Source organism: Lygodium microphyllum, chromosome 28 (genome assembly GCF_053477565.2).
Source record: "Lygodium microphyllum isolate KBCC chromosome 28, Lygodium_microphyllum_v1.1.10, whole genome shotgun sequence".
Classification (NCBI taxonomy): Eukaryota; Viridiplantae; Streptophyta; class Polypodiopsida; order Schizaeales; family Lygodiaceae; genus Lygodium; species Lygodium microphyllum.
Window position 1 is genome coordinate 73,118,290 of NC_141162.1, and position 72,089 is coordinate 73,190,378.

The following is a 72,089-nucleotide window of genomic DNA, read 5'->3' on the forward strand; positions in this document are numbered from 1 at the left end:
TTTGACATTGCTTTTCTATGTCAAGTGCTATGATTGCGTGAAGGAACCAGTGCCTAACGGGCTAATTAAAGAAGCAGTTTGATATATGTCCAACTAAATGTGTTAGGTAATTAAATAACTAAAACAACTTGAGGAAAGTGCGGTGGATATGGCCATAGGTCTGTCCTACGGATGGGTGGTCCCGGTTGGCCGGAAACTTTTCTCAAATCACGATGGATAGTCAGGAGATCGTCAAAGAACACGATCGACAAAAGCGTTGACCTAGAATTATAATTGATTCTGATTTACACTGTTTTAGGGGAATGGAATGGGACTATGTCTTATGACAAAGAGGTTGAGCTTTGCATCCCTCTCGTTTCCCATTCTCCTTGAACCAAGTGCAGCGTGAATCAACTTCAGACCTGGCGTTTCTGCGTAAAGTAGTTCGCTCGTGTTCGACGCTAGTTGCCGTTAGGAAATGACCAATAGGAAAAACCCTAATTCAGGTTGGTCCTAAGTGGGAACGGCCGGAATACTTCCGCTACGTGGGAGACACGGAAAATCCTAGATCGCAAACCCCGTAACATTCCATGGGAGTGCTGGGCGGAGCTTTCTAGATATCTTTTCTGATGGACTGCTAAGACGTGTCCTGAAGATAAAAGTGGACACGTTATAGTTGGTATCAGAGCCAACCAATAACGGAATTGTTTTTATGAAATCTTAATAAGATGAAGTAAAGCAAATATTGTTGTTCCAAACATTTCCTTACTTTCAATGCTGTCTTACAGAACTATGAAGCATGGAACATGTTCTTGGTATTTCAAGTCATGTTTATGACTGCGATGCATTCCCCGCATTATCGACAAAGGGTTGAGATGATGAACATCCTAGAACGTATCTATAATCCATCGCCTTTGTACATGGAATGAAGATGGACGGGTACCTCAGGAATCTACTATATAGCTGCCCACCGGTTCGCATACCTCCAGACCAACCTAAAGAGGATCAAGTGGTTGGAAGACCTAAAAGTCGTGAAGCTGTTCATTTTTGTGGAAGCTCACGTAAATTCAACTTTACATATTCGAGGTCGGAGGGTTGAACTGAACTCATATGTATATGAGGAAGTAACCTGTGTAATCCCCGTCGACATGATTAAAGTGTTGGGGCGCCATGAGAAGAATGGGTTTCAAAGGAAAGGATACCCTGAACTTCCAATGACTTACCGATTCCTGAAGATCCATGACCCGAAACCATACTATTATACAGTTCCTATAGATAACTGTAATACAAGATTATTCTTCCCAAACTAAATGTAAGAGTTGGCTTATCATCGCAAGAAATGTTGTATTTCAAAAGGGCAATGCCCATATAAATACAATAAGACTTCTTTTATCAATGTCTGTTTGTGCATGATAATTGATAAAAGTTAAGTAGTTAGATTGCTTGATTGATAGCGAAAATCAAAATGAAATATAAATCGTAACAATTATCGATTAATAAAGAAACCTTTATCCAGGCACAACCCCAAGTACAAAATCCCAGTTCGCCTCCTACATCAAGTACTTTTATAATCTAGGAGAAGAAGTTTCTTCTCAAGCAGATTAAGCTGCCCGAATTTGATGGGAGAAGCAGGTTCGTTCAAGCAGATGCTGAAATTTGGATTGAATCCATGGAGGATTACTTCGAGGCAGTCGGGACTGCACTCGCCAATTAGGGTATGATCGCCAAGCTGAAGCTCACTGGTGAAGCTAGACTGTGGTGGAAGCAATGGTGCAGGGATCAGGGGATCGTGGAAGGATCCGTTACCTGGGAGAAGCTGAAGAAATCCATGCAGGGAAGATACTTACCACTTGCATATTGCATGCAGAAAATGAATGAGTTCTACAATCTAAAACATCTGGGACTCACTCTTGATGCATACTATTCCAAATTTGTCTCACTTCTTAAGTATGCACCGCAGATGGACATGACACAGTAGGTGTCCAAATTTTGTGTTGGTTTAAATCCACCAGTAAATACCCGTCTCGAATCTATGCATCCATAAGATCTTTAGGACACTCTCATTCGAGCTGCGCCTATAATTCAGGAGATGCAGACTAGACCAAGGGGTAACAAAACTTGGTCTTATAATGACCCAAACAGAGGAGCATTCAGGCCTCAAATGAAGAGAGTTCAAGGTCAGAATCAGGGACAAAGAAAGAAAGCAAGAACTAATAATGTCCACAACTTTGTTTCTACTCAAAGCAATGGCCGAAACCTCCGCTGCTTCCACTGCAATGAGCCCGGTCATTTCAAGAGGCAATGTCCCAAACTTGGAGGACGACATCGCCAAGCACCTTTCCAAGAAATGGGCCATGGTCAGGAAGCCCCTACCCCAGGCAGAGGGAAGACCGCTTGCATTGCCAATAGGCAAATGTGTGAAGAAGAAGAAGATCCGACCATGGAAGCAGAGTTTGAAAGGGCGATAGTCCATGCCGCTCTACATAAGAAAGGCCCGAATTGCCAGTTCTTGGTGATTCAAACACCGTCAGACTATCAAGGTAAAAGTTTCAAGACCTTGATTGATTGTGGCAGTACACATTCCTTTATCTCACCCGCTTGTGCAAAAAGATTAGAGATAGCCATAGTAGAATCACCTATTTTGCTTGTGGAATTGGCAAATGGTCGTGAGGTTACTTGTACCAGGCAAACTGCTAAGGTGGAATTATTTCTGGGACAAAAGAAGACTTCAGTCAAATTCAAAGTCATGAATTTAGGTATCCATGAGTGTCTACTCGGAATGGATTGGCTTAAGCCTAATGATGCCCACATTCATTGTGGGAAGGGCCAAATTTCCTTTCGTAGCTCTGAAGGGGATTTAGTCAAAACTCAAGGTGAGGCTGGAGTGCCAAAAATTCAATTGGCCAAGGCATCTCGGATTATAAAGGAGTCAGAAAGGGACTACCTGTCTACTTGATTAAGCTCAACAAGTTAGATAAGAAGCAGGAGTCTAGTGAAGGACCTTCTTAGCTAAAGGAATACGCGGACGTATTTCCTAAAGAGTTGACATAACTCCCACCTCAAAGAGAATTGGATTATGAGATTAAGCTAGTATGAGGAGATGCACCAATTGCAAAGAGACCTTATAGAATGTCCATACCAGAAGCAATTGAGCTGAAGAAACAACTCAACCAACTGCTAGATCAGGGCTACATCCATCCTAGCAATTCACCATGGGGAGCTCCAGTACTGTTCTAGAAAAAGAAAGATGGAACACTTCGACTATGTATTGATTATAGAGGGTTGAATCAATCAACTGTCAAAAACAAGTACCCTATTCCTAGAATAGATGAGCTTCTTGATTGTCTTCAGGGTGCAAAGATCTTCTCCAAGATTGATCTCAGGTCGGGTTACTATCAGATAAGGATCAAGGAAGAAGATATCCCAAAGATGGCCTTTAACACAAGATATGGGCACTTTGAGTTCCTAGTTATGTCATTCGGGCTTACGAATGCACCTGCCACCTTCAATAGGTTAATGCAAGATATTTTTAGGCCATATCTTGATGACTTCGTGCTCGTCTTCTTCGACAACACTTTAGTCTATTCTAAACAGGAAGAAGATCACAAACCCCAACTTCGGATTGTCCTTGAGACAATGAGGTCACATAAGCTGTATGCTAAAATGAAGAAGTGTGCATTCTTCAAGTGTCAGATTGAATATCTGGGATTCATCGTATCAGCGGAAGGAATCTCAGTGGATCTAGCCAAGGTCAGAGATGTGCTCGAATGGCCAATACCAACAACTATCAAAGAAATACGTAGCTTTCTTGGATTGACAGGATGGTATAGGGTCTTCATCAAAAACTATGCTCTGATTGCAGCACCTCTAACGGACTTACTAAAGAAGTAAACATCCATTGCATGGTCAACTCCCGAACAAACTAGCTTTGACAGATTGAAGAAAAATTTGGCATTAGCACCTATCCTAAAACTTCCAAACCTCAATAAGGAGTTCGAGGTAGTAATTGATGCTAGCACACTTGCCTTGGGATGTGTGCTCATGCAAGAAGGTCACCCGGTAGCTTACTCTTCAAGGAAACTGAAGAGTCATGAGAAGAATTATGCTACCCATGATCTGGAATTGCTAGCTATCATCCATGCTCTAAAGCTTTGGAGACACTACTTGTTGGGTAACAAGTTTACCTTAGTGACTGATCATAAGAGTCTCAAGGGGATCTTTACCCATCAACATGAGGCAACGTCAGTGGATTGAAGTGCTAGAAGAGTACGACTTTGAAATCAAGTACCGACTAGGAAAAGAGAATGTAGTTGCCGATGCATTCAATCGCAAGGCATTCCTTAATTCCCTAATCTTGCAGAATCCATCAATAGCTAGATCTCTAGCTACAAAAGTATCTATGCCAAACAATCCAATACTTGAGTTAACTAGTGAGGAAGCATGCCATGATCCAGCCTAACAAACAATGCTAAGGGAGATCTCTATCAAGGATCAGAACCAAAAGCTGTAGGCTAAGTATCATGAATTCTCTATCAATAGTGGACTTGTCTACTATAGAACGAGGCTATGTATATCGGCAAGTTAGCCACTTAAGCAGAAGATATTGTGGGAAGCTCATGATTCCCCTTTCTCAGGACATCCTGTCTATGCCAAGACTCTCAATGCAGTTAGGAAGAGCTACCATTGGGAGAGGCTTAAAGATGACGTTCTCAAATATATCACCGAATGTTTGTCTTGTCAACGTATCAAAGCCGAACATGTCATGAAGCCAGGGAAGCTGCAACCACTTGACATTCCCCAAATGAAATGGGAATTCATCAGTATGGACTTTGTTGTTGGCCTACCCCAAGTTCAGGGAGGATACAACTCCATCATGGTTGTGGTTGTCATGCTAACTAAGGTTACACACCTTATTCCAGTAAAGACAAACTATAAAGCCTCAGACATTGCAAGATTGTTTATCAAGGAGATATTCAAGATACATGGGCTATCCAGAAGAATCATTAGTGATCATGATTCTCTCTTCATATCACACTTCTGGAGAGCTATCTTTGAAGCCATTGGGACTCAACTTTGTTTTAGCACAGCTTACCATCCCCAAACGGATGGCCAAACAGAGTGAGTCAATCAAATCATCGAGGATATGCTTAGGGCATACTGCTTTCGTGAGCCGAAAAGGTGGATTTAGTACTTGCCTTTGGTTGAATTTGCCTACAATGCTTCTTACCAACAAAGCATTCAGATGACCCCTTTCCAAGCATTGCATGGTCATGACTGTCGAAGCCCCCTAAACTTCTTAGATCCAACCTTGAGGGTTGAAGCTTCAAGGAAGATGTTGGAAGAGATGGATGACCAAATAAAGTCAATAAGACAGGACATCCAAGCTGCCAAGGATAGACAGAAGGCATACGCGGATTTGAAGCGTCAAGATAGAGTCTTCAAAGAAGGAGACATGGTCTTCATTCGCGTACGTCCTAAGAAGAGTTCCCTATCCTTAGGAGATTGCAAGAAGCTAAGTCCAAGGTATTTTGGACCATACAAGATCCTTAAGTGCCTAGGACCTAATGCTTATAGATTGCAACTCCCGGAGAACCTAAAAGTTCATAATGTATTCCATATCAGCCTATTGAAGAAGTACGTACCTAATCCTAACCATGTACATGATGACCAACAAGTTGTAATGCCTAGTCAATGAGTCCTTGAACTAAGACCTGATAGGATCTTAGATGTTAGGGAGAGACAACTGAGATCTAGAACCTTGAGAGAATGCCTTGTCCAGTGGAAAGATTATCCCGAAGAGGATGCCACTTGGATAGATGAAGGCACTCTCAACCATCAATATCCCCAGCTTATCTCGAGATGAGGACATCTCGATTCCTCCAAGGGGGAGAGAATGTAACAACTCCGAAATAAAAATACGCATTTTGCATATGAATGCCCTCTTAGGTTAGGATAATTATTAGGGATAATTTTTTTTTGAATTGGGAATTTTTTTTAATTCCCTCCTTCCCCCAGCCGACTGTCGTGCTGGGGGAGAGGGAGGGAAGGGTGGATGACTAAGCATCCTTGTTGGATGCTCTGGAGGGGAATAGCATGTATAAAGCAAGCTCCTTGCTGGAGCTTGCTAAGGCTATGGGTGCATGTGTGAAGCCACGCAAGGGAGGGAGGATCCCCTCCCCTCCCCTATTTAAATCGGGGATGGTGGGACGATGAGAAAAGGCACTGCCAGGAGATACTCTGATTGCATGAGGGAGAGAAGAGAGGAGATACTCTTCACTGGCGGCCGTGAGGTAGAGAGAGAGGAGTGGACGAGACACTGCCGCCGCCACATGGAATCATGCTAGCTACCGCCCAGAAACTGTTTCTTGTTCCTCTTGTCCATGTAAGGCTTCCATGTGCAGAAGCTCTCTGAAGCTTCTGGAAGCTTCCAAGGGGGCTTTCTAAGCCCCCTTCCCCACTACACCCATTCCTCTTGTGGTCTCCCACCAAGCCCCGGTTCCTGTGGGCTTGTTAAAACACCCCCTACCCCCGGAAATCCAAAGCCCTTTCATGTGCTCTTCATATAACACCCCCCCATACACGAGATTCCCTCATAAGGGCTCCATAAGCCCCCTTTCCCCCTTGACATTTGACTTGAAGGGCCTTCATAAGCCTTTCCCCCTTCATAAATTACCCTTGTAGGCCCTTGTTCATGTGGGCACGGTAAAGACCTTTTCCCCTCAAATTTGACTTAAAGGGTCTTCATGTGCCTCTTTTAAACCCTTCTTTTTTTCCCCACATGCGAGATCCCCTCCTAAGGGCTCTTTAAGCCTTTTTTTCCCATACACAATCCCCTATATCCAAAGGGGTCCTTTACACCTTTTATTTTCCCCTTTTCTTGTGAGTCTTTAAAAGACCATTAAGCCCTTTCCCGTGGCTTTAATGGGCATTATTTGAGGAGGATTTTGAAACACCCCCTTCCCGGGTTTTGAACCCTTTCCGTGGTTTCTCCCCTCCTCCACAGAAGTATCCCTTCAAAGAGCTTCTACAAAAGGGAAGGAAAAGAAAACTCATAAAGGACGGTGGAATTTCAAAAAGGAGTTTGCAAAGCCGCATCCAAGACAGAAAGGCTACATTCGCGATGGCTTCTAAGAAAGAACAAGGCGCAACCGCCGGATGATCATCTCCTAGCATCCACATGGACATCTCACCACAAATCCAGGTTTTTCCTTCCTAATTTTTATTTTACGTTATTATAATTCAATCGTGCGTGGATAATTTTTGGAGATAAGATGCATTTTTTCATCTTAAACATTTTGGTTAATTTAGAATAATTAACCCACGACAGAAGAGTTTGGTCATTAATATTTTCAAGAATCGAACAAAATAAAGTAAGCAGAAGATTGATATGCATTTCTAGCAATAGTTTTTATGCATTGCAATGAATTAAAAATTAGATTAATGTCCATTTTTTTTTTCAAAACGGAATTAGGATAGTGCACTTTGTTTAGGCATGGGAGCATAAAATTACATGTCGCTTTATTAGGACATATCTTCTTCACAAACGAGTCATTATGGAAAGTGCTAATAATCCATAGGAAATTGCTAGGCATGAAATGATTCCTAGGTTGCATAACTCTAGTAAATTGGTATAATTATCATTTTTCAATTGCATAATTATTAGTAAAAGGTTGCTTGTTTAGCATGAATATTTTTCACAAGTTTTAGGATGATTAATTGGAATTAGGTTATAGCCTAATTCCTATGCTTGATCTTAAATCGATAAGTTAGGGTTAAAAATCAACTTACACGTAGACAATGAGTCATGTGTTTATGGAAATGATAGTGTAATTATTTTCAAAAATTAAACAAGTTGGCTTAAACCTAAACACCTAAAAACCACGAAGGGACTCGTTTAGAAAGAGTTAATTCAATTCCAAAAGAACTAAGTAGGATTTAACACGTGACCTAGCCGCTCGTATTGCCAAGGCTAGAACTCCTATACCCTAAAGACTTGCCCACATTCACGGAATGTAGGGACATTGGAACATACTTGAGAAGTGATCTAGGGTTTATCCCTAAGAATCTTTCACTAAGAAGATGAAACTTGGAACCCTAGGAATGACAACATCAGCCTAATATAATCATGAACAGATTGTTTCGTAACTCCATTCGAAGGGTAAATAGTCCTAGAGCTTGATGCAACACTTGTGCGACAAGTAGTAGAGTCGCACGAATCTTGTGAATTGATCACAAGGTAATGGCCAAATTCCTCGGAATGCCGCGAGAGGTCTCTCCGTTAAGCGCTACTTGGAGCAGGAGGATGCTTGGGTGCCAGGGGGGGCTTTGGCCGTAAGTCCCTCGCCTTCTGGGCCCTGCACAAGAGGCTAATGTGACTCGGGATTGGATCTCGAGGCCCTCATACTAGTTTACGGGCAGAATCTTGGATTAGTGGTTCCTGTGGATTGTTGGATAGCCTTGGGGCAGATTGTGGATAAGCCTACGGGCTGGAATTTATGTATTTCAAAGATAAATGTGATAACCTCTTAAAAAGGAACTTGTTTGACATTGCTTTTCTATGTCAAGTGATATGATTACATGAAGGAACCAATGCCTAACGGGCTAATTAAAGAAGCTGATTGATACATGTCCAACTAAATGTGTTAGGTAATTAAATAACTAAAACAACCTGAGGAAAGTGCGGTGGATGTGGCCATAGGTCCGTCCTATGGATGGGTAGTCCCGGTTGGCTGGGAACTTTTCTCAAATCATGATGGACAGTCAGGAGATCGTCAAAGAACACGATCAACAAAAGCGTTGACCTAGAGTTATAATTGATCCCGATTTACATTTTATTAGGGGAACGGAATGGGACTATGCCTTATGGCAGAGAGGTTGAGCTTTGCATCCCTCTCGTTTCCCATTCTCCTTGAACCAAGTGCAGCGTAAATCCGCTTCGGACCTGGCATTTCTGCGTAAAGTAGTTCACTTGGGCTCGACGCTAGTTGCTGTTAGGAAATGACCAATAGGAAAAACCCTAATTCAGGTCGGTTCTAAGTGGGAACGACCAGAATACTTTCGCTACATGGCATACGCGAAAAGTCCTAGATCGTAAACCCCTTAGCATTCCATGGGAGTGCCAGGCGGAGCTTTCTAGACATCCTTTCCAATGGACTGCTAAGACGTGTCCTGAAGGTACAAGTGGACACGTTACAGTTGGTATCAGAGCCAACCAACAACGGAATTGTTTTTATGAAATCTTAATAAGATGAAGTAAAGAAAATATTGTTGTTCCAAACATTTCCTTACTTTCAATACTGTCTTGCAGAACTATGAAGCATGGAACAGGTTCTTGGTATTTCGAGTCATGTTTATGACTGCGATGCATTCCCCGCATTATCGACAAAGGGTTGAGATGATGAACATCCTAGAACATATCTATAATCCATCGCCTTTGTACATGGAACGAAGATGGACGGGTACCTCAGGAATCTACTATATAGCTGCCCACCGGTTCGCATACCTCCAGACCAACCTAAAGAGGATCAAGTGGCTGGAAGACCTAAAAGTCATGAAGCTGTTCATTTTTGTGGAAGCTCACGTAAATTCAACTTTACATATTCGAGGTCGGAGGGTTGAACTGAACTCATATGTATATGAGGAAGTAACCCGTGTAATCCCCACCAACAACAGGATTAAAGTGTTGGGGCGCCATGAGAAGAATGGGTTCCAAAGGAAAGGATACCCTGAACTTCCAATGACTTACCAATTCCTGAAGATCCATGACCCGAAACCATACTATTATACAGTTCCTATAGATAAATGTAATACAACATTATTCTCCCCAAACTAAATGTAAGAGTTGTCTTATCATCGCAAGAAATGTTGTATTTCAAAAGGGCAATGCCCATATAAATACAATAAGACTTCTTTTATCAATGTCTGTTTGTGCATGATAATTGATAAAAGTTAAGTAGTTAGATTGCTTGATTGATAGCGGAAATCGAAATGAAATATAAATCGTAACGATTATCGATTAATAAAGAAACCTTTATCTAGGCACAACCCTAGGTACAGAATCCCATTCACGTCCTACATCAAGTACTGCTATAATCCAAGAGAAGAAGTTTCTTCTCAAGCAGATTAAGCTGCCCGAATTTGATGGGAGAGGCAGGTCCATTCAAGCAAATGCTGAAATTTGGATTGAGTCCATGGAGGATTACTTTGAGGCAGGCGGGACTGCACCCGCCAATTAGGCTATGCTCACCTAAATTAAGAGTTGAAGAGCTAGTAGAGAAGATAAGAAAAGTAAGACAATGATGAAGAGCTTCACCTTTCCTCAATCCCTCACTCAACATACCTCTCTCATTCTCTCCCTTGCAATCACTCTCAACACAATGAAAGCAAGATGATAGAATAAAAGCTTGAGTAGTCACACTGATAGAGCTTTCGCAGCATGGATGTGCCAAAAGGGCGAATACAACTGAGATCTCCCACCCTTATATAGACCAAGAGTTAGGGTTAGGGTTAGGGTTTGCATTTTACATTTAGGTTTTGCGTCTCTTTTGCATTTTGCGTTTAGGGTTTTGCACCCATTTTGGCGTTTAGGGTTTCCACAATTGTGAATTCGGGTTTGCACCCTCTCTTGGGCATCCTATCCACTTAGTGGGCTCTAGGCCAATCAATACTTGAAGCATGCTTCAACCTTAGCCTAAAATGACCAAGACTATGCTAATCTAATGACAAATTCATATGTGCAACCCATGCAACACTTACGGATGTGTTAAATACAACTATGCAAGATAAATATAATGTGCTCGGGAGTGAGCCCCGCCTCTCACAAAATAATACATCATTGATAATATGATGATGTCCATGAGTACAAAATAATACACAAGTGTCCAAAATAATACATTGAAGCTCCACAAAATAATAATCCACCAAAAATGATGTTCGGCACTTGCGCTTTTGCTGTCATCCCAAAATACTATCAACAACTACTAATTAGTGCAAACCCTAACTTTAGTGGCTCAAAACTTTCTTATATGCTCGCCTATAAGCTATGTTTTCCATCCTCTTAGACAATTCATCCTCGATCATGTGGAGCCCCTTTTGGGGACTCAACTGGTGGATCTTTTGTAGCAATCATCACCACGATCAACTTTGCCTTTTGTAGTTTTTTGTAGTTACACAATCATTTCTATTGTTTTCATATCATCGTGTGGAAGCATATCATTGATATCTAGAGGTTAACTGTAACATGTCCACTAGTATGGTCCAGGACACGTCTTAGCAGTTCATCGGAAAGGATATCTAGAAAGCTCCACCCGACACTCCCATGGAATGTTACGGGATTTGCGATCTAGGACTTTCCGTGTTTGCCACGTAGTGGAAGTATTCTGGCCGTTCCCACTTAGGATAAACCGGAATTAGGGTTTTCCTTATTGGTCTTTTCTTAACAGCAAACTAGTGTCGGACCCAAGTGAACTAATTTACGTAGAAATGCCATGTCCGAAGCGGATTCACGCTGCACTTGGTTCAAGGAGAATGGGAAACAAGAGGGATGCAGAGCTCAACCTCTCTGCCATAAGGCATAGTTCCATTCCGTTCCCCTAAAACAACGTAATTTGGTTAAGACATAACTTTAGGTCAATGCTTTCGTTGTTCATGTCCTTTGACGATCATCCCACTGTTCTTCGAGATTTGAGAAAAGTTCTCGGCCAACCAAGACCACCCAACCGTAGGACAGACCCATGGCCCATCCTCCGCACTTTCCTCGGTTTGTTTTAGTTAGGTAATTATCTAATACGTTAGTTGGACATATAACAATCAGCTTCTTTAATTAATCCGTTAAGCATTGGTTCCTTCACGTAATCTTATCACGTGACATAGAAAAACAATATCAGACAAGTTCTTTGTTAATACATCATTATATTTATCTTTGAAATATAAGGATTTCTGCTCGTAGGCTTGTCCATAATCCGCCCGAAGGCTATCCAGTAATCCACAGGGATCACTATTCCAAGCTTCCGCCCGTAGACTAGTATGCGGGCCTCGAGATCCAATCCCGAGTCACGTTAGCCTCTTGTGCAGGACTGGAAAGGCGAGGGATTTACAGCCAGAGCCCCCCTGGCACCCAAGCGTCCTCCTGCTCCAAGTAGAGCTCAACGGAGAGACCTCTCGCAGCGGGTTCGGTCCAGTTCCCCGGCACGGTCAACAACCCCCTTGGTTAGGGTCAGGCAGGCAGTCGGGGGTAACTGAAGCTGCCTCTCCCTTCAGGCCTTCAACCTGAAGTATAGATATTCATTTAATTTATAATTCATAAATCAAACAGTGCTCTAAAATCTCTAGCAAGCACAAACATTTCAATTAATCGATCTTGTTGTTGGCAAACTGCTAAGGAATGATTCTTTCCTTTCGAATGCATCAGCAATCGTTCCAGGGTGTCTTGCAACTTGGCAAGTTCCCTTATATTCTGGGTTAGGGCGTACCCTATTAACCCAACTTGGTCAACCCTAAAGTTCATTGGATACTTTAGTTTCCGGTTTTTAACCTTCCTTATTTAGAAGGATATCAAAGAATACATCCTTTTGCAAGATAACTTGCGTAAGGATCTGCCATCCTTGCTGAGGGTATTTAACCTTTCTTCTTGTGAATCAATCACAAGACCATATGACTTTGTACTTGCTGCGCAAGTCCTGCATCGTAATATACGATGAAACAATCCGTTTTAGTTTTTTTAAGCTGATGTTTGACAGACCTAGGATCTCTTTTTAAGAACCTCAGGGACAAACCCTAGTTCTTTTTTATTTACGATTTTTTGACCCTACAATCAAGGAAGGTAGACAAGTGTTTAAGGTATAAACATTTCTTGGTTTTTAAATCATTCCCAAGGCATATTTCGCAGCATAGGTATTTCTAAGTTTACATTAATTCAGTTAACTTTTAGAAGGTAATATTGAGATCACCTTGGCATGATTTGTTATCCTTGTAACAATTGATTTTTCAGTCCTAAACTTTATTGCTTTGAGGTTAGGTAAATTCAATTAATCTTCCTTTTTCCTTGCGAACGAAACTCATGCCAAATAACAATCTTTTCCTTGCTAAGATATGCAGTTAGCAATGATAACTTCCTAGAGTTCAAGCAACGTAAGGAGCCTTTCATGAATTTCATCTTCTATGTTGATTCGTTGCAAAAAAGAATAGGGGTTAATGGTGCAAGATGCAGTTTTTATACCTTCAAGATTTAACCGAAATATACTACTATAGTAGGTAGATAATCTTGCTCGTAATTCGTTTCAATGCATGATGCTATTTGAAGGAAACTATGTTTCATATATTATCATTTTTGCATGTTTAATTAAACTAAACTCCTTCAACGTAAATAACTAGGACAAAATATATCTCATCCCTAATAATTCATCTTGCATGATTGAATTAAAACTGATATAAAACCAAGAAGGAAAAACCTGGTTTTGGGGTGAGATATCCACATGGATACCGGGAGATGACCCTCCCACAGCTACTCCTTGGACTTTCTTAGGCGGCATCGCAGTTGTAATCCTTCGAACGTGAAGGTAGCTTTTACTCTCCTTTTCGGAATTTCCACCGTCTCTCTTTCAAGGCAAGGAGCTGTTTAAAGGATTGACCACGAGAAGGGGTAATAAGACCTTTAAGGTCTTAGCTTCTTCGGAGAGGGAAAGGTTTATAAAGCCTAAGAAGGCCCTATAGGGTATATACACGGCAAAAAGGTTATGTGTGAGTGTGGCTTCGCAACCATATGAACCTTGGGAAAACTTTGGGCTTGGGGTAAAAGGTATAGGAAGGGGGATTTTTAGAGAGGTTTTTGGGACACGAAGTAGTAAAGGTTTTAGGGATTTTAACCCGGGGTGAAAGGGGGAAAGGTGACGATTGAAGGGCTTATAGCATGGGGAAGGGAAAAGGGGACACGGGGGTTCAAAAAGGGGCTTAGGGAGGTGTGTTAAAAAAAAAGAATATGAGGGGGTGAAACACGAGGTTTCAACACAAGAAGGGACTTATAGATTTAGGCACGGGGGTTTTTCAGAAAGGACCTTACGAATGGTGCTTGTGGGAAAGGAGCTTACGAATGGCTTGTGGGCTTTGAAGCCTATTTGAGAAAAGGCATCTTGTGAATGAAACTGTTGGATTTAGGCCTATGGGGAAATGGGTTTTAAGGGAGGGATTTTAAACCCCCTCCCAGGATGGACCACGTGTGTACAAGGTCTTAGGCCTCGCTTCTTTTAAGAAGCTTCCAAAACTTAGGAAGCTTCTGTTTTCCCCCCTTAAAAGCACGTGGTCAAAGAAGAAGAAAAAAAGAAAACACGAAATGGGAGATGACGAAACGCTTGTCAGGGAGTCGGCGGATAAAGATGGCGGCACTAGCAGCTGGTCTAGGCGGCGGATTCGGCGGTAGTGGCGTTGCTGTGTGGTGGTGTACTCAGACCAGCGGTACTCCACGACGGCTCTTTTCTTCCTCAACCGCTTGGCATAGTCCTCCGGCAGCACAACGACTTCTCCTCTCCCTTCCCTCCACGGCGCAGCACGGTGTCCCGTCACTCCCCCTCCCTCCACACACGTTATAGTCGGCGGGGCACAGCAAATCGTCCTCCACACGGCGGTAGGTGTCGCAGTCTTCTACTCTCCCTCACGATCTATCAGTCTCACGCCCTCTCCTTTTTCAGTCGTCTTTAGAAGAGGAGGTATTTATGGGAAGAGAGGGGGGTAGGGCCTCCCTCTCCCACGTGGATCCTGCATGTAATCCCTTCCCCCCACCTCTACATTCTCCAAATAGAACCATCCTCTTCCCTCAGCCACGCTTCGGCTGGGGAAAGAGGATTTAATTTTTTTTTTTTGCATTAAATCCAATATTACCCCATATCCTCCTCCCAAGAGGAGGTTCTCATGCAAAGTATGCGGTTTCATTACGCCATGTCTCGTTTGGGCTCAGTGGAGAGTGTATTAGATTAACCCGTCCCAAACCACAATGTAACATTGTCATTTTCCTGAGACTCACATGGCCTTTATAATATTTTTAACAGAAGTGTTACATTAACAAGCTGTGCATTTCTTTACTTACTAGGATAGGCTATCCTACTAGTCACCTACTTGTTTGAGGACATATGGCTATTGATATCATCAAACATTCATTTAGCAATTGTGTTTGTAGTTGATTTGTTGCCCACACTATTGCCAGATCACTTAAACATCATCAAACACATTGAGATTGTTGTTTTGTTTTGGGATCCATTGGAATACGACATACTTTGGCACCCATACATTTAGCCACCTTTGCCCCAATCTTGGAGACACGGAGGTTTGAGGCTCTCTAATTATATCTATCATCACTAAAACTACTAAAACTCTTTTACCAAAACTTAGCAGATAGCTTGTGATTAATTGTATGATACAACTAGCATTACATATCTATTACATAAGGACATGTTAAATTCTTCGACGAAAAAAATTAGTTTACAGTAAGGGACCTATAAATTATGATATAATGTCACAAAAATATCAAGGAAATGTCACAAAATAGGTTACATAGGGATACATAAAACATACCATGAATGTGCGTGATATATAGGACGTATACATAAGGATCCCCCCCCCCTCGAGAATGTCACATGTTGTACACTCCCTTGACGCTCATACACTTAGTCATCTTGGCTATCCCCATTTGAATACACTATGGGAAAATCTCTAGTGCATTGACAATCTACACCCTTTTATGTCAAAGCCTTAGTGCTTCTTTGCCTCAAGCTTAATAAAGATGAGGCTCAACTTTAACTAGACTTGCACGATCATATTCCACATGAACTAGTGTTTTACTATCTTGAAGGACATGATGCTTAATTTTAAGATTGAGCCTACTGCAATTATATTGTCTCTATTTGAAAAACCATGAGGTGAAACTGAAGATTGTGCCTCATGTGACATTGTTGACTTGCCTTTAATGGTTAAAATGAGGTTTCAAATCATGAATTTTCCTCTTTATACATTTTTATTTGTACAAGCTTAAACCATAGTCTTAAGGATTTATCTATAAGCTTGAGCACCTTGCATAGGATGGTGTGATGGATATCCACAAGAAGTGCTTGGATTCTTCAATTTAAGGCTAACCATTTTGGAGCAAAAAAAAAGTCACATATTAATTAGCTATAACTTCATTCTCAATTTTGAGATTGAGCCTCAAGGAAATTAATTGATTTTTCGATTGAGACTAATGGTATGGAAAGTTTTTGGCTGAAATATCAACTTCTCTTCATTGTTCTTTGGTCTCAATGCACCCTTTGAATGTGACTTAGAATGGCTCCTAAGGCTCAAGCTAGACTTTAACAAAAGATTAATGAGCTTCAATCCGCATAAAGAAGCATTAGAGCGATAACTTTCTTGACTCTAAGTCTCCATAGACTATGTTGAACCAACTAGTTTTACTAGTAAATAGTACAATTTGTTACGCAAATATCAAATATTACAAAAAATTCTAGGGCTTGTTTTTAAAATGGCACTTGAATAAGTGCCAAATTTTGTAAATGTGTCTTATAGGGGCTTCTTGATTGGTATTGTAGGTTCACAAAAGAAAATGATAATGCTAAAGCTACTTAGGTGATGTAAGAGTAAGGTTCATTTTCTGTTTTGACATGTGAGTATATGTTGCATTATCTCTAAGATCTAATTAATGTGAGATGTAGGTAACTTGAATGCATATGTGGGGGATACGTGTGTGGAGTTGTTGTGTCTTTAAAGTGCACGTTAGAGAGAGAGAGAGAGAGAGAGAGAGAGAGAGAGAGAGAGAGAGAGAGAGAGAGAGAGAGAGAGAGAGAGAGAGAGAGAGAGAGAGAGAGAGAGAGAGAGAGAGAGAGAGAGAGAGAGGATTGCCTTCCTCCTCAGGACTAGGTGCCACGGGGTCCTGAGAGTTGGGATCAACGGCTGAGGGGGGCCCATGGATCGCGGGGAGGATATGGGCCCCTACTTTTTCGCCCAGGGTAAACCCGGCCCACGATGGTGAACCCCGCCAAGAAAGTAAACCCCACCTAAAAAGTAAACCTGGCCCATATTGTAAACCCGGCCTTTATTATTATAGTAAAGAATATTCAAGCAATCCAATAGTGAATCCTGAAAATTAATGTGCATTGCAATAGAGGCCAAAGTATGGCATATCATTGTTGTTGACTTAATTAAACTATGCCTATGGAATGCACATATAATCAATTATTAGTACGCATTTTAAGTACTACAAAGTGCAAGTCCATAAATTAAAATTTGTCATTTTATAATGAACAATGAAATATCTTGTGTATTGCAACATGTGGATGTAAGGATAGCATCAATGAATCAAAAAGATGAAAATGGACATTAATTTGATGAGAATGATTACAAACTTCTATATCATGCATAATGATGATCATTTTTGGAGCATATTTCTACTAGAATCTTAAGCATGAGTGTTGATTTATATTTGAAGCATATATGCCACAATTGTACCGTGCTAACTTTGTTGGTAATTCAATTTATCTTCTATTGAGATAATCCAAGGCACCAAGTTATTTTGGCCAACATCTTTGAGAATGAACTTTGCTTTTAAAACCACTTTAAAAGTTGTCACATGCACGCCCTTTGTTTCTTCATAACTAAACAAGCCAAGTAGCAGCATTCTTATAAAGTAACTCAAGCAACATGATGTTGGGGAAAATAATGTTGACATTCAATTATTTAAATGGAGCCCATACATTGGTTGAGCCAACATTGAAAGATTTGGTGTTTGATGCAATATGTATCAATTGGTTCCCTGGTTGTTGAAACTTTACCACAATCTATGGTAGGTATTGTATTTTACATTATGTATGCTACAAATGGGTTATTTCCTTCATAACTCAAGGATAAAACTCCTGCATGACTTCCTTATCCACTACTTTTGCGCCTTCCATGGCAATATGTGAAGCTAACATGAAATAACCAATTTAGACTCCTTATTTATTTCTACTAATGGGGATTATAGAGTTTGCAACCTCATTTGGAACTACTCTAACATTCCTATATGCAAGTAAACAATGCTAATAAAAACTATTATTGCACCTCAATTTTTGGGGTGATTCAACTAGGTAACTAGACACCAAGTTGCATGCCATATTATTCTTTGTTGGTTCTATACAAAGAAGGCTTGGGTTCCATACACAGGTACACATTGCTATGATTGTTTTGATTTTAAGAACTACCTTTCATGTGTTTCAATGAGCTTGGTAGTGATTAATGTCCCATGTGGTCGTGGATGAAGGTTCCATCGGATGAGCGTGATTAGGTATTCATATCCTTGTCCAATCTCATGCAATGTCCAATAGAATTGCAATTTTTGGGGTGATTCAACTAGGTAACTGCTATGTACACATACAAACAACTCAATTTGCTAACTAAAGAGGATGTCTAATAGTAGCTAGCATTTTCTCTTTTCAACTCAAATATTTACACTACAAATAAGGTTATGTAGCCCTAATACAAGGGTTCATATACTAGTTGAGATGATTGTCCCCCAAACTTACTCAACTTCCATGGCACACTCCTGGAATCATTGTAGATGATTACACCTACATTGGTATTTTTTTCAAATGTATTTTGCGAGGACAACCACAACCACAGGCGACTTCTAAGAGCTCGTTGGATCGGCAATGTTAGTGGTCTGAGCAGATGAGGAAGATGCAGCGGTAGATGCAGAAGCTTGGGGTGTAGAGGGTGGGGAGATAAGTTTACTATGATATGAATTTGGGCTTTTATTGGCATTAGATAGTAATACCAGCACACAACAAAGGCGCAGTAGTGTCCATAGACAGGACGTTTGCTCTTAGGTGCACAACACTATTAAACATTTTAGAAAATTGAAAACCTAATCTAGGATGAAGTTGCAGGCCTTCCTTTTGAGGCCCATTAAGGGGTGCCAATCAAGAACTAAGAACCCGGCTGAAATCCTTACATAAGGGTTAACTATGCATCCTAAACTTGGCCACCCCCTTGCTTTGAAGCGCTTTCAAGCATGTCCACATTCAACACCCACGACATCGTATTTACTCTTACTTGCCGTTTGCATGCTTGGTAACTACAAGTAGGCAACAAGATTAGCATGCATGTTGACTAGAGTGCCTCGCCCACCCTAGACGAAATACATGCCATGTCGAAAATTATGTGTTGTTCTATTCATTATACACAAGTCATAAAAACAAAATATGCGATGAATTAGGCAATGTAAGAGTATGATCCACATAGCAAGGTTTACTCAAAAGCCTATACAACATGTGTATCAAGTACTATACAAATTCCAAAGAGAGTCTTGCACTACATCATCCTCCAGGGTGTGCTGCTCACGAGTACAATACCAACATCCTGAGTCTAGAAGCCAACACATGTGTCACCACTGACCCATTGGGAAATGAGAGAGTGAATTGGCACTCCTCATTCTCACCACTGTATGCACAATCAGAAATAGTGCAGATGCCCCTGTAACTCTTGTCATAGAGACGCACCATCCTGCCAATCAAGATAGACATCGTTGTATGTGGTACGTACCGTAAGGTAAGGGGAAGCAATACATGGCAAGTGTGACATGAAAAAACAACCGAAGGGTCCACCAAGAATGTTTTGGTGCAGCAGTGAGGACAATATATGCGTGGTTTTGCATTGAACCTAACGCAGCCCCTTCCTGGTTGATGCTTGCGTCTCAATACACCTGTGGTGTGGGGATGCTTTGGTTGCGAGGAGGATCCGCATTCCTCGTTTGGTCAAGGATGGTCACTCTTGCCATGTCCCAAGCGTGTCTGTGTGACATTTGCCTGGACTTGATAGATCCCACCCTTCGTAGGCATATCAATCTCATGTGGGGCAAACATGCGAACAAGAGACTCCCTTGCACTTTGCAATTGGCGCATACAAACTTCCCTCTGTGTTGAGGTATAGGAAGAAACCTCAACCTCAATGCGTTTGAGGAGCCCTCTGAAGTCCTCAATAGAGGACACAATATCCTCTTTCTGCACACATCCATCGGTGCATGGTCTCTCCAATACTAGATTTTCATCACCATAAGGACTATGCGGTGTGCCATCAAAGGCCCGTGCACGGTCGATGATGGGTAGAACCTCATGAAGGTGAGGAAAATAGCTCCTCAAGATGAGCCGCAAGCCATAGAGATGTTTACAATCTGCAACCCAATCAGCACAATCACAATAGTTTGCTTGCACACTTACATTATACCATTTGTCTTGTTGTGTTGCACTTGCCATTTTGAAGAGCATGGTTCCCTCATGAATGACTTGAAGAGACAAGGGATCGACCTTGAACCACTGGAGTATCCTCTCCCCTGCTGCCAATCTAACTGTGTGGCTCTTGCTCGATCCATAGACTTTGAAGCACCTAGAGTCAATTGCGAGAAAATAGTCCCTTTCAAGAACATAATGTATCACACCAAAATGATAAACAACATTCCAACTCAAAATCAAGCACATTACCTATCTCTTGCTTTTGTTTGAAGAACTCAAGTGCGGTTCCACCCATTCTCGATCCTGATGATGAGTTGCCAACAAGGGCGTGCAATAGATCCAATATAGACCTGTTGATCTTGGCATCAAGTAGAGTGTACTTGATGTACTGCCATAGTCTCTCAATTAGATTGGTGGTGTCAACATTACCATGCAGAAACATGCGACCAAAATTGGGCCATCTTGTACGCCATATACAATCTTTTCCACACCATCCATTTGTAATGTATCGTACCACGTTTGGATGAGAGGAGTAGCGGTGCAATAGTTGCTGAAACAACTCGTCAAATTGCAATTCTGTTGGACATTGCATGAGATTGGACAAGGATGCGAATACCTGATCACGCTCATCTGATGGAACCTTCATCCACGAGCACATGAGACATTAATCACTACCAAGCTCATTGAAACACATGAAAGGTAGTTCTTAAAATCGAAACAATCATAGCAATGTGTACCTGTGGGAGAAGATTCTCAACCCAAGCCTTCTTTGTATGGAACCAACAAAGAATAATATGGCATGCAACTTGGTGTCTAGTGCCATCGAGATAGTTGGCGGTCCAGCAATGAGGATCATCGAAGACAACCTTTGAGAGTGCCTCCAACTCTTGTTGAGACTTATCGATGACAAGTGCTGAAGGGCGAATGTCACCCATTCTAGAGAGAACTATTTTCATTGTGATCTGCAAAGCGATGACCTCTTGGTTCAACCCATTGTCACATGTGCACAACATAAACCAAATAGGAATGCCCATTCCATGTTGGTTTGGTAGAACCGCTGCATAGAGAGGAAGGCCAAACACATTGGTCTTAAACGTCCTATCAATCACCCAGGCACTGTTCTTCGAGAACCTCTTGCTCATTTCTAGCATCCATTCATCTTGGACAACCAATATGAATGGTCTATCCTTGTCCTCTTTTGCATGTGGATTATATGGTTGGCAATATAGCACCTAAAGGACCCAAGATTACTTTATCAAATAGATGTACTAATCACTATAACATATAAATATCGACAGAATTATGACAAGTACCTTGTTTTGGTCTCGTAGACGAATTGCTTCCAAGTACATCGCCGTCCAATCATCCTTAGAAAGTTTGCCTGCAATATACCAATAGCATTGATGCCCAAGGTAGCACAAGACCATTGAACAATAACTTAAAAGATGAGAACATACCTTCATTTCGCATTTGGTAAGATAGTGTTTGCACCTCTTTTGGAATCATGAAGAACCTATACATTACACGATCTAATGGAGAGGCATTTTTGAAATGAAATTGCTCTTTCGTCAAGCTCATCTTGGCGACGTGGCGGCATGTCCCCACATCAAATAGATCGTCCTTGCAGCAATCAACTACACATGGATGCACTGGCAAGTGATACAAATCACTGCGAGAACCGGGTGTATGGCCCTCGTGTAGAGCATGTACTCGTAGAGTAACCTTGTGGAGACCATCTTTATACTCGATTTGCATCTTGAATGGGCAACCACATTTCTTCGAGGTTCTCAATCTGCGAATTTGGGAGCCTTTGCGAGTTGCGCTGCCTCCACGATGACATGCATATTCCACTATTGTCTTCCCTAAACCATGCATTTTGGTTGAGCGAACCTTGACTAGCCTGGCTTTGTATTGAACCATGATCTCTTGAAGTTGGCACTCCACAAGAGATATGTCTGAGGTAAGCTCCAAGATAGGTACTTTTCCGTCAAACCCATGGGGCTTTGTGGATGCCTTGCAAGTACAAGCACCGATGAGCTCTTTCACATAAGCGAGAGGGATGCCATGCTTTCTCATATCCATACACCAATTGGATTTGATGGAGTCCACTATGGCATTAATGCTTGCGTGAGCACCTGTAATCCTATTTATGTGATTTGCAAGGAAAATACTCTCCCATTCCTCTATACATGCAATGTGCAATGATGGCTCCGATTTAAGGGCTAGCACAACTTGTCCATCATCGTTTCTTCCCATGCAAAGACTTTCTTTGATCCTTCTCCACTTCTTCAGGTCTAATAGCTCCCTTTTGTCGTATTGCTTGAGCACCCCCAAAGTGATGGCTTTTTCTCCGTTCAAATCACTTACCATCAATCCATAGCTCTCCCTGTCGAATGAGAAGTACTTTGATGGGGTGAAATTAAGTGCACTTGGTGCAATGCCGCTACTTTCTTGTATTGTTGAATCATTGCCTTTCGCAAAGAAGTCAATCATCTCAACCGCATCACTTGCTGATTCATCCGATGTTTCTTCATCGGTATCGACTTCCTCAAACTCAGGATCACTCTCCATAATCCACAGTCGTTGACTATATGTTCACTTTAATATGAAGCACGTGGTATAATTCTGCATGCAAAAGGTAACATACATGTTTTACACATTTACACATCAGCAACAGAATAAAGATCAATATGTAATGACAAATCAGAATACAGCTGTCAATATACAATAACAAATCAATATAGACAATGGTGTTGAAGGAGGGCAGTACGATTCTCAAAAGAAACATTACTTTTCTGCCTTCCACCTAAGATCATAATCAAACCTTCAATTTCAACTTTTCACTTCTAACTTCATTTTCAAAGAAAGAACCAAACCAAAATTTCATTGTATTCATGAAGCAACCTCTATAAGTATCCATTAATTCTGACTACAAAAACAAGATACCTGCGACTATTGACAAACTAGTGACCAACATGGCTTTTCAAACTTTCAGCTCAAATACAACGTATATTGTTGGCATGCAGAATATCTCTGGGGGAGCATTTTCCCATAATAACGAGAGCGTTTTCCAATCGACAGTTTTGCGCGGGTCTGTGGCGAAAAGGTGGCCAGCTTTACTATTCGGGCTAGGTTTACTTTTGGTCCACTTTGAAAATCGCCACTCCCCACGCGTGCAAATGTCTTGTGTGACTTCCTGCCATCACCCCTGAGGCGTGGACCATATTTTCGCCCGCGCTCCATTAATCCGAAGTGGTACCCCCCCCTTCATTGTCGCGATGCCCCTGGCCCATGCCCAGCGAAAATACCGGGCCCCATCCACGTGCAGGTTGACCCGTCAAATCGACCGAAGGCCACCCTTTTCTGGCGGGCCGGCCCCCTCCCTCGCCGAACCAGGTTTACAATATGGGCTGAGTTTACTTTTTAGGCGCGGTTTACTTTCTTGGCGGGGTTCACCATCGTGGGCCGGGTTTACCCTGGGCGAAAGAGTAGGGGCCCAGATCCTCCCCGCGATCCAAGGGCCCCCCTCAACCGTCGATCCCAACTCTCAGGACCCCGTGGCACATAGTCCTGAGATTGCCTTTGTAAGGCGATCATCCATCTCTCCGTAACAATTATGTTTTCTTTTGTTTATTGTACAAGGCAAAAATCTTTGGTAGACACACTAATTATGTGTATTTTGGATTCAACTCCCTTTGACTTTATCTCATTCTTTCATCGGAGACTGGAAAGTGAGAACACAATGTTTTTGGTCATTTCGACCTTATGAATGAGCGAGCTCAAAAGGCCCAAACATGGAGATAATAACTATGGTTGGAGGATGATAAAAGTTTTCACTTTGTTTCCTTCGGAACTCGCTGCCCAATGGCATGACCTGATGTAGGCACTAAAAAGTTTAAAGTTTGATGGTTTTTACGTCGGAAATGAAATCAAAAGACCGAGAAATGCTGAGAATGTGTCGATGGAGCCATTTTTGGTTCTGTCGAGTTTCGATTTTGGGCAGGCGAATACTAGCCTAAGAGTAAGACCTGCATTGTGTGGACCAGTCCGACCGGAGCGGCGGAGACCTTCTTGAGGACCAAATCCCTAAGACCGTCGTGACTCGTACGGCAGGCCAGAAAAGCAACATCCTAACTAATTCCGCTCTCCATAGAAGATACGGGGAAGATGCTTCTGGGAGCAATCGTGCCGATCGACGGACGGAACGCTCTATGTGCCAAACATAATTCTAGAGTGAGGCTAATGTGCAGTCATAATTCACTCATTCGGCCGTATAAAACTCTGTATGTGTGCAGTCTTAATAATTCATTCATTCGGCCTAGCTCACGTCAAATATAGCCATCCCCCTCAATTAGCGGCAGCGCCATAAACATGCAGTTGACGATGTATATGATCATCAACAGAATATGGACGCTGCCCTGCCCTTATCAGCTTCCTATTACGTGCATGCTGTTGCTTGTAATGTCTACCGGCCTGCTCCTCCTGGCCTTGCTTCTAATTCCCAATGTAGAAAGCGCTTCCAACGGGGAAACCGGGTGCCCCGTCAGCCCTGATCAAACTCATAAGCGGCGCCGGGCGCAGCTCCCTCCTGGCCCCAATCCTCTGCTTCTGCTGCTGTCCGTCCTCTTTCTCCATAATAGGCCGCGTGGCGCCATCCTGGGAGATCTGCTGATGAAGTACGGGCCCGTTGTGAGCTGGTGGCCGGCCCATCCGAGACGACGCGGCCTGCAGGTTGTGATCGGGGGAAGCAAAGCAGCCCATGAGGCCCTCATCCAGCATGAGTATAAGCTAGCTTCACGCCCAGCGAGTGACAATGATTATGGAAGCAGTACTCATGATGATCATCACTCACACGGTAATAATTTACAACTCAGAAACATCCCATACGGCCCGCGCTGGAAGGCGCTGAGGCGAACCGCAGAGGATGTTCTGTCCTGTCCCTGGCCGCAGGTCGGGATTCACTCTTTTAGCGCGGCTACTCATACCACTACGACAGCTGCAGATAAATACGGTACGACACTAGCACAGAATCTCAATGTCCTACGGCAGGCTATCCGCAGCCAGGCCATGGCGGACGGCGGTATTGTCAGCAACCTTAGACACGAGTTCGGCAAGCTCGTGTTTCACCACATTGCTGAGAAATGCTTTGGAGCCTCCATGGTGAATGCCCATACACTCTCGCGGCTCATGAGCGGTCTCGAAATAATGGCGCCGAGTGTTGATGATCACCATCCTGCAACCTATCCTCATATAAATGTAATGTTACCAGAGCTGACAGCTCACACATACAATTGCAACAGATCCTTGAATGAAGAAACCGCGATACTGCTAGAACAGGTGCTGGAGACAATCCGGCGTTGTACAAGCTCTACCTGCGTGCATAATCGTGCAACCAGGCCACAAAAAACATATGCATCTTGCCTTCTGGAACTGCAAGAGAAGGGCAAGGTCATTCAAAGCCGGCAAGACATATTAGGCCTCATAGCAGAGTTCCTGAGGGCAGGGTGTGGGGCTATTGTGAGTAGTGTGGAAACTGCGATGCAGCACCTGATGCTGGATCCTTGCTTGCAAGACAAGCTTGCTCAGGAGATGAAGGATACAATATCAACGAGCAGTGCACAGAGCTGCAGATCAGTCGAGGACGTTCTTGTGGCAGCATTCATGGAGCTGCATGAAGAAACCCAAAATAAGATTGTACATCATGAGGCCAACATTGATATGCAGGAAGAGCGGCTGCCGGCGCAGCGCATGGCATTGTCGCAGGCAGTCGTGAAGGAGACGCTGCGCATGCATCCGCCATTTCTTTCCTCTTTGCCACATTCGACTGTCGCCAGCAGCTCTCATACCAGGAGCTCGTGCCTGCACGTAGATGGGTACCTCATGCCGGGGAACGCGTCCGTCTTCTTCAACCTAGAGGCAATTGCCCATGACCATGATAGCTGGCACTCACCAGATGAATGGCTACCAGAGAGATTTCTAGCACCCGAATTATATTTCCTCTCTAGCTGCGGCAGTACTAGCAATGGTATCATTATTGATGCAAATCATGAGACTGCTGGCTTGCAACGCACAGGAACAGCTAATTGCAGCAGCAAGTTCCGAGTTCACAGCTGCACCGCCCACTCTAGCGTCGAGCATTACAAGGTGGGTCAGCCTGAACATAGCCAGACGGCCAATCAGACTGTCGATTTTGTAGCTGATGTGCACTGCATGATGGCTTCTGATATTGCATTTGGTGCTGGAAGGCGTGCTTGCCCTGCTAGACATGAATCTACATATCTAATCTCTGTCCTCGTCGGGTTTCTTGTGTATGCATTTGAATGGAGTCCTGCGACTAACTCTACCACTAGTAAGAGTGGGAAATGCCTAGCCGCCTGTGTACGAGAAAGATTGCATTAAGGGGTCACTGATGCTCACCAGCCACAATTTTCTCCGAACAAATTAACCGAGTAGTCAACCCATGACTTTATTTTGAATAATGACTTGCAAAAGACTCGCAACAAGTTCTAGAAACGGGCATAAGTTTTGGTTTGGTAACTGGTTCTTGAGAGGTCTGACATGGCTAGAGCGGCCTATGCTAATAGGTCGATTCCTTTTACAACGCACCCATCTGAGCATTCTATCATCGAGTCATCTTGACAAAAATGTGTTGACAGTTCATGCCCTTTAAGTTATCATCTCTCAAATATGGTGGAGGCATTTCATAAAACTCAATGGATATTGTGTTTAATATAGTTCATGCCCCTTAAGTGTTATTACTATATTATTTTCGTTGTAGGTTCAAAAACCTAAACTTCCATAGGGCTTTCCAAACCTATCCCATTTCCAAACCTCCCTTTTTTAAATTGAAACTCCCTCCCATCTCTCTCACGGGTAATCTTTCCTTTTTTCTTCCCCCTCCCTTTTTTAATTAAAAGCTCCCCCACCCCCAAATGTGAAAGGCCTAGGCCTTTTTTCTCTCTTTCTCTCTCTCTTTTACCTCCCTTTTTCAAATTAAAACCCTCTCCTTTCTCTCTCACATGTAATCTCTCCATTTCTCTCTCCCTTTCCCTTTTTAGTTAAATTTTCCCCCCTCCCCTCCCTTTCTCTCTCATGTGTAAGGCCTAGACCTTTTCTCTTTCTCTCCCTCTTTTCCCTCTCATTTAATTCTATCAAACTTCTTTTTAAATCAAAACTAGAGCTCTCTCTCTCTCTCTCTCTCTATCTCTCTATTAAATTAAACTTTTGAATTTAGACTTTCTAATTAAATATTTTTAAAAGATTTTTTTAATTTCAAAATTTTTAAAAGTAGTTTTTCGCACACTTTGAGAGGGAGATAGAATAAGGAGGTGAGGACTTTTTAATTGAATATTTTTGAAATATTTTTTAATTGATTTTTTTAAAATAGTAGTTCACACAATTTGAGAGATAGAGAGAGAGAGAGAGAATTATAGAGATGAATGATTAATTTTAAAAGATAATAGAAAAAACGAAAAAAGAGGAGAGGGAGAGAGAATGAAGAGAGAGAGAGAGAGAGAGAGAGAGAGAGAGAGAGAGAGAGAGAGAGAGAAGAAGAAGAAGAAGAAGAAGAAGAAGAAGAAGAAAAAGAAAAGAGGGAGAGAGAGGGGGAAAATAGGAAAGAGAATAGGTTTTTAAAATTAAATTTTTTTACATAGGTTTTGACTTAGAGAGAGAGAGAGAGAGAGAGAGAGAGAGAGAGAGAGAGAGAGAGGAGAGAGAGAGAAAGAGAATAAGAAAAAAAAGAAGAAGAAATTAGGAAAAAAAGAGAGAGAGGGGGGGAAAAGAGAAAAGAGAATAGCCTTTTTAAATTAAATTATTTTTTATTGTTTCTAACCTAGAGAGAGAGAGAGAAAGAGAAAATATATAATTTGAGAGAGAGGAAATAGGGGGAGAGAAAGGGGAAGAGAGGAAATAGAAAAATAGGGAGAGAAAATAGAGCAACTGAAAGAGAAAGAGAGAAAAAGAAATATAAGGGGAGAGAGAGAGAATAAAAACTAGAGAAAGATACAAAGAGAGCAAAAAAGAAAGAAGGGGGAATAAAGATAAAGTGAATTATAGACTCGGAGAAGTTACTATATGTATATCCTCTACATCACGTGTGTTCGTGATCTATTTATAAATATCCTTATTTGTGAATTTGTCCTAAATAGACTATAACCCTTTTCTATTCAATCTGTAAATAACCCCATTACATTACACCCTTCTGTATGTAAAAAATTATATAAAAGTAGTATTTTAAAAATACCTTATTTTGAACCTATGTGATGTACACATATATTCATGAGTAACTTACCTAAGATTATAGAGAGAGGAAATAAAATTTTCAAAGAGAGAGAGAAAGAGAGGAGAGAGGGGGGAGAAGAAAAGGGGGGAGAGAGACATAGAGAAGAAAAGCTGAGAGAGAGAGAGAGAGAGATGATGATGATGATGAAAGAGGAAAAGAGTGAGAGAGATGGAAAAAAGAGAAAAGAGGAAAGTCTTTTTTAAATTTAAATATTTTTGGGGAGAGGGGAAAGACAGAGAATATATATATATATATATATATATATATAAAATTAGGAGAAAAGAGGAAGAGAAGAAAAGGGGGAGAGAGAATAAAAGGAAGGAGAGAGAGAGAGGGGAGAGAGAAGAAGAGAGAATATGAGCATAAAGAGAGAATTATAGATAGAGGAAATATAAAACTTACATACTTCAAGACAGATTGAAAGGGGGGGGGGGGGGGAGGGGGAGAAAGAAAGAACAAGAACAAGAAGAGAGAGAGAGAGAGAGAGGAAACATGGAGAGAGTTTAAACTTTTTTAATTAAATATTTTAAAAATTTTAATTTAAAGTTTTTTTGACTTTTTTTCGTACACTTTGAGAAAAAGAAGAAGAAGAAGAAGAAGAAATATAGAGAGGAATGATCGATTTTAAAAGAGAGAAGAAAAAAAAGAAGAGAAGGAGAGAAGATGAAGAAGAAGAAGAAAGAAGAGGAAAAGAGGGGGGAGAGGAAAGAGAATAGCTTTTTAAAATATATTTTTTTGACATAGTTTTTAACTTAGAGAGAGAGAGCCAAAGAGGAAATATATACCTAAGAGAGAGAGAGAGAGAGAGAGAGAGAGAGAGAGAGAGAGAGAGAGAGAGAGAGAGAGAGAGAGAGAGAGAGAGAGAAAATAGGGGGAGAGAAAGGTGAAGAGAGGAAATAAGAAATAGAGAGAAATGAGAAAATAAAGAGAGAGAAAAGAGAGCAAGAGAAAAAAACTTGAAAAAGAAAGACAGATCAGGGGAAGAAAAATCAGGAGAGAGAGAATAAAAAATTGAGAGAAAGGTACATAGAGAGAAGAAAAGAAAGAAGATGAGAGAGAAGCAGGAACAAAGAGTGAGAATTATAGAGAGAGAGAGAGAGAGAGAGAGAGAGAGAGAGAGGAAAAGTGGGGAGAGAAGAAAAGGGGGGAGAGAGAGAGAGAGAGAGAGAGAAGAAGAAGAAGAAGAATTTTAAAGATAGAAAAGATCAAAATAGAGAGAGAGAGACAGAGATAGAGCGAAAAGAAAAAATTTAAAGAGAGAATGGAGAGAGAGAGAGAGAGAGAGAGAGAGAGAGAGAGAGAGAGAGAGAGAGAGAGAGAGAAGAAGAAGAAAAATGACAGAGAGAGAGAGAGAAAAAAAAAATCCAGGGGAGAAGAAAAGAAGAGAGAGACAAAGAGTATAGAAAAAGAAAAAGAAGAAAGAGAAAAAGAGGGAGAGAGAGGAAGAAAAGAGGAAAGAGAATAGTGTTTTTTAAATTAAACCTTTTTTATATAATTTTTTGACTTAGAGAGAGAAACAGAAAAGAAATACATAATTTGAGAGAGAGAAAATAGGGGGAGAGAAAGGGAAAGAGAGGAAAGAGAAAAATAGAGAGAAGAGAAAATATATAGAGAGAAAAGAGAGGGAGAGAAGAAAACTTGAAAGAGAAAGAGAAAGTAAAAGAAAAATGAGGAGAGAGAGAGAGAGAGAGAGAGAGAGAGATAGAGATAGAGAGAGAACAAAAAACTGAGAGAAAGATATAAAAAGAGCAAAAAAGAAAGAAGATGAGAGAGAGAGGGAGAAAGAGAAAGAAAATTAAAGAGAGAAAATATAAAATTGAGAGAGAGAGGGAGAGAGAGAGAGAAGGAAAATAGAGGAAGGGAGGGAGAAGAAAAGGGGGAAGAGAAACAGAAAGAAGAAAATCAAGGAGAGAGAGAGAGAGAGAGAGAGAGAGAGAGAGAGAGAGAGAGAAAATAATAATAATAATAGAAGAGAGAATTTGAACATAGAGAGATAATTATAGGAAGAGGAAAAGAAAAAGAAGAAAAAAGAGAGAAAATTTTAAAGAGAATGAAGAGAGAGAGAGAGAGAGAGAGAGAGAGAGAGAGAGAGAGAGAGAGAGAGAGAGAGAGAGAGAGAGAGAGAGAGAGAGAGAGTGAGAGTGAGAGAAGGAAAAAAAGAGGAGAGGGAGATAGAAGGAAAAGAGAGGACAGAGGGGAAAGAGAGAAGAAAAGTGGGGAGAAAGGGGGGAAAGAAAAAAAGGGAGAGAGAGAGAGAGAGAGAGAGAGAGAGAGAGAGAGAAGTAGAAGAAGAAAAAGAAAGATGAAAAGAGGGAGAGAGATGAGGGAAATGAGGAAAGAGAAAACTCTTCTAAATTTAAATATTTTTAGAGAGAGAGAGAGAGAGAGAGAGAATTTAAAAGAGATAGAGGGAGAGAAGAAAAAAAAAAGAAAAATAGGGGAAAGGGAATGAGAAGATAAGGGGGGAGAGAAAAGAAGAAGAGAGTGAATATGAACATAAAGATAGAGATTTATAGATAGAGAAAAGATAAAATGTACATACTTGAAGAGAGACTAAGGGGGGGAAAGAGAGAGAGAGAGAGAGAGAGAGAGAGAGAGAGAGAGAGAGAGAGAGAGAGAGAGAGAGAGAATAATATAGAGAGAGAAAATATAAAATTTAAGAGAGAGAGAGACATAGATACAGAGAGAGACAGAGAGGAAAAAAGAAAAATGGGAAAAAAGAGGAGATGGAAAGAGAAGAAAAAGAGAGGGGAGAGAAGGGAGAGAGAGAGAGAGAAAGAGAGAAACCAAGAGAGGAGAGAAAATAAACTAAAATAGAAGGCAGAGAGAGACAGAGAGAGAGAGAGAGAGAGAGAAGTATACATAGGGAATTGGGGGGGAGAGAGAGAGGAGAGGAGAAAAAACTTAGAAATCGAGAAGGAAAAGAGAAGAGAGAAAGAGGAAAAATGGATTGTTGAGCAAAAGTTGCCGTGTGGTAGCATGGCAACTTCGCTTTTGCTTTGCTGCCATGAAGTCTTCATGTGCACGAAATGCTAGTAGAGGTATTAAATAAAAGGCAATGGATATGTTGATGGTCTCAGTGTCTTTTCTTTTTGGAGAAGACTTGAAATTTGAAAGATGCAAGATGCCTCCATGTTGTGTCCAAGGATTGAACTTATATACCTATGTACATACCCATACACTCAAACCACTTGGGCTACCCCATTGGGTGTTTAGGCAACTTTTGAGATGTGAATCTTAGATCATATACCTTATCTAGATACACATTCCTTATATCTTGATGTATGTAGTAGTGCTACACACAACTTGATGTAGACCTATGAAATCCATTTAATACTACAATTCAATTTTGAAAAATAGCTTTCTTAAATCAAAGGATCATCAAGTTTGACTTGCTCCATTACAAGTACACTTAGGACAATCTCTATGAGCCCCTTCCCACCCTATGTATACACGGGCCCAAAAATATAGGGGATTATAACAATAACGCCTTAAGAATAACAGTCACACCCTAGGAAAAAACAAATACAAAAATTTAATAAAATATTTTTCCATTGTCTATCATAGGTCAAAAAAGAGAGCTAAAATAAGAGCTCGCATAACATTTCAAAAAGAGTCCTTACTTCATAGGGGTTTCTTTTTCCACGTCAAAATTTTGGCATGCCTTCAACCATAATGATCACTTTGACCAACCATTTTTCTTAGCACACAAAATAGAAAAGCAGAAAAAAATAACATATTTACTTTTCAAAAGTTGGAGATTTGAATAGTTGTAGTTGTATCTATCCATTTTTCTCTCTCAATCAATCATAAAGAAGCAAGAATTGATTTATTTTTTCATAGTCAATGGTTTGAATTGCTACATCCATCTCTCTCTCTCTCTCTCTCTCTCTCTCTCTCTCTCTCTCTCTCTCTCTCTCTCTCTCTCTCTCTCTCTCTCATATCAATTAGTGATTTGAAAAATTATAATGACTATAGTCTCCCAAAAATTGTTTTACTCTTCTTCTTACATTTTGTTTGCTTGACTCGCCCTATCATTACAAGTCTAGTCCCATTGCCATCGCTTATTAACATCTTCTTCTCCTCTTCTTCCTCACCTCATGGGAAAAGGGACAAATGCAAAAGGTGTAACAATGATATCTTTACACATTTATGAGTGAACCCCTTGAGCCAATGGTTATCTAAAGAATGCTAAATTGGGCAATGAAAGCCCCCCAGGCCGAGCCTAAATGGCTTCTCAAGGGAAATACTTGTTTGATTGAGACGTAGAGCTTGATAATGAGAGTAATATCTCTTTCAAGTTATAGAAAGAAAGCATGAACATCATAAGAAGCGCTCGAATCCTCTATCTTCACACAACAAAGCTTCATTTCTCACACATTCGTCATTCCAAGAACAAGCTTCATGAAAACAATTTTGATACCACTTGAGAGGAAAGCAATTGGGATGCAAAAGAAGCTATGGAGTATAAAACTAGGGTTGACAAAGAGAACCACACAATAGATTTTTGTGGTTACAATGAATAGTTCCCTTATTCTTTGTTATCTTCACTAAAAAATAATTGTATAGTGTATACTTTTACAAGGGGTGCCCACCCCCAACTATTAGCCATTGGCCTTTATCCCAACATGAAGCGCTAAAGGGCATTTTTGCAATCTCAATAAACTATAGGTGCATTTTGGCAATGTCTACTTACTACTAGACATTAGTATATATGCAACGTATTATTTTCTTCCAATTCTACTTTAGTGTCTCTTATAAATGTAATAGCATAATTGTGCTTTTTCCTACCAAGGTCAACCTTTTTGGAATTCATGTCATGCTAATGTATCGATGATAACCGTTTCTTTATTTTAGAACACTATGTCATGCAATAGTATTGAGCTTTATTGAATCTATAAGTGGTTGAGTTAGGTAGCATGCATTAGCTAATGATCATCCTTTCTCCCTCTTGTATACATTTTAAAGTCGTACAATGTCCACAATTGTTGCACAAGATCCTCTTCAACTAGTGACAAGGATTGACATACAATTACAATGAAGAATTGGAAAATAGTTATACTAAGAAGAATTGGCATACAATTATAGCAAAGGATAAAACTACTCTTCTCCTAGTATATCTTTTTTTGAGGTTACATGTTATTTTGGTTCAGATTGTGTTCAATAGAGATTTTGTGGTTTCAATAGACTAAATATACAATCATTTTTCACTAAATGAGTGCCATCATGTTAATTTTGGTCATGATGTAATACGAATAAGTGAGAACCTAGAAAAAATTGTAATTCTTCTTAGATACAAGAAAATTGAACTAAAAACCATGAGAAATCCTTGTTTGTGATTAACAATATGTGTGAGATGTCCGCCAGTCTCAATCCAAGGTGCACCTTTTAGTAGTCCATTAGTATGTTTTCCAAAATGATGTTGCCCACTAGTGCTCCCTTGAAGTATCATGGGGTTTGTCACATAGGTCCTATTGAGTCTACATTGCAATAGAAGAGTTCCAGCTGAACCCACTAGGATTGACCTAAATTTTCAGGTTTCTAAAATCAGATGGGTCTACCACTACAACATATAGACCCAATAGTGACATTTAAAGCAACGTAATTATTCATGGAAAAATTTACCCCCGTCATCGCTATTCGCATCGCTATTAGCGACGTGATCGATTCGTCGTTATTAGCATTGCTATTAGCATCGCTATTTGCGTCACTATTAGCATCGCTAATTGGGTTAGTGACACAAATAACGACACAAATAGCGACGGTTGCAGAGTAAATTTCCGACGCGAATAGTGACGATTACAGAGGGAAAAAAATTAGGTGGCAGGGCATGCAGCCATGCCACCCTTCTAGCTATATGCACTAAATATTCTTGCATAATTCATTTGCCAATGTCACCTACACCTAATGTCTAAAAATTGTGTATCAGATTTTCAAAAAAACATTGAATCCTTTGATTGCAAAAGCTAGATATAATTAATTCGAAAATGTATTTTGCAAGGAGCTTTTTCATCACTTGCTTAGGCCCGAGAAGAAAAAGAGCTTGTGGTTGCAAAAGCTAGATATAATCAATTCAAAAAAGTATTACTCAAGGAGCTTTCTTATCACATGTTAGGCCCAAGAAGAAGAGCTTCACTTCAAGCTTTCATTATAGTCAGGACCGTGAGGTATGAATAAGTCCCATTGATCTTTTGCTCACTCTAGCTTATTCCAAACTTGTTCAAGTCTTTTAGGGGAGCATTTGGACATCTGTAAGAGTTATACCATGGTGTTGGAGCCAGAAACACTTATATAGGGAGTGGTAGTGTCTTTAAGCTCTACTTATTCCTTTTTGTTTTTACCTACGTCTAAGTCATCTTCTATCTCTTCTTTCTTGTCTTCACCCTCAATCTCAATGGATGGAGGTGTTTTAAGATCAAAAGAATCAAGCTCATCCTCCCCCTTCTCAAACTCCATTTCTTGAGCTCAGACTAGTTACTATACTCCAAGTAGATCCTTGAAACGAACGAATTTCTCTTTACCAAGTGATTTGGTAAAGATATCGGCTACCTGTTCTTCTGTCTTCACATGAACTAGATCAATTTGTCCTGAAAGTACCATTTATCTGATGAAATTGTAATGAATCTCTATGTGTTTTGGATCTAGCATGATAGACGGAGTTGCTAGTTAGCATCCATATACACCTCAGGTTGTGTACATAACCCTCACGCTACTCCATATATACCTCTTCAAGCAAGTCACCATTCAAGAATGCATTTTTTACATCCATTTTTCATAATTTTTAGAAGCCACTAATGCAATGACTATTCTCACCATTTCCATCTTGGCAACCGAGCTAAAAGTCTCCTCATAATCCAGGCTGTATTGCTGTGCATATCCCTTTGCAACGAGCCAGGCTTTATACCTTTCCAGCGAGCCATCTGACTTGCATTTCTCTTTATAAACCCATTTGCTTAAAGACATCGAGTACTGAGCTCATCCTTGTACTTTCGAATGTACAGCCATGTGTATCAGTTGAAATCATCTATCCAACTGACAGTAGATTCTTGCAAATTTTGTTCTGCCATCTGTCCAATCGACAATAGATTCTTGGTAATAGAAGGTACATGTAGTACATCATGTTGGCTCTTCTTTCTATTGTCATAGCTGTAGCAGTCTATCTTCCTATTGGTGGGATGTCTCGCACTCGTGCCCAAAATCTTTCGATCCCTTTCAGCTCCAAGTCTTGCATGACTTCCCGAACAACATCCTTATGAAAAGATCTTTTCGGGATGAGAAGCTCTGCATTCTCCTTATCTCCCGAAGGGCAATAGTACTCGGTTTCCATCTTCTCTTCTTCTCTGGTGGTCATTGTGCTCTATGGGGAGCACCTATTGGCACTAGAGGAGGCTCCACCTTGTGCTCCAGGTGGCAGGCTTTGGCATGAGGCTTTTCCATGGCTGAGAAACGGGGACATGCTTGCTTGGTGCCTGCCATGCAAGCTTGAGGAGGGCGAGATGGAGAAGAGACAGAGGTTGGAGCCTCCCTCCTTCTCCTTTGTAGTCGTCGCCTCTCTTTTAGTGGATGCGATGGCAATGGTAGTGGCAGTGGCAGCTTCTCTCTCTCTCTCTCTCTCCTTCTCTCTCAATCTCCCTTGTATTGATATGTCTCCCTTCTTCTCTCTATACATCTCTTCATCAATGAAAAGAAAAAGAGAAGTAAAGAAAAGAGAAAAACAAAGAGAGAAGAGATAATGCATTTACCTCAAAGCTTGAAGAAGAATCCTTTCGTGCTTCTCTCCTCCTTCTTCTTCTCCTTCACGGGTTCCCTCATTCTTCTTTGCAGTTGTCCCCTCTCTTTTTGTGGTGGATTGGTAGTGGCATCGACCTCTCTCTCTCTCTCTCTCTCTCTCTCTCTCTCTTAAAGAAAAGAGAAAAACAAAGAGAGAAGAGATAATACACTTACCTCAAAGCTTGAAGAAGAATCCTTTCGCACTTCTCTCCTTTTTCTTCTTCTCCTTCATGGGTTCCCTCCTTCTTTGCAGTTGTCCCCTCTCTTTTTGTGGTGGATTGGTGGTGGCAGCGACCTCTCTCTCTCTCTCTCTCTCTCTCTCTCTCTCTCTCTCTCTCTCTCTCTCTCTCTCTCTCTCTCTCCCTTGGGCACGTTGATCTCTCTCACTTCTTCTCTCTATACACTCTTCATCAACAAAAAGAAAGAGAGAAGTAAAGACAAGAGAAAAACAAAGAGAGAAGAGATAATGCACTTACCTCAAAACTTGAAGAAGATTCCTTTCGCGCTTATCTTCTTCTTTTTCTTCTCCTTCATGGGTTTCCTCCTTCTTTACAGTTGTCCCCTCTCTTTTTGTGGTGGATTGGTGGTGGCAGCAATCTCTCTCTCTTAATCTCCCTTGCGCACGTTGATCTCTCACTTCTTCTCTCTATACAATCTTCATCAACAAAAAGAAAGAGAGAAGTAAAGAAAAGAGAGAAAAAAAGAGAGAAGAGATAATGCACTTACCTCAAAGCTTGAAGAAGAATCCTTTCGTGCTTCTCTCATTCTTCTTCTTCTCCTTCACGGGTTCCCTCATTCTTCTTTGCAGTTGTCCCCTCTCTTCTTGTAGTGGATTGGTGGTGGCAGCGACCTCTCTCTCTCTCTCTTAGTCTCCTTTGCACACGTTGATCTCTCTCACTTCTTCTCTCTATACACTCTTCATCAAAAAAAAGAAAAAGAGAAGTAAAGAAAAGAGAAAAACAAAGAGAGAAGAGATAATACACTTACCTCAAAGCTTGAAGAAGAATCCCTTTGCGCTTCTCTCCTTCTTCTTCTTCTCCTTTACGGGTTCCCTCCTTCTTCTTTGCAGTTGTCCCCTCTCTTTTTGTGGTGGATTGGTGGTGGCAGCGGCCTCTCTCTCTCTCTCTCTCTCTCTCAATCTCCCTTGCGCATGTTGATCTCTCTCACTTATTCTCTCTATACACCCTTCATCAACAAAAATAAAGAGAGAAGTAAATAAAAGAAAAAAACAAAGAGAGAATAGATAATGCACTTACCTCAAAGCTTGAAGAAGAATCCTTTCACGCTTCTCTCTTTCTTCTTCTTCTCCTTCACGAGTTCCCTCCTTCTTCTTTGCAGTTATCCCCTCTCTTTTTGTGGTGGATTGGCAGTGGCAGCAACCTCTCTCTCTCTCTCTCTCTCTCTCTCTCTCTCTCTCTCTCTCTCTCTCTCTCTCTCTCTCCCTTGCGTACGTTGATCTCTCTCACTTCTTCTCTCTATACACTCTTCATCAACAAAAAGAAATGTAAGAAGCTGGGAATAGCAAATAAGTGTTAATAATGTTGATATTATGCCATGTCACGCTGGCATTGGTATAAAAGGAGAGAAGAAAGAAAGGATCTGAAAACTAGGCTCTGATACCACTTGTCAGAGAGAAAACCAGGGAGAGAGAAGGAGGAAAGAGAAGACTGCAGAGGAGAGAGAAAGACTGCAGGAAGAGAGAGAATAAGAGTGACGAGGAGAGAGAAAGACTAGATTTAGAGAGAGAAAGACAAGAAAGAAGGGGAAGCCATAGAAGCTGTGAGCAAGAAGGGAAAGAAAGTCTGTAATTGTATTAATGTGTCAAAACGATGTGAAAATTTACATCTTCTCTCCTTTTATACCAATGTCAGTGTGACATGGCATAATATCAACATTATTAACACTTATTTGCTATTCCCAGCTTCTTACAAGAAAGAGAGAAGTAAAGGAAAGAGAAAAACAAAGAGAGAAGAGATAATGCACTTACATCAAAGCTTGAAGAAGAATCCCTTCATACTTCTCTCACTTTTTTTCTCATTCGGGAGTTCCTTCCTTCTCCTTTACACTTCTCTCCTCTCTCTTTATGGATGGCGATAGTGGCGGCGGCCTCTCTCTCTCTCTCTCTCTCTCTCTCTCTCTCTCTCTCTCTCTCTCTCTCTGCTTGTGTATAAACCTGTAAAATGCCATGCTTGAGTTTTGACACTTTTTTATGAAGCCCCTCTCTCTCCTATTTTTAATTTATCTCCATCTCTCTCTTCCTTCCCCTCCCTTCTTCTCTCTATTTCTCTCCCTCCTTCCCTCCCCACTCTCACTCAACTCATCTCATTGCAAAGACAATCAAAGATAGAAAACAAAAAGCTTAAGAAACAAAGATATTTAAAGAAATGTCACCCTGTTGACATATCGAGCTCCACTCGTGATACGCCAGGGTGACCATTGTGTATTTATGTCACCGACTTGTCAGTTGCAGATGCGGTTGGTACACCGCCCCTGAATAATAGCTACATGATAGCTATCCTTATCTACTCTACTTCGTGGCTCAGTTAGTATGCCACCTTAGTTAGTTGAGTTTGGTTTGAGACCCATATCTAGGGTTCTTCTATTTCTTTGTACTTGAGTTCTTTTGGCTTACACAACTAAGAAGAGAAAAACTGTTTTCAGCCTCCACCCTTGTGTGTATTCCCCCATTGTGCAAGCAAGAAAGCTACAAGTGAGACTCCTTCCTTCTCTCCCACAATCTTGACATGGTATCAGAGCCTTGTTCGTGGTAAGGAGCTCAAGAAAGCAAGCCAAGCTCGCGGTGTTCTGGTAAGAGGAGTAGTGTTGCTTTCATTTTCTGTTTTGGGAGCAGATCTCTGCAGGTAGCACAGCCGAAAAGTGCAGGAGTGCATTGTCTCAGGTTGAGATGCCCTTCGCGGTGAAGCAAGAGGGCAGTATATGCTGCGGGACTGGGCTTTAGCCCTTGGCGACCTTATTTTTTTGATTAGAGGCCATTTCGGGGCTTGTTTTGGAGGCGGAAGTTTTCTGCACGCACTCAGGAAAAGGCCCAGTTTTATGCTGTGCAGCCACTATTCTACAGGTCGGTGAATAGTTACTGTAAAAATTGCATTGTATGCTTGTGCGCAGAGACATTGGGAGTTACAAAATCATCCCTGTTGCCTGTTGATGCAAGATCATCACTAGGAAGTGACTGTGTGGTCAAATACCACTTTCGCCAGTTTTGTAGATTTTCCCTTGTGAGGGTGAAGCTGTGGTTTTTGCAGTGACAGAATTTTTTGCAGTCTTCTGTAATGGCATCTGATTCTCTTTCACAGATTGTCACTGAAAAGCTTGACAAGAACAACTTCCAAGCATGGAAGTTTAGAATGACGAATTTCCTTATGGGAAAAGGATATTGGGAATTTGTTGCAGGAAATGAAGAAGAACCAGTTCTTCCTGATGTTCCCAATCAACAGCAAATGCAGGCATTTAAAGCATGGCATGAGAGAGCCAGGAAAGTTATGTATTGGCTGTCTATCAGCATTTCAGACTCTATGATTGTGCATATTCAGGATGCAAGTACGCCAAAGGAGGCATGGGATACTTTGTCAAAAATGTATAGCACAAATACGCAAGCCAGGAAAATGCAGCTCAAGCAAGAGTTGCACAATGTGCAAAGAGAAAATATGAGCATCAACGACTACCATATGAAGGTGAAGAAGATTGCAGATGCACTTGCTTCCATTGGGTCACCAGTGGAAGATGATGATTTAGTTTCTGTGACCTTGAATGGTCTAGGAAAGGATTATGCACAGTTTCGGACATCCATTTCAGTTCGTGAAAGATTTCCTGATTTTGAGGAGTTGATTGCTCTTCTAATTTCTGAGGAACAGAGAAATGGTGGTGGATCTTCTTCAGGAGGAACTTCAAAAGAAGCTGTCTTCTACTCAAATGCTGGAAGAGGTAGAGGCAGAGGTAGAGGAGGCCGATTTGGAGGCCGTGGTAGAAATCAGAATATGCAGCAAACTCAAGAAAACCAGTCCTATGGAGGAGGACGTGGTAACTCTAGAGGCAGGGGGAGCCAAAGAGGTCGTGGTGGATGGCAAAGAGGTCAAAATGCAAACAGTAATGTTGAATGCTACTACTGTGGTAAAATGGGTCATATGGCTAAAGACTGCTATAAAAAGCAGAATGACATCATGAATGGAAAACTGCAACAAGGGAATTATGCATCTTCTAGCAGATAGGGTGATGACAGAAATGAGCATTTGTTCATGGTGCAGCACATGAACAATTCTTTGACAAGTGCAGAAGAAAGCAATGATGTATGGTATGTTAACTCAGGTGCATCAAACCACATGACAGGTCATGCAGAATGGATGGAGGATGCAAGGAAAATGGAAAAACCAGGATTTGTGGAGACTGGTGATGATACTGCACATCCTATTGTGCAGATTGGAAAAATTCCCTTGTCTATGCAGGATGGGAAAAAGAAATACCTGTCCGATGTATTTCATGTCCCGAATATCACCAAGAATCTGGTTTCTGTCGGTCAAATGGTTGAGCAGGGCTTGCAGGTCAGATTTAATCCTCATGGATGCTTTGTTGAGGATATGAAAAATAAAGGTCGCTTGATAGCAAAAGGAAAGAAGAAGGGCAGAATGTTTACGTTGGATGCAGACATGTCTGAATTGAGTGCAGCAATGTTTGCACATGGGACCGGTGTAGTTGCAGATATTGATATCTGGCATAAACGCATTGGTCATGTTAATGTACAACGACTTAAATCAATGCAGGCCTAAAATATTGTTGCAGGATTGCCAAAATTCAAGGTTGCAGAAATGCATAAGGTATGTGAAGCCTGTCAGTTTGGAAAACAGGCAAGGAAACCATTTCCTAGACATGTTCAAGAGAGTGAGAAGCCATTGGAATTAATCCACTCTGATGTGTGGACTACTAAAGCTGTATCTCTTGGAGGCTGTCATTATTTTGTCACTTTTATTGATGACTATAACAGAAAAATTTGGGTGTATTTTATGAAAAAGAAAAGTGAAGTTTTTGGGCATTTCAAAACCCTTAAAGCTATGGCTGAAAAAGAAACAGGTCTGCAAATAAAATGCCTGAGGTCAGATGGAGGGGGAGAGTACCTCTCAAATGAGTTTGCAAAGTTCTTGCAGGAGCATCGCATCAAGCAGCAATATTCATGCAGTTATACTCCACAACAAAATGGAATTGCAGAAAGGAAAAACAGGCATATTGGAGAGGTATCTCGTGCCATGCTCAATGAAAAAGACTTGCCAGATTTTTATTGGGCTGAAGCAGTTGCTACAGCAGTCTACATAATGAACATGACTCCCACTGCAGCAATACATGGAATGACTCCAGAGGAGAGGTATACTGGTAGGAAACCAGATATTTCTCATTTGAAAATTTTTGGTTGCATTGCCTATGTACATGTGCCAGATGAGCTGAGATCCAAGTTGGATCCAAAAGCTGAGAAGTGCATCTTTATTGGTTACTCTTTGCAGCAAAAAGGGTATAGATGCTATAACCCTTCTACTCGTAAGTTTACAGTGAGCAGAGATGTTGTTTTTGATGAGATGAGTAGCTGGTATAAACCAGTAAATGTGATTGATGATGTAGATGCACAAAATGGTAATGTTGCACAGAATTCACAGCAGCAGTCACAAAATATTAGTGGACTTGGAGCGTCCTCTAGCAGTGGTTCACATTCTTCGCCATGGACAGGCAGATTGAGATCAGGAGAATCTTCTCAAAGTAATGCAGATAGTGGTATGCAGGTATCACGAAAAGGAAAAGAGAAGGTTGATCAGCCCATGTTTGATGTGAATGCAGGTCACTCTTATGTGGATGGTGAATCCACTGGCTCAGAACAGAGCATTGATGATGAGTTGGGTATTCCCTCTATTGTTACACCTGGAGTAAGGAAGACCAGGGATGTTTTGAGAGCACCTGGGAGTGAACCCACTTTGCGCAGGTCTACCAGAGTTAGGTATCCTGTGGATAGGCTGAAATATGATGGATTTACAGCCATTCACTATGCATATATGGTCAAAGTGATACAGGAACCAGAACCCACTTCTTTTGAGCAAGCCATGGGAAAAGAAAAATGGGAGAAAGCCATGGATGAAGAAATGGATGCCTTGGAAGCAAATGCTACATGGGAATTGGTACCTTTGCCTAAAGGTAAGAATGCAATTGGCTGTAAGTGGGTTTATAAGGTGAAGCACAATGCTGATGGTTCTGTGAACAGATACAAGGCAAGATTAGTAGTCAAGGGGTACGCACAAACATATGGCATTGACTATGAAGAAACATTCAGTCCGGTTGCAAGGATGGCAACCGTAAGAGCAGTCATTGCTATGGCTGCGTCAAAGGGATGGTCTTTACATCAGATGGATGTAAAGAATGCCTTCTTGCATGGTGATTTGCAAGAAGAGGTCTATATGGAGCAGCCACCAGGTTATGTGCATGCTATTCATCTTGAGTTTGTTTGCAGGTTGAAGAAAGCTTTGTATGGCTTGAAGCAAGCACCTAGAGCATGGTCTGACAAGATAGGACAGTATCTTGTCACTATTGGCTTTCAAATTTCCAAGGCAGATTTCTCACTTTATGTGAGAAAAACAGAGAAAGGTATTATGCTACTTGTCATTTATGTTGATGATTTGATTATGACAGGTGACAGTGATGAAGATATCCTTCATGTGAAAATGCTATTGAAGTAGAAGTTTGAGATGAAGGATTTGGGAGAGCTGCGTTATTTCTTGGGCATTGAGGTGATTAGATCACCAAGTGGGATACAGCTCTTGCATGATGAAGATATCCTTCATGTGAAAATGCTATTGAAGTAGAAGTTTGAGATGAAGGATTTGGGAGAGCTGCGTTATTTCTTGGGCATTGAGGTGATTAGATCACCAAGTGGAATACAGCTCTTGCAGAGGCAGTATGGATTGGACATGCTATCCAAATATGGGATGACAGGCTGTAAGCCTATTTCAGTTCCTTTGGAGCAGAATGTGAAGCTGAGCACAGATGCGGGTGAGCTTCTGGAAGACCCTACTATGTACAGACGCATAGTAGGAAGTTTGATTTATATGACTATTACCAGGCCAGATTTGAGCTATGCTGTTGGATTGGTAAGTCAGTTTATGCAGGCTCCAAGGAAACCGCATTTGGATGCGGCTAGACGCATACTCAGGTATGTGAAGTCCACATTGCAGTATGGACTATTTTATGAGACTGGGGTTCAGATACAGCTGCATGGATACACTGATGCTGATTGGGCTGGTAGTATTTCTGATAGGCAATCTACCAGTGGATATGTGTTCTCTTTTGGAAGTGTTGCAGTCACTTGGAGCAGCAAGAAACAGCCTACAGTTGCCTTGTCGAGCACAGAGGCTGAGTACAGGGGTGCAGCAATTGCTGCATGTGAGGTAGCTTGGTTGCATAAGCTACTTTATGATATGCATCAGTCTACAGATGGACCGGCTGTCATTTATTGTGACAACATGAGTAGTATACACTTGGCAAATAACCCAGTCTATCATGCTAGAACAAAGCACATTGAGGTGCATTATCACTATGTGCGGGAGAGGGTTTTACTAGGTCTTATTGATCTAGTTTATGTCAGCACAGAGGATCAGGTAGCTGACATATTCACGAAGGCATTGGGCGCAGAGAAGCTGCGCAAGTTCAGAGACCTGCTTGGTGTGCAGGAATTGGGATTGAGCTCGAGGGGGAGTGTTGACATATCGAGCTCCACTCGTGATACGCCAGGGTGACCGTTGTGTATTTATGTCACCGACTTGTCAGTTGCAGATGCGGTTGGTACACCGCCCCTGAATAATAGCTACATGATAGCTATCCTTATCTACTCTAGTTCGTGGCTCAGTTAGTATGCCACCTTAGTTAGTTGAGTTTGGTTTGAGACCCATATCTAGGGTTCTTCTATTTCTTTGTACTTGAGTTCTTTTAGCTTACACAACTAAGAAGAGAAAAACTGTTTCCAGCCTCCACCCTTGTGTTTATTCCCCCATTGTGCAAGCAAGAAAGCTACAAGTGAGACTCCTTCCTTCTCTCCCACAATCTTGACACACCCCACCTCTCTCTTTATCTCTCTCTCCCCCCTCTCCCTTTACTTTTCTTTATTAACATTCTCTCTCATTCTCATTGTTTTCCTATTTCTCTCTCCCTCTCTCTCGCTCTCTATTTTTTCTCTCTATCTCTCTTTCTCCCTCTCTCTCTCTTCTTTTCACTCTCCTTCCTCTCTTTACCTCACCCTTCTTTTCTACCTCCTCCTCCTCTCTTCCTTCCCTCTCCCTCTCTCTATTTCTCTCCCCCTCTCTTTCTCTCTCTATTTCCCTTTCTTTGTTTCCTCTCTCTTTGTTTTTCCCCTCTGTCTCTTTCTCTCTTGTTGTTTCTCTCACTTATCCTCTCTCCCTACCTTCATCTCTCATTTCTCTCTTCTTCTTTCTCTTTGTTTCCTTTCTCTCTCTCTTTCTCTCTTCCTTTTCCTTCATTCTTCTCCCTCCCTTCCTCCCTCCCTCTCTTTCCATGTATCTCTTTACAAAGAAAAACAAAAAAAGAAAACAAGAGAACATAAAAATAAAGCAAGAAGAGGCAATGTACCTACCTCAAAGGCCTGAAGATGAAACCCTTTGTACCTTCTCTTTGCACCTTCCCTCCCTTCTCCCTTGCACATTTCTCTTTCTTCTTCATATATAGTGGCGGTGGCAGTGACAATGGTGATGAGCTCCTCTCTCTCTCTCTCTCTCTCTCTCTCTCTCTCTCTCTCTCTCTCTCTCTCTGTCTCTCTCTCTCTCTCTCTCAAAGCTTTAAGGTCTCTTGCTCTCTCTTTCATTCTTTCTCGTAAATTTTTTCTCGGCAAATGTTACGCTCAGATTTTTGAAACTTTTTCTTAGACTGGCGTCGCTATTAGCGTCGCTATTAGTGTCGTTATATGCATCGCTAATAGAATTAGCGATACTAATAGCATCGCTAATAGCATCGCACATGGCGACGCTTTTAGTGACACCACTTTTTTGTGTCGCAAATGGCCATCACTATTGCCCCATTCCCTTGTAGTGTACTCCTAACAACCAATTAGCATCAATAATTTTGAGTTTCCACTTCTTACAAGATTACTCGAATTGAAGCAAACTTGCCATTCCACTTGGTTCAAAGAGAATGGGAGAGGGAGCGGAGTTTGGTACGTCAACCCTCCTGCTGCCCATAAGGCAAAATCCCATTCCGGCCCCTTAAAACAATGCAAGTCGGTTCTACCTAACGATTAGTTGGTCAATTTATCTTTTTCATATTTCTATCATCGATTTAGAAAAAATCCCAAAGCTAATCGAGACCACTCTACCATTGGACAGACCCGTCGAGAGTCACATCTACCTGCTTTCCTTTGATGATGGTATCATCTTTAGTTTTTTAATTACCTACATCATATTTATTGAAACATATGTAACCAGCTTCCTTAATTACACTACAAGACACATGCCTCATACCAACGTTCAAAGTGACGAAAATATTTATAAACAATTTTTTTCCTGTTGTTGCAAAAAACGTCGATATTAGCAATGCCATAGAATAGTCACTATTATCATCACTATTTGCGTCGTTATCAGCATCGCATATGCGACGTTGATAGCGACACAAATAGCAACAAATATAGAGACAATTTGCGATGCTAACTGCAATGCTAATAGTGATGGGTATAGTAAATTTGTGATGCTAATAGTGACGGTTAGAAGGAAAAAAAAAATTATGGCAGGGCAACAAGTTGTCCTGCCACAAATAGCACTATGTGCTTTATTTGGGCCCCATACAAAAGAGTTACAGTAAAGTGTACAATGCTCATCTCCATGAAGGCAAAGTATACTTGAATCCCTAAAACTGACACATAAAATAAATATAAGATTGCGTGATGAAAGTGATGGTACAATCATGGCAAGATATAAAGGATGATAATAAGATAGTATATAGAAAATGCCTACATAAATCACATGATCAAAAAAGAAGAGGATGTGTGCTCCATGGATCCAAGGGCGAGCTATAGATCCTCACCATTCGAAAGCTCATCTCACCGCAAAGAAGCATGAAACGGGCTCTACAAAAAAAGAAACAACTACACATCAGTCCACCATACAATAATGTATTTTAATTAAAATGGATGAAATAATCCTTCTGATAATCTTTTCATTCATTTTTGGATACAAATCAAATAAATGATACTTAACATCTCTCTGCTAAGCTGACTCTATTTTCTAGCCGCATCCATACAATCAGTCGATCAATGTTGTGAGACTGTGTCTCTCTGCATATCGAGTCTCTAGGCTGGTGGGATCGCGGTTTATAATGGAGTGCTGCAAAGAAAACAAAATACAACTATTAGAAACACGATTGTTAGTACAAGCGATATTGCAATAAAATAAGCAAGCAGAACAAAAGAAAAACTTACAAAGTCCTCCATGTAAGTCCTATGGTTGCCACTCCCAAGATGATGGACCACTCCTACCTCCATTCATGCCCTCGCCACCTCATGCTGCTATCTCCAACGTCCTGTAGAATCTGTAGCCTCCTCCCTGAGTCGGTGCCAATCATCTACGTCTAGACACACGATCTTTGAGGCCCCACTCTTAAGTGCCTTGCGTGCGTTAGATTATTTGTGTAACATGTACGCATGCATGCACTCCATCATCGAGCATGTGGAAAATCTATCTGCTATGACAGATATCAGAAACTCCTCATGCAAGGATGCTACTATGTAGTCCTTGCTTCACTCCAGTATATTCTTCCACTGATTCAAGACGTTGTGCCAAAAAACTTGTTGGCACAACTCTCTCATACGAGCCATCACCCTCCTTCCCTCATCATTCATGATAATGGCTCATATCCTATCATCTACAAGGTATCCATACCCCTCTAGGGTATGCCTAAGGTGTGCCTAAGATGTGTCCTCTCCCACCTGCGACCACGCTCCTGGGCATATCCAAGAGACCTTGTACATCTGGTTTACCTACGGAGGTAGTATCTCTTAGAGTAGCACCCATAGGGATGCCACCAGACGGGTGAGGAAAAGCTGGAGTGACTGGAGTAGATGTCCCCACATGTGTGACAAATCCCATAGGTGACACATCACGACGAGACAGCAACAATGCGTCAGTATTACCACAACAACCACTTGAGCCATGCTCTCTCGAGCCTATATGAGAGCGAGGAGTGGCACTTGTATCCTGAACCGACGGTAGGCTCATTGTATCCACATCTCCGCAGTATTCCCCAGAACCACTTCCTCCATCCGGCTCAAGTTTGGAACATCGACCTTGTCTATTGGAAACTAAAGCATCATAGTGCACCAAAGTAGATCTAAGAGAGCGACCTGATGGTAACCAAGACAACTCTTGGTCCACCATATCTCTAAATCGAGCCATCTAATCTGGAGACATATAGCTCCTCGTCGCTCATCCCTTAACTCATCGTGCGGATCCAAATATCCACAAAGGTCACTTGCACATATAAAAACTGATGTTAGCATAATCAATATAAATCAAGCAAAGCATGGTAATATAAATCTTCAAAAAATGATCTTGCTTAAAACACATATCTTATGTACCCTTATAAGTGATTCATCAACGAATTGAGTAGGTGGATACTCCAAGTGTGAAGTACCCTATGGTCTTATATCAATCTCCTGACAACACAACGCCACATACACTAGAAGGTCGATAAACAGGTCACCACAAAAGGATGAGTCGACCTTGTTCTCAAATAATTCTTGGACTCCTGCATTTTCATCATTGTTACCCAATTCTAGCTCCTCAACATGCTCCAAGCTTTCAGCGGCCTCTACCCCCTGCAATATCGACCCCTCTATTTGCCTAATGTCCTCATCTATACTGGGAACATTGCTTTGATCATATACTCTCACACTTCAGGAAGATGAAGATACAACATACCACCATCGAGGTTGTTGGGGGTTTGGATAGAAATTATATGTTCAAAATCACGTACAAGAGAGATTTAACTTTTGTGACATGTACCATGTCATAATAAAATTTAAAAAATATGAGTTCGTGCATATGTTTACAATGGGCTGACAATACAAATGTATCACGCAAATCCGTCCATCTTTTTTTTAAATTTATTTCGAGAAATCTAGATGGACCTTGTCAAAGTGTTGCCCCAGCTCCTTCAAGTACAACTTTGAACCACATCGAATAGGATCATAGAGAAGCTACATTAATCCACCATCATAATACTTTACAAGTTTCCAAAATACTCCATCTCATCTATAACGGTGTTTGGACCAGTTGCTCGTTGTCGGCTCTCTTGCTTGAACTTTGCCATGATACCACAATCTGTTATGGAGCTCATTTTGTCAATACACTCCATGTGAAAATGTCGTCCGCGTGACCATGCCGCAATGTATATTTTATATTGTACATAGAAACAATCAATTAGTTGTCACATATAAAATCTAGACACAACAAACCCTAAACATGTCATCACCTTTGGACTACATCTCCTTGAGAATTTCCACTCCTCAGTTGAGACCTTTGCCCCTTCAGGAGACGTTGCGCTCAAAGCTCCATGCAACCATCGTGTTGACATAAACTGCGGCATTTTCTCCATGCCCTTAGGATATCAAATTGGTTGATGATGCGTACTACATCGAAATTTAGATCGTGCTTCTTCTTGATCTTTCTTAGCTTGCTCGTACCTAACGAGCCATGTCTCCATGGAGGCATGGTGCAACATACAAAAACGATTCACTTTCTCCTCCATTGCAGTATCCATTCTTTTTTTCACCCCATTTTCAACCACCATATCTCTTATCAGTCTATCATCATCCTTCAGCGACCATAGCATACCATTGTCTAAATCCACCGTTGGTAGCGACTGTGAAATAACGCATCATACCCGTCGGAGTGCGGATAGACTTGATAAATTGCTTCACAAGGTGCTCTTCTTTAGTAGACCAAACCCAAGGAGCGCGAGGTAGCTACAAGTGACCATCAACAATCGACTGTGGCCAAAGCACCTCCATCTTGCCTACCTCCTTCAAATCCATTCATATCTCTGTAGTGTCTCTATTTCCTGTGATAGTAAGCTATCTACATTCTTGAAAATATACATGGGATCCAACAAGTGGTTGATCTATAAGTGGGTCCAATACGGCAGCTCGTAGAAAATTGAGAACCGTTGCATTCCCTTTGGATGTAACTCCATGTGGATCATTTTTTAATTGTACCAGCTTTGAGCGTTCATTCGTATTGGAGATCATCCAAGAAAACCTTTCCTCAGTTCATGACCCTCCGGCAAGAAAGCGACGTGTCCTTGATATACCTTCTTCATGGTTCATGACCTTCGGAAATCTAACACTGGCCCACACAATGGACATGCATGATAACCTGAGGTAATCAGACCTGTCCCAACACCTCTATCCAGTGAATACAAACTTGAGCGAGCTATGATAGATATTACCAACGAGAACGAAAGCCTACTTACTTGAGTACTCCCCAAATCTCGAAAGTCATGCATGGTCCACATGAGAATGGCTCAAATATTGGTAGACCGTCAACCATCACGCTCGCTTATATCTTCCACGGCTACCCCTTCTCCCACAAAATCTTAAGCTCATTGACTAATGGATGAAGATACATATCCATATTCTTGACTTTGTAGTGGCCGGGAATGAGCAAGCTAAGGATGAGGTGTCCTTTCTTTGTAGAAATCCATGGAGGGATGTTGTAGTTAACAAGGACTACATGCCACACACTATAAGAAGTTGAGCGTAGACTGAATGGGTTCATGCCATCCATAGCAAGACTGAGCCAAATATTCCTTAGCTCTTGGCAAAGCCTGGAAAGGTAGAGTCAATGTGGCTCCATGCGCGTGAATCCACTGATATTCATTAAACTCCATCTGTGGATCTATTCTACGCATGCCACGATGTCAAGCTCGCCATGCCGGACGTACGAAACATGTGATGTATACAAGGGATAAGCAAAAAGTGTCTAAGAAAATTTTGAGAGATATATATATATATATATATATATATATATATATATATATATATATATATATATATATATATATATATATATATATATATATCTCTCTCTCTCTCTCTCTCTCTCTCTCTCTCTCTCTCTCCTACTACTACTACTACTACTACTACTACTACCACTACAAACAAAAAAAGAAGAAATTAAAGAACAAGATCTTACCCTCTCTTTGTTTTTTATCCATTCATTCTCCTCTCTCCCTCCCTCTCTCTCTCTCTTTCTCTCTTTCTTTATTATGTTTCATTTTTATTCTCTCTCTCTCTCTCTTGTTCCTTCTTTCTTTTTCTCTCTTCCTCTCCCTTTCTCATTTCCTTTGTTTGTCTTCATTTTTAACAAAAACAAGCAAAAGAAAAAGAGAAAAAACAAAAACAAATCAAGAGGGAGCAATGCACTCACCACAAAGGTCCGAGGATGGATTCAACAGCTCCTTTTTGTGATGGCGGCTTCTCTTCGCCCTTCCTGCACTTTCTCATATAATTCTTTGCAAATGGCAGCGACGGCAATGAGAAGCTCTCCTCCCTCTTCTCTCTTTCTCTCCCTCTCTCTCTCAAGCGCACAATGCAGTTCGCTCCCTCTTTCGCTCTTTCGCGCAAAATTTCGCGCTTGGGTTTCAGCCCGCTTTTTTTCGTCTAAGTACCATCGCTATTTGTATCGCTATTTGCAATGCAAATAGCGACGCTACTAATTTACATCAGAAATGGTCGTCGCTATTCTCCAATATACTTATAATGTTAGTCCATTAAATCACACGTTCCTTCACGTAATTTATTTCACAAACACGCATACAATTCAAACAACCCTTGAATAAAAAATAAATTCCTTTATTTTATCAAAATTTTATAACAATTTTCATCTTTTCAATATTACGAAAGATATAGAGAATTCCACAAGGGTATTCTATCCACCAAGGTTCCTCCCTTGTAACTACTATTAGGATTCCAAGATCCCAACCTTGGTCCTAAAGGGGCTTGTCTGATTCTAGGAATAATGTGAAATTTACGACTAGAGCCCCCCCCCCCCCCCTAACATCCACATTTCCTACTGCTCAAGACTATCCCTATGGATAGACCTTTCCGCTACAGAGCCGGTGTAAGCCTCTTGAAGCGATAATCATGACCCCCTTGGAGTAGAGTCTCGCAACTAGCTTGGGGGCAGCCCAACACAATCTTTTATTTTATCCTATTTGTTAATTTCTTTAATCTGAGATCTAGATTCTAGTAAACACAAAAAATCCTTTCAAACAATGACAATCACACCATTGTGCAATTCACATATTCACATAGCCAAGGTAGATCCTTAACCCAAGGTAACCTTACATTCTAACAAGGATTCTTCTTCTCGTAAATAAGTGTTGAGTACAAAACTTTCAATGTTGTTAAGCAAGACACGAATTTCCTATTTAGGGCTAACTAACCCAACATAAGTGAATCTCCTTTAGTTGATACTTAGAAAAATATTATGACAATAATTTAATGAGATGATTTACAAGATTCTTTAAATAGAATTTCACTTTTTAAGTGTTAATCAACTCCTAACCATTGTCGCGTTTGGCAATAAATATATCTAATTATTTTACTAATCTTGAGTGCGTATGATGTCATTAACTCATTTTGTGCAATAACCTCCTACAACTATTTCAATCATGATTCTACGAATTATAATCTTGATTAATCTATCTACAAATCATAAGTAGCAATTAATCGTTTGTGCATGTATTGATATGCTCTCTAGATGAAACTAGCATATTGTGTAAGTGTAAATACAAAAGCTAATATTTTATGTACTTAATTTCATTAAAAAACTTATTATTTTATGTGGTGATATGAAAATAATAGCCTATTTTTGAGGTGTGAAAAACCTTGTTTGGCACAATGTCATTGGGAATTTTGTCTTTGCTTATGCTTGTGTTCACCACACCCAATGTTCTGTTGGTACTAGAAATTCCAGCAACCTCGGGCATTCCCGTATCTCTAGCAATACCCATTCTTTAACTGGTTGTGGTGGATTTCATGGTCTTTGTGCCTTGTTGCTTTGGAGCCATCATTCGCGAGTGAGTTCGAGAGATAGAGAAGGTTGAATGAATTCGCGATGGCAGAGCATGAGAGCAGCTTCCCGAGTTGAAGACCGAGACAGGGGGAGGTTGAGTTAATTCATTTTCTCAATATCTCTCATAGTCTCTTGAGATCTTATTCCCTCTCTCTCTCTTTCTAATTCTTCCCCTCTCTAGCTTCCTCTCGCAGTCTCTTGGGGGAGGGGGGTATCCTTCTACCTCCCTCTCTTTTCCTAATATGTGCGATTCCACTGACTTGGATCACAGGATGGAGATAAGCGGACTCGAACCGCTGGCATCCGCCACAGGGTAAGCCATTGCCTATCAAGCCTACCTGACGAAAGGATCTGTCAAGGGCATACAATAGGCGATGACTTCCCCCTGAACACGGCCTACAACTTTCACTGTACCGTACTCTCCGAGGAGCAACTGCCCCTGAATGAAAAGGCTCCAAAGGGAGATCCTATGCTAGGCATTCTCCTAGTTCAGACTCCCGATCTGCGGGGGAACCAGACCAGAAGAGGCTCTTGACTGGCCTTTCCTTTTCTTTTTCTATCGACTCTTTTGCCTCAAGAGCAAGTGGCTGCTCTTCTTCGACCCTTACCGCCAACTGGAGCAAATACCAATGCATTCTACTCCTCAAATTAGGTTTTATGGTTGGTCTGTGACCCTCGGATAATTTTGGCATCCCCTGGGGTGATCTCGTAGTTCCTATGGGATGGGGTCGATGGGGTCCGGTCCATGGATCTTCTTTCCACCGCATCATGCTCAGGTAGTTGAAGAGAGATAGTTCATCAAGTTGTTAGCAAGGGCCAATTCGATTCTCTTCCTTGGGGATCCCTACGAGATCCGGGAGAGCCGCTGACTCCAACCAATGCCCATGTACAACCCATATCAGATCTAACCAACCACCCATCCTACTCCCCCTACCTACATTATTGACAGCTCATACTTGTTTCAATAGAGCTTTTCAGTCGCATGTTCTAGTCCTCCCTCCCCCATTCTTGGGGAGAAAGTTAGCCACTGGTTCTGGTAGGAGATGCTATCACCACCGCCTAAATGATTAGGCACCCAACCCGTAAGCTGACCCACTTGCAAGGGCGGTGCTCTACCAACTGAGCTATATCCCCTATGCTTTGGCCAAGTGAAGTATATGTGAACAGATTCAATGCTTCTTTTCCTTATCCTTGGCGCAGTTGGGCCATCCTGGACTTGAACCAGAGACCTCGCCCATGAAGTGAATCACCACACCTACACCGAGATCCTATCCGAATTCTCTCTTAGGAACGATTCGTCCTTCCCAAATGCAAGGTACAACTCCCTGTCGTACTGCGCTCTCCAAGTGTGCCTGGAGTCTCCCCTCCCTTGTTAGTAACAAGTTCTGTTGGAAAAGAAAAAAAAAGAGAGGCGTCGAGAGATTTTCATCAACGCTTAACTCTGGTCTGTACACTCTAGGATCCTTTTTCGAACCTGCTCCTATCACATAAGAGAGAAACAAAGACATTTCTCTCAAGGTATCAATTTGGTCTGGGGGTTGCCCGAAATACCCAATTGATGTGGATAGACTGAAATATTGGGAAACAATTGTCACTTGACATTCTTCCTGTGTATAGGCCTAAACTCCCAGCCTTTCCGAGTAGTCCTTCTTGGTTGGAGAACCCCTCCAACCAGGGAATTGAAATTGATTGCTGCTTCTACAGACCCGTGAGTAAAGAATAAGAGGCTCGGATAGTATGATCCTTCTGCCACCCCCAATCAGAAGGGTGGTACCGTAGTTCTTGGTTCGTGAATTGGAGTTCTCAGGTGCTCCTTCTTTCATGTCTAAGCCGAAGTTGTTCAACCTGTGCTCAAGAGATAGTCATCCATACATTGATAAGGAATGTATAGATTCCCAAGGGGAGCCTTTGGGGGTAAGTGGTCCTCCCTGGATCGCCCGGATCCCACAGGTGAATAGAAAGTTGAATCCCCATAGGATTTCACCTGAATCCCCTTGTCCATCCTTCCGAAAAAGAATTTGATCTCGAAAGTCGAGACAGGAGGAGTACGCCATGCTAATGTTCCTTGAAAATAGAATTGGATTATACCCATCTTAGGGTCAGACACTGATGGGCACATCTAACAACCCATGTGTCTGAAAGTCTTCACGGCCCGAGCGCAATGACACAATTATCAGGGGCGTGCTCTACCAACTAAGCTAATAGCCCGTCATCCAGGCTCCCGTGGTCCATAAGGAGTGAGAGAGGCTTGCCATGCCGAAGTGGGGAGCCCATCCCCATCCGTCGGATTTCCCCGAGGAAGGATGGGATTCTTTTCAGTTTGTTTTTACTTGAGGGAACAAGCTCATGGATTAGGTCTTGTTTCACCTCTAAGATAGGAAAAGAAAAACCCGTCTAGGGGTGTGTAAACCACTTCTTCCAAGACTTGGAAGAGTGAGCAGAAAATTGAAGTGCCAAATAAGTATGAACTCTCCTTGAAAAGGAGGTGATCCAGCTGCACCTTCCAGTACGGTTACCTTGTTATGACTTCACTCCAGTCACTAGCCCTGCCTTCGGCATCCCCCTCCTCGTGGTTGAGGTAACGACTTCAGGCATGGCCAACTCCCATAATGTGACGGCAGTGTGTACAAGGCCCGGGAACGGATTCACCACCGTATGGCTAACCAGCGATTACTAGCGATTCCGGCTTCATGTAGGCGAGTTGTAGCCTACAATCTGAACTGAGGCCGAGTTTCTGAGGTTAGCTTGCCCTCATGGGGTCGCAACCCTCTGTCTCGGCCATTGTAGCACGTGTGTCGCCCAGAGCGTGAGGGGCATGCTGATTTGACGTCATCCCCACCTTCCTCCGATAGTCTATTTAGGGTTCCAATTTGAGTAATGGCAACTAAACACGAGGGTTGCGCTCGTTGCGGGACTTAACCCAACACCTTACGGCACGAGCTGACGACAGCCATGCACCACCTGTATCCACGTTCCCAAAGCCACTCCTTTTTTTCAAAAGGATTCGCAGTATGTCAAGCCTTGGTAAGGTTCTTTGTGTTGCATCGAATTAAACCACATGCTCCACCGCTTGTGCGGGCCCCCATCAATTCCTTTGAGTTTCCTTCTTGCAAACGTACTCCCCAGGTGGGATATTTAACGCATTAGCTACAGCACTGCACAGGTCAATACGTACAATGCCTAGTATCCATCGTTTACGGCTAGGACTACTGGGGTATCTAATCCCATTTGCTCCCCTAGCTTTCATCTCTTAGTGTTAGTGTCGGCCCAGTAGAGTGCCTTTGCCTTTGGTGTTCCTTCCGATCTCTACGCATTTCACCGCTCCACCGAAAATTCCCTCTGCCCCTACCATACTCCAGCTCAGTAGTTTCCACCGCCTATCCAAGGTTAAGCCCTGGTATTTGACAGGGGACTTAAAGAGCCACCTACAGATGCTTTACGCCCAATCATTCCGGATAATGCTTGCATCCTCTGTCTTACCGCGACTGCTGGCACAGAGTTAGCTGATGCTTATTCTTCAGATACCGTCATTGCTTCTTCTCCGAGAAAAGGAGTTTACGACTCGTGGGCCTTGTACCTCCATGCGGCATTGCTCCGTCAGGCTTTCGCCCATTGCAAAAGATTCCCCACTGCTGCCTCCCATAGGGTCTGGGCCATGTCTCAGTCCCAGTGTGGCTGATCATCCTCTTAGACCAGCTACTGATCGTAGCCTTGGTGAGCCATTGCCCCACCAACTAGCCAATCAGACGCAAGCCCCTCCTCGGGCAGACCCTTTTGCTCCTCAGCTTATGGGGTATTAGCAGCCGTTTCCAGTTGTTGTCCCCCTCCCAAGGGCAGGTTCTTACGCATTACTCACCCGTTCGCCACTGGAAACACCACGAGGATGCTCCCCATCCGACTTGCATGTGTTAGGCATGCCGCCAGCGTTCATCCTGAGCTAGGATCAAACTCTCCATAAGATTCGTAGTTGCATCACTTATAGCTTCTTATGCTCTTCTAGCTCTTTCTTCTGCAAAGGAGGAGGATTCAACATTGCCGTGGAGAAATTGGAAGATCTTCTATTTTCAAGTGCCAAGATTAAGGTGAATCTTTTTGCTTCCTATTCTATTAGCTTGAGGTTCATCCCCAGTATATCTATCCCTACCAGTTCGTGTCAATACCACGAACCTCTTTTAACCATTCCCTTATGAATCAAATTGAAGAGATGGAAGAAAAAGCTTGTATTAGGTTGAAATAGAATCTGTACTGAACGGATGACTTGGGGAACGAAGTAAAGATAAAGGGATTGTACCCCCCCGTCCCATGCGAGTGGCAAAATTGGCGGGCTGATCTCGTTTCAGGTCCATGGAGGCCCGCAATTCGGTAGCTAAGTCGACAAGCAAGCGACGCTGGTCTTCTTGTCGTAGATTCTTTTGATTAGAGATGGCCTTCTCAAGGGTTTGTGAAAGGAGGCGAAGGGAGACCAAAGCGGACTGGTCTAGGAAATACTTGAATATACCAAAACCACCTAGTCAAGTAGCAAAGAGTCCCATATGTCCTCCTAATAAGAAAAAAAGTGTAAAAAAAGAAGAAAAAGGTGAGAAAAAGCCTACTCAAAGCATGTACGAGATACAAGGAGGAGGGAGGGAACAAAGAGTCAAAAAGAGAGAGACCGAGGGATCGAGGCACTCTAGCTAGCCATGCCAATCCTGCCAATCCTATCGATCCTGTTCATATTTTCCTCGGATCTCACTTTTTTGTGTTTTTTGGGTCTATTTCTTCCTCTCCAATTTCTTCCTCTCCCTCTTGCTCGAACCTCTTTCAACTGCTCCCCATGCCTCTTATTTATAGCTAAATTAGAGAAGAAGGGTTGTGGCTAAGAAGAAGAGCTCTTTATGGAGGGGATCTTGGCAAAATCAACAATTTGAAGCTTCCAAGATACAATCTGATACTCAAAATCGCAAATTTGATGGTTTTGTTAGCTCCAAAAGGGGGGTAAAACCCTAGGAAACTAGAACACATGTTCACAAATCTTCCAGATCACTCCTCCCCGTTCGGAGTGCTATTTGTTGCCTATAAACTGCGGTTGCGATGCACACAATTTTGCCGATCCTTCTTTTTGCACTAAATCTCCAAAACTGGCTAAAAAAGACATTTTCTTTTTTTACATGACACCCTATTCTAGAAGTTTCCATAGCTTTTTAGGATAATTTACAATAAATAATTCCCAAAATATCAAAAGTATGCTAGTTTTGTCCAAAAATCTAGTATTTTTGGACCATCCATACTATAATCACTGACACTAATGATTAATATGTCTTGTAACTTCTGTATAGGTGGCTACAATTCTTATCAATTTGGAAAAAATGTCGGGTTATGATCCTCGGGTTTTTTGCTCGAGATCTTCTCTATTTACTGATTTTTGAGTTCTTCAAGTCCATTTTGCAAGAAGTAGGGAAGATTTTAAATCAAAGTCGAGATAATACCTTTGGGGTGTTTTGATTGGCTAGTTGGCTAGTTATTTTATTAGTTTGACACATGAAGGCTATGCCATTATTAGCCTTTCTTAAAAACACTCATACCTCTAAACTACATGTCATTTTCAAATTAAAAATGTTTCCAAATTTACAAGATTTAAATCTGCTTCACAAAAACTCCCTTCTAATTCACAATTGATATTTGATATCTTCAATTTTCAAGATGTCTTTTAAGCTTCACTTATTATGCTTTAGTAGAACAAGAACTTCTACCAATTCTTTGACTTTTTGTTTGCATTCCATATGCATGTGTTATAATCCATACCTCACTCACTCCTGTTGTTTCTTTTCATGAAGAGGTACATTCTTCTTTGTTCTCGTACCTCACCCACTTCTTTAGATTGGCATGCTTCTCTTATCTATGTATAAGTTTTAACATTTGGCTATACAAACCTTTGTAGCTTTTCTTAAAGCCGCATTAACAACTTGAGAAACACACATACACTTCTTACATAATTATAGTACTTATAAGCATACATGAGTAGTTATGCTTATATCCATAAACATATCCAAATTAAATGTTTGTAGCACAAATGCATACATATGCATATTTTCACACGCATAACTTGCACATGCATATGTATATATATATCTAACTTGTTTAGTAAATCGGTCAACTTAAAAAATATGTAAATAATATAGTACAAAATTACATATGACCTTCAAAGAGTTTAACTTGAAAAATGAATATTAAAATTTAGTAGCAATCATTGCATGCATTTTGATTAATTCATTTTGAAAATATATCTCAAATCAATTTTACTACTCGGTTTTTTGGAGATTTGATACATTATTATCTTAAAATTTCATCATATTATATCTTCTACATTTAGCTATAGATAAATCCTTCACTTTCACTAAGCATATTGCCTCTCTACTAACCTTGGCAGGCCCTTGTGATTACATCACCTTTTTTTCTTCCTCACTTATATTTCCTTGGATAGACTGCATAAGCTTCACTCTAGCCTCCATTATCTCAGCTATATCTTTTGCAAAAGAAAATAAACTCCTTTGTTGTAGTGCTTCTTCAGTGGCTCTTGCTGTAATTGATCATATCCCTACCTTTTTTAGTCATTATTAAAGGTGAGACTATTATGTATATGATTATTTAAATGGGTGCCAAGGAATCTCATTGTTCAAATTTCATTATTCATGTCTTCTCTCCTTCACTCAAGCCTTCATTCTCTCTGCACATCGTCGTGCAAAGCACAATCAAGTCCTTCATAGTATTGTTGTATATGTGCCTCTTTTTGAAATCAAGACAACCATCATTTTTATGTGAATGTTGCAGATGAGAGTGTTATGCACTATAGCCAATTAGACAAGACTAAATATCCTTTCTACTAAATATTATTCATCCAATACCCTCTCTCAAACCTTGAATATTAACCTTGTTGGTTGCCACACCTATCTTTTGTTCTTGCCATACAAACAATTTTGCTTTCTTGCTACCATTTTACGAGTACATGTGATCCTCAATATACAGAGGGAAGCATAATGATGATTCAACACTACTATGGATAGCATATCAAGTGCTACTCCTCCACGACAACATTGCACTACTATGAACCACCAAGGCCAGAAGTAATACAGTTGAGAATCAACATTGAAGTGAATCTACAGCGATAAGAAAGAGGCTATAGCAAGTCAATGTCATACATAATGGCATGTTGATGAAATTGGGGATGAAGTTATCTTTCTTTCACTTATATTGTTTTCCTCCAAACTATTCATTCACTTACACATGTCACATTGTGATTGCACACAAACAATAAATAAAATTGTTGATCACATCTAAATGCATAATTTTGTTGCCTTGCTTTCTCTAGAAATTCTCTAGAAATGCTATCATAAAGATATCCATGTGTGAGTAGCATACAAGATAACTTGCCAATACTTAGTCCTTTGTTGGGGCCAAGCCATCAACAAAGTGAACTCATTTATTTTTCACTCTACATTATTATATAAATTTTTATGCATAAATCACATATACTCGTATTACTTTTAACCATGCTTCAAAATTACATGCATTGTATACCTAAAGTGAAGCTGACATGTTTTTTGAGAACTTCTATTCTAGTTAAATTGACCTGTATTCTTTTCAAAAATAGATATGGATGACATTATGGATGTCAAAGCTAATATCGATCATGAGCAAGAACTTCTATGGTAGAGGGATGGAAACAAATTCAAGATAGTAGTCGCTTGCATTTACGTGTAGAAAATATGCAGTACGAGCAACAAGTGTTTTACCTTTCCCATTCTTGTTGATCATGTGGGCTTCCTTGTCTATGCATCATCAACCACATTATCGTATATGCTATGCTAAGCCATTTGTTTCTTAGTACATAAGCCTTGTTCTAGTAGTCATTGGTGGTATCATTTTGTTTTCCATGCTCGAAATGATGATGAATGCCAGCGGGAGTTATTCAAATTGCCATATGTTTTGTTCACAACATTATGTGACATGCTTTGAAAGGATATACATCAAAGAGACATACCTTATAGATTTCATCATCTACCTATTCTCTCTAAAAATGAAGGTTTCCATTGCCATAATGGCCCTGGCAATGCACATATGCAGGCAATACCTTTGGATGTGATAGTTCTATTGTCTCAAGAATCCTCAAGAAATTTGTATTTGCATTTGTGGCAAAAGGGTCGCATTTGATTCAGTGGCCAAGGGTGGAATCTGAATTGAGTGAAGTGAAACAAGGGTTTCAAGAAAAAAGAGGTTTGCTTAATTGTTGTGGCACAATTGATTGCAAACACATTGATATGCTTCACCTCCAAATGAGTCAAGTGAGATATGGCATGATTGTTATGGCAAATACAGTAAACACTATATTGGAGAATTTGGAAATTTCCATACACTTTGGGAATCCCCAATACCTTTATTATTTGACCACATGGTCAAATCTTGTTGTTTTACTTAAAAGGTGGAGTCTACCCTAAATACTATACAAGCTACCTTCTCGAATCCCACTTTCAAATATGGATCAAGATTTAGCCACATTGTCAAATATTTATAACTAATTTGGAATTGGGACTCGGAAAATTTTCAAATTATCTAATATGGTATTAGTACATTAATCAAAAATTCATTGACATCAATGTTTTGAAGGTGATGTATATAATGATGAATTAGAATGCATGAGCTATGTATAAAATTGAAACACAAGTCCTTGTAAAAAGGAATACATTTAAAATTTCACTTGTAAACCCCACATTGGCATTGTACATAATGATATCAATGTGTAAGAGAAAATTTTCTGATTTAAGAGGTAAACTACTTATTAATGTAGTCGTAATAAGAGATATTTTTATAATTGATTGCACTTATACATATTAACATTGCTTTATCTTTTAAAACAAGAAAAAGATATGCACTCATTCTAAAAAATTAGAGACCTATTGATTTAACAAAGATTCATTTGCTTTCTTTCATCCAAAGATCATGAGACCATGTTTGCCAAGCTAGAACTAAAAGGGGAAGCAAGTCTTTAGTGGAAATAATAATGCAGAGACACTGGAGTCACAAAATCTGCTGCCACATGGGAACTCATAAAGGAAGCTATGCATAGAAGGTATCTTCCATCTTCCTATCTTGTATAAATGATGAACAAGTTCTTCAAGCTTCACTAGCTAGGGCTTAGCTTGGAAACATATTACTCCCAAATTTTCAGCTCTAAAAGTATGCTCTGGCTATGAATATCATCCAATAGGTGACAAAGTTTTATCGATACCTTAATTCTCCTTTGGATACTCCACTCAAAGCCGTGCACCCATAGATCTACAAGATGCCTAGAAAAGAGCAAAGCCACTTAATCTTCAAGTGCAAGTAAGGAACACCTGATATTGGGGTCGAGATTCACCCAACAAATGACCTCATACATTTATAAAGAGGGCACAAGGGCAACTGTAGTTTGATGCAAAGAAAAAGGAAAAACTTAATAAAATTGGTACATTTTTCCCATAAATCAAAATAGCAATGTCCAAAGGTGTTGTCATTTCAACAAAGTGGGCCACTACAAAAGATAGTGTCCTAAACTAAACAAGCCAGCTCGACAAAGACAATTTCATAGCCAAATCAGAGGGGCAAGAGAAGGGGGAAAAGATACCACAGTAACTACCACAGGAGAGGAGGAGAAGAGCCCTCGATGGAAACTGAAATGGGAAGAGAAATTATTCATGCCACTCTTGACAAGAAAGGACCTAGATCTAGACACCATTGAACCATCAAGGTAAACCCTTCCAAGTCTTGATAGAATGCAAAAGTACTCATTCTTTTATTTCTCTAGAGTGCATAAAAATTAGACATAAAAATTACTCAAGCATCTAAACTCCTAGTAAAACTATCTAATGTGAAAAGAGTTATACTATCATACCAAACTAGAAATGTAGAATTTGATCTAGGCAATGAGCCTACAAACATAAGGTCCCATGTCATAAATCTTGGTGCCTATGAGTGCCTTCTTGGAATGGACTAGCTAATTCCCAATGATGCCCATATTTATTGCAGAAAAGGCTAAGTCACATTCCAAAATGCAAAGGGAATTTAAGTAATTACACAAGGCAAAGCCAAAAGACCTACGATCTAGTTAGCAAAAGCCTCATCCATTATCCAAGGTTTAAAAAAAGGTTTACCAATCTACTTAATCAAGCTTAACGAGGTTGATCAGGATAAAGAAGTAGGGCAAAAACCGCCCTCGATGAAGGAATATGTCAATCTCTTCTTAGTTGAATTGACAAAGCTTCCTCCTAAAAGGAAATCCTAAGGACTGAATATACTTGTTTTTTGGGCTGATTTTTGTTGTTTTGGTGAGCTAAATGGTTTATTTTTAATTGCTTTTTGTAGAGTTTAGAAGTATTTTGCAGTCTGTTGGGATGGATTGGGTAGATAAATCCAAAAAAAATCATGATCTATTTTCACTCTTTTTATTGCTATTTTCACAAAAATAAGACCCAATAATTTAAAAAATCAAATAAAAATTAGAAAAAATATCTAAAAATTTAAAATATATAAAAAATTTACATGTGATATTTTCGTAATTTTCCCTCATGTTGTCAATTTTTAGCTTAGTTGGATTGTATTTTGGATTGCTTCATGGTGGGGCTAGGGTTTCCTCTCCATCCATTGATTTTCATGTGCTCATTCACATTAGGATGCATTCACACACCCTACACATATCAAATTTTTATTTTCTTTTTGGTGCACCACAAGCCACATTTAATTACTAAAATAAACCAACTAATCATCTTTTTCACGTGCATCCATGCTCAACACAAATCATTTTAAATAAAATAAAATAAACTTGACATTCACATAGTACACATTTCATATACACTAAACATGCACATTGTAATTTGTAATAAAATGAACCAGCCATGAATCTTGCATGCATTGGTAAAAAAGCACTCCACACAATAATTTGTATATATATATATATATATATATATATCTTTAGAGTTAGTTTCAAAGTCTAAGGTTTTGTTAATGCACCGTAAAAACATAATAATTTATTTTAATGGATAAAAGAAAGTTCCATGTTTTTCTTTTTAAAGCTTGATCCCCTAATAAAAAAATTCACCCAATGATAATTTGTAAAATTTACCTACCATTAAATCTGAATCTATATATACTACACATCCATCATTTCATCAATGAATGTGCTATGTGGATACGAGGGCTACGTAATCTCTTCAATGTTGTCAAGTGCAATCTGTCTTGGTTATTCTATAGTGTCATTGTGATGTAGTTTGTTGTGTTTCTGGTGTTTTGATGATCACAATGATGTATTCTAGGGACGGTGTGTATATATTTTTTATTTTTCTTGCTTGATACAAGGTTTCAAGGTGCTTATATGTTTATATCTCATGAAGCTATCGGTCGCATGTGTGGGTAGGTCATGTTGAATTTTTTCTAGGATGTGGTTTGCTTCAGGTGGTCTTTTGTGTTGTGTATGGCTGATACTCTATCAAAATCTTATTTAGTTTTTATTGCTATTTTGCAGGCTTCCTTTGTGTCTGTCTCTATGATGTGTGTATTTCGTTCTTATCTAAATGGCACCTTGAACTCCTACCCTAGTCCAATATGTTCCTTTGGTTAGTTGTGATTATTCTCGATTGTTAGAATCGAACCTTATTACTAATGCCGACCTATCCCATTTTGTGGCTCTCTCATTGCCACTCATTCCTAATTATCCTACCTTATGTGATGAATTATTAACCTCTTATAGCAAGCAGTCTAGTTTTGTTCGTGGCACCACTGTCCTAATGACACCTCAAGGCTTGGGAAAGACATTGTCTCTTCCCTATCATGGGGAAACTTTTCCAGCAATTCACCAACTCTTTTTGAATGTAGATATTATGAAGCTCTTGCAAAGACAGACCAAGGACTTATTAGATGCTAAATGGCTCATCACTACATCTGATGCTTGTATTTCTATAATCTTTGATCTCTTTCTAATTACATGTCCAAGGAATTATTCACTGCTTCCTGAATGGTGCTCATCAAGGGCATGATCATTGATTGGAGTTATCATCTCCATGCCAAAATGGATCAACACTTTATTAGGGTTGCTAGGGGTAATGTGATTAATGTCACATATGGCTCTTACTTGTATTTCCTGACATACTCTGCCCCTGCAAAGAAAATTCCACCACATCCTGAAAATCCTTCAATGGTTCCTACTCCTTCTATTGACGTTTTTGAACCTATCCTTGAATATCCTGACTCCCCTCCTCCTTCAATCCTTCAAAGGAAGCACTTAAAGATTGTGGATGAAACAATTCCTGCTCTAGTTCCTCCAATTATAATCCTTGCTACATCAAGCAGTACTCTTCTTGTATGCCTAACATCTATAAATTTATTTAGGACACATAGAGATGGTAGTTTGGACATATCAATACCTTTTGTACATCACCTAGTGGCAAGAGACACAATTCCTTTCCTATGTAAGGACATTCAGAGTTCCATAGAAATATCAATTACATAGCTTGTGTTTAGCAATTGTACTCTTCTTTCAAGAGGAGTTACATAAGGCTAATACTAAGCTTGCCTCTACTAAGGAAACTCTTTCTGATCTTTTCAAACAAATGGAGTCATAGACTAAATTTCCATAAGCCCAAAAAGTGGAAATATCCTCTTTGTAGGCCCAATTGACTAAAACAAAGGCTTAGGGAGCTCCTACCAATGAGAATAAAGATCATCTTCTTAAGGAAACCCGAGAGATTAAATTTTTAATTGCTATCCAAGCAGTTGAGTTACAATTAGTAAATTGTACATTTGAGCATCAAAATACCAAGGTTGAGAAATTAAAAGAACAGTTAGCTCAATCATGCTCCATTTCTCTAAGTTCTAATGTACCATCACTACTTTCTTTATCATTTACAAACTTGTCTACTCTTTACCATAATGCAACCTTGATCCCTTATTTCAAGCTAATGTGAAAAGGCTTGAATCTAGAATTGACCTTTTGTGGTCTTGTTTTGAGCAATTTGTGGAATTCATCCTGCTAAATCATTTTTTCTTTGTGCACTATCAAAAACAAAAGTTAGCCTTTTATATGAAGTTGCCCACTATGGATTTGTATCCTCCAGAGAATGGATAGAGTGGTGCTTGGTCCTCCGATCTCCTAGTAGATGTTTCCGAATGGTTTTTGTGGATTCAAATATACTTGACACCATGTTGATGTCTTAAATATATCTTAGAGGTGACATTTTGATTCTAAATGATGAGGATATGGCTTGGTATATGGGGGATGTTATTTTACAAGTTCTAACATTTAGAGTTGCAAATGGATGAGATTTTTTAACTATTATTTCAAAGTGGATGCATGTCCTAAAGTTTATTGGCATTTCATAATAGAGTCTGTTGTATTAAATCAATGAGTGAAATTGAAAGCTTTTGCATGATTACAAAATACAAACCAACTGAGGGAGGATCTTTTAGCCCATGTTTCTAAACAATCCCCGTTTGATGCCTCCTTCTTTAAATCTTATGATCATCTATTTGTTCTGGGTCCTTCAGTGGATTCCCTCACTTTTTATCAATAGATGGTCCATAGATTTGAGTCTTATTTTTCCGTATTTCAATGATCGACTCCCCATGTTATTTCTTCTCTTCTTTTCCAACCGCAAGGTGCTCTCCAAATTCCTATCTTTGCCCATTGCTCATTCATTGTGAATCGTGTTTTCTCCCCTTCTCCTCCTTGTCCTCCACTATCTACCACACTTCTTTCTACTTCTTCAACAAATTTTCTAACTTCTTTCTTATTCAATTTAGTTAAATTATCCAAGTCTCCATCTTTAACCCTTTCTTCTTTTTATGATTTTGCATATCCATCCCTTCATCCCTTAATACTTGTTCCTCTTCCTTCATCCACATCTTTTATTCCTAGCTCCCCTCAATTGGTTAGTAGCTACTTTGGTTTTGATTTGCAGATACCTATACATAGACGGTGGGGTCAAACTCATTCATTGATGGGACCTTCGATTAATTGGTATGTGATTTTAGGGGATTGGTAGACTCCTATACAAGCTTATAAAAATTTTATGCATTTTGTCTAGATTTATTATCAATCTATTGGTCCTTCATTTCAATTAACTGCTCACTTTGCTTGGTACCTAATGTACATGCATCATAATTATGAAAAGTTAGTATCAAAATTTTATATTAATGTCAATGTGGATATTACTTTTTGTTAGTTGGATATCTTGTATTTCCATGCTCTTTGTTTTCCAAGTAGATATCTTTTCCTTGTGGAGAGGATGTGTTGTTTACAATTCTTTCAAAATCCTCCCAAGATATTTGTGGATGAATCCCTTTCCATGGATAGGTTTAGAAATCATCAAGTCTGTAAAAAGAGAACATCTTCATTGATGGTTTCTTTATGGATGTAATTGGTGGTTGAGTTTTAATGGAATCTCTTTTGATTCTCCCTTATTGGGGTGTTATTTAGATTTCTATGTGTTATGAGTTTGTGTATGGGTGCGTTTGATTTGTCTCCTTCTAGAGATATAATTCAAAAAAGTTACAAAGATTTGAAGATGCTGATTTATTTTATATGGCTAAAGTTTTGAAGACTCGCGAAGAAGTGGAAGAACCTCTTATATCCTTTATTAGTTTGTTTGGTTGTATTTTGTAAGCTAAGAATTAATTCATGTTTCAAGGTGTTTTTATTTCATCAATATTTTTGATAGATCCAGGTTATTTTGGAGCTTAATGGAGTTGAGGATTTACTTGTTTTTTAGGTTGATTTTTATTGTTTTTGTGAACTGAATGGTTGACTTTATGATGGAATGATTGATTTTTGTTGAGTTTGGAAGCATTTTTTACTGTGTTGGGATGGGTTAAGTAGGTTTAAGAAGCTCATAATGGTTTTTGGTTAAGATATGATGTTTTGATAAGTTATGTGACATGTTTGTTTGGTTTTGATATGATCTATTTTGCCTCTATTTTGGTCTATTTTCTTTCTAGTTATGAGGTTGGGATTGTGAATGAGTTCACATAGAGGGTGTGGGGATTATAAGTGCCGTATGATGCAATTTAAAACTTTCCCAAACATTCCTATGATCTTTTTAAAACAAAGCGTTCAACCATAGTAAATTTTCAATACGATTAAGACTACCCTATGCGAGTTTATGCTTATTGTACCCATATCATGAGAAAATGAAAAGGATGAATTTGATGGAACCTGAACTTCTACAGGAGGGGTATTAACGGCTTTCGCGCTCTGGGTGGGGACTCCTACATGTGCCCCTCTTACTCCCGCGTGTGCTCCTCTCGTTTGGTGCTTTGGTGCCATCTCAATCGGGGCTAGGGTAGGTGGAGGGTGTGTGGAATTTTGCTACAAGCTGACAGTTTTTCCTTCTTGCAAGGAACTCTATTCACAGACAAACTGTGCCCCCTTTTTCTCGATCCGCGAGTGAAGCATCCTTAAGAAGGCACTTTTGAGAAAGCTTCTAGAAGCATTTTTTTTCCCTTATTGGCCTCTGACAGGGGGGGCATCGTGCTGAGGATGGGGAGGAGATGAATATGATGATGATGAGGGGGGGTTGGGAAGGGCAGCGTCCTGGCGGCCTGCCAGAGCAGGGGAGGAGCAGGTGGCGTTGCTGCAGATCACGGGAGGGGGGGGCACTGTGCTGGCGATGAGGGAGGGGGCTGCTGAAGATGATGAGGGGGGGCTCCCCTTTATAATGGGGAGGAGGTGGTATATCGGGGGGAGAGGGCCATCTAATGGCCGCCACCCGTTTCTCTCTCTTTACTCCCTCTCTTTCTCTCTCTCCTCGACATGCTGTCGACGGTGAGAGAGAGGGAGAGGTTAACAAATTTATATATTTTTTAAAAAAAACAGCAAGGTTCTCATGGGGGAGGCATGGGGGGGGAGATATTACATCCTCTCCCTCTTAGAGGAATCGAGATGTCCTCATCTCGAGAAGATTTGGGGGTATTGTTGGTTGAGAGTATTTTCATCCATCTAGGTGGCATCCTCTTCGGGATAATCTTCGGGAGAGGTATTCTCTCAAGGTCCTTGATCTCAAATGCCTCTCCCTAACATTTAGGATTCTATCATGCCATAGCTCAAGGACTCCTTGGCTAGGCATTAAAATTTGCTGATCGTCAAGCACATGATTCAAATTAGGTAGATACTTTTTCAATAGGCTAACGTGGAATACATTATGAATTTTTAGAGTTGTGGGCAGCTGTAGTCTGTAAGCATTAGGCCCTAGGCACTTGATGATCTTATAAGGTCCACAATACCTTGGACTTAGCTTCTTGTACTCTCCCAAGGACAATGAACTCTTTTTAGGGCGTACATGGATAAAGACCATATCACCTTCGATGAAGGATCTATCTTGTCATTTTGAGTCAGCATATGCCTTCTACATATCATTGGTAGCTTGAATATCTTGTCTTATTGATTCTATTTGAACATCCATGTCTTCCAGCATTTGTCTTGAAGCTTCTACCCTCAAAGTTGGATCCGAGAAGTTCAAAGGGGTACGACAATCATGCCCATACAATGCTTGGAAAGGGGTCATCTGAATACTTTGTTGGTAAGAAGCATTGTAGGCAAACTCAACCAATGGTAAGTATTAAATCCACTTTTTGGGTTCACGATAGCAATATTCCCTAAGCATATCTTCAATGACTTGATTGAATCGTTCTGTTTGACCATTAGTTTGGGGATGGTAAGCTGTACTGAAATAGAGTTGAGTTCCAATGGCCTCAAAGATAGCCCTCCAGAAGTGTGATGTGAAAAGAGAGTCACGATCACTAATGATTCTTCTAGGTAACCCATGAAGTTTGAATATTTCCTTGATGAACAATCTTGCTATGTCAGAAGCTTTATAGTTCGTCTTGACAGGGATGAGATGTGCGACCTTGGTGAGCATATCTACTACAACCATAATAGAGTTATATCCTCCGTGAACTTGGGATAAGCTAACAATGAAGTCCATACTAATGAACTCCCATTTCATTTGTGGAATGTCAAGTGGTTGCAATTTCCCAAGCATTTTTACATGCTCTGCCTTAATGTGTTGACAAGAAAAAAATTTCGTGACATATTTGAGTACATCTTCCTTGAGCCTTTCCCAATAATAGCTCTTTCTGACCATATTAAGGGTCTTGGCATAACCAGGATGCCTTGAGAAAGGGGAGTCATGGGCTTCCCAAAGTATCTTCTACTTGAGAGTTTGGCTTGCAGGGATACATAATCTTGTCCTAAAGTAGATAAGTCCACTACTGATGGAGAATTCTTGATACTTTGTCTTTAGCTTCGGGTCTTGATCCTTGATGGGAATCTGATAGACTAGGTCATGATATGCCCCTTCTTTTGCTAGCTCAAGAATCGGGTTGTTTGGCATTGATACCTTTGTGGCTAGAGACCTTGCTATTAATGGACCTTGCAAAATGAGAGAATTTAGAAATGCCTTGCGACTGAGTACATCAGCAAAACTACATTCTCTTTCCAGGCCTATATTTGATTTCAAAATCATATTCTTCCAACACTTCGATCCATCGACGTTGCCTCATATTGCTCATTCTGAGTGAAAATCCATTTAAGACTCTTGTGGTCCGTTACTAAGGAAAATTTGTTACCTAGCAAGTAATGTCTCCAAAGTTTGAGAGCATGGACGACAGCCAACAACTCCAGGTCGTGGGTAGCATAATTCCTTTCATGGCTCTTCAATTTTCTTGAAGAATATGCTACGGGATGACCTTCTTGCATAAGTACACATCCTAAAGCAAGTGCGCTAGCATCAGCTACCACTTCAAACTCCTTACTAAGATCAGGAAGTTTCAGGATGGATGTTGATACTAAGCTTTACTTTAGTTTGTCAAAGCTGGTCTATTTAGCAAGTGACCATACAAATTCTACTTGCTTCTTTAGTAGATCAGTCAGAGGTGCTACAGACCAAGGCATAATCTTTGATGAAAATTCTGTACCACCCATTCAACTCAAGAAAACTATGTATTTCTTTGACAGAAGTTGGTGTTGGCCATTCCAGAACGTCTCTGACCTTATCTGGATCTACTGAAATTCCTTCTGACGATACAATGAATCCTAGATATTCAATCTGTCGCTTGAAAAATGTGCACTTCTTTTTCTTGGCATAAAGCTTGTGTGCTCTCATTGTTTCAAGAACAATGCGAAGATGGGGTTCATGATCCTTTCCCTATTTTGAGTAGACTAGGGTATCGTAAAAAAAGACGAGTACGAAGTCATCAAGATAGGGCCTAAAGATATCCTACATCAACCTGTTGAAGGTAGTAGGAGTATTCATTAGCCCGAATGACATCACTAGGGATTCGAAGTGTCCATACCTTGTACTGAATGCAGTCTTCGAGATATCTTCTTCTTTGATCCTTATCTGATAATATCCAGATCTGAGATCTATCTTTGAGAAGATCTTTGCCCCTTGAAGATGGTCAAGTAATTCATCTATTATTGGAATGGGGTATTTATTTTTTATGGTTGCTTGATTCAACCCTCTATAGTCAATGCATAGGCAAAGTGTTCCATCTTTCTTCTTTTGGAACAGCACTGGAGCTCCCCATGGTGAATTGCTACGACGGATGTAGCCTCTTTGCGACTGGTGCAGCTCCTGGCACAAGTTTGATTTCATGGCCGACTTCCCTTTGGGGAGGAAGTTCCGTCAGATCTTCAGGGAATACGTTTGCATATTCCTTTAACCATGAAGGTTCTTCTCCAGATTCTTGATTTTGATCTAGCTTATTCAGTTTAATTAGATAGACAGATAGACCCTTTTGAACACCTTTTATTATACGTGCTGATTTTGCCAATTGTATTTTTGGCTTACCAGCCTCACCTTGAGTCGTGACTAGTTCCCCTTCAGAATTTTGGAAGGAGACTTGGCCCTTCCCACAATCGATGTGGGCATCATTGGGTATTAGCCAATCCATTCTGAGTAAACATTCATGGACACCTAGGTTCATTACCCTGAATCTTACAGAAGTTGGCTTCCCACCCAGTAGGAATTTCACCTTAGAAGTTTGCCTAGTACAAGTGACCTTACGACCATTTGCTAATTCCACAAGTAAGGTAGGTGCATCTATCATGGCTATCCCTAATCTTTTTGCACAGATTGGTGAGATGAAAGAATGTGTACTGCCACAGTCAATCAAGGTTTTGAAGCTTTTACCTTGATATTCTGATGGAGTTTGGATCACCAAGAATTGGCGATTTGGACCCTTCTTGTGAAGAATGGCATGAATCGTTGCCCTCTCAATGTCAGCATCCATGGATGGATCTTCTTCATTGTCCAGCTCCTTGTTGGAAACACTGGAGGTTCTTCCTCTGGCCATAACGGTGGTTCCTTGGCCATGAGCGGCTTTGTTTTGGCCTTGGAATTGCCCTTGGCGATGCCCTCTGCCAAGTTTGGGACACTTCCTCTTGAAGTGTCCAGGCTCGTTGCAATGGAAGCAATGTGGGTTGCGATCATTGCTTAGTGTTGGAACAATATTGTTAACAGCATTGACCCTAGCTTTCTTTCTTTGGCCCTAATTCTGACCCTGTGCTCTCTTAGTCTGAGTCTTAGACATGCCCTTATTCTGATCTTTGCAATGCCAAATCCTGTTGTTCATTGGTTTGGTCTGCACCTCTTGTATTATTAGAGCTCCTCGAATGAGTGCGTCTTGTAGGTCTAT

General features: G+C 40.7%; 1 protein-coding gene and 1 pseudogene across 1 annotated transcript; both read right to left on the reverse strand.

Moving 5' to 3' along the window:
- Positions 1–19,745: 19,745 nt before the first annotated feature.
- LOC148011593 (uncharacterized) lies at positions 19,746–21,600 on the reverse strand. The gene is made up of 4 exons (XM_087670395.1): positions 21,533–21,600; positions 20,957–21,451; positions 20,426–20,859; positions 19,746–20,373 (listed from the first exon to the last, which is right to left on the reverse strand). Exons 1-4 carry the CDS (start codon positions 21,569–21,571, stop codon positions 19,746–19,748), a joined length of 1,596 nt encoding a protein of 531 aa, XP_087526521.1. The 5' UTR covers positions 21,572–21,600.
- Positions 21,601–54,877: 33,277 nt separating this feature from the next.
- On the reverse strand, positions 54,878–56,348 carry LOC148011594 (18S ribosomal RNA; annotated as a pseudogene).
- Positions 56,349–72,089: the final 15,741 nt, after the last annotated feature.

Bases quoted from the DNA above. Each gene is read 5' to 3' on its own strand.
- LOC148011593 (XM_087670395.1), bottom strand. From the start codon at position 21,571: ATGTACTTGGAAGCAATTCGTCTACGAGACCAAAACAAG. The intron at 21,452-21,532 runs GTACTTGTCATA...TGGGTCCTTTAG, and splicing joins GTCTACGAGACCAAAACAAG to GTGCTATATTGCCAACCATA. The intron at 20,860-20,956 runs GTACACATTGCT...TCGTGGATGAAG, and splicing joins TTGAGAATCTTCTCCCACAG to GTTCCATCAGATGAGCGTGA.